Raw genomic sequence first — 71,211 nt, 5'->3', positions numbered from 1 at the left:
CGGCCGAAGTCCAACCGGTCACCTCCTTACGCCTCTTCAAAACTTTGATTAGCTCATCTTCTTGACTTTCAAATAGGCCACTGATCTTGGTAATAGTCTCATTTTCTTCCAAATATTTGAGGTTGGAAGGAGATGCATTCGGCTCCAATTTAGGAAGATGAATCTCCAATGATAGCAACTTTTTCTCTACTCTTGGACTGGGCAGTTCATTCTGACTGGGCAGTTCCTTAGGATCAGAGAGTTTACATCTCTCAGGTGGGTTTGTGTGATCCCTCTTTTTGCACCAAGTCATTATTTCAGCCTCTATCTCCTCATCACCAAGCCCTTGAGTTTTGAACAACTTGCATTCACTAAGTCCTTCGAGCTCAACTTGTTCTTCAATGAAGGGCATCAGATACGCATCTTGCAAAAACTCGGTTTCAAGAAAGTCGAGACCTTTCAGCTCTTTGATCAACTTCTCACCTTGGCCATTTTCCAACTTACTATTGATGATAACGGAGAGAGTGTCATTTCCTCCTAAGTAGACATACTTGAGGTTAGTAGGCAGCGGCTTCAATTCCAATTTTGGAGGCCGAACTTCCGACGGCACCAATTCTTCTTCTTCCCTCAGACTGGGCAGGTTGCACTGACTGGGCAGTTCGTCTGGATTGGGCAGGTTACTGGCAGATTTTGCACTCTCCAATTTGTTGCACCACTTCATGATGGCCGCCTCTTCTGGTCTCAAAGGTATGGGTGTAGGACCATTGGGTTGAATGATGACATTCTCTTCAATCTCCTCATCGCTATCCTCTCCATCTTCAAACCAAGCAGTCTCCTGACTTGGGCAGTGTGTTGCACTGGGCAATCTGGGCCCATGTTCCAATGTTTCACCCGGTCCGCTGTTTGAGTTATTGTTGAATGAAGCTTTCAACTCTTTCCCGGACCTAAGGGTAATGTGATCAATATTCTCCTCTCTTGGTGGTTGCACTTGAGCCAGAATTTCTCCACCATTCCCACGCATATCATTCATGCAAGTCGCCAATTGTGTCATTTGGCGTGCAAGATGATCAAGACTAATCATTTGCGCATATTGTTCCTCTTGCATCTCATGCACCACATTGTAGTTGACTTGTAAATTGTTTTGCATGAGTTGTTGGGATGTGATTAGATCCTCCATCATATCTTCTAAGCACATGGGCGGCATTGGCGGATGATTTGATTGATATTGGCCGAATTCTTGTGGCTGGAAACACTGAGGGTATTTCTCTTGATCAGGAGGCCAATAAACATGATTTTCGTCTGACACTTGGAAAGCTTGGTGATGTACTTGTGGTGGTGGACCTTGATATTGTTGGTTCGGATTGATCCATTCAAAATAGGAGTAATCACCCCATCCATGATCGTAAGGATTTGTGAAATGATCCATGATTCCCTTTAATGGCACACCACTCTCATCATTGCCTCTTGAATTGGTTTCCTCGTCGGTTAACTCCGAACCTTCTGATTCTTCAAACTGGATAGTCTGGTCAAATGGGCAAGTCGATGGACTGCCCAGGCCAGAAAGTCTAGCTTCAGCTTGTTTTGTCAAACGTACATCCTTGTGCAACCTCTTCGCCGTTTTCTCGATTTCAATATCGATCAGCAGCCTTGGAGAAGATGACCTACTCATAAACTAAAAATAAAATAAAATAAGAGAAAAAACAAGTAAAAAACTATATACAATAAGTGTAGAAAAACATAACAAGACAACAACACCGTTCCCCGGCAACGGCGCCATTTGAAAGGAAGAGATTTTGCACGCGTGTCGTAGGCACGTGTCCCTTCCTATTCAACAATATTTATAAGTTCCCACTTTCCAAAATACTATTAATTAGCATATGGTAAGTTAGGGTGTCGAACCCACGAGGAACGGTAGCATCCGTTATGTATTTCCACACTTAGAAAGGTTTTGGCGATGCCGCCACGCTCTAAATTGGGGGTGAGAACTAAACTACGAAATGCAAATAACACTTAAGCTAAGATTGGGAACTAAAAGGGAAAATAACATGCAAATGAAAGAAGGCATTTAAACTGGAATGTAAACTAGGCAAGCTAATAAACTGGGCAGCTTAGCAGAGAAATAGAGCAGTAGCGAGAAATTTTTGCACTTGACGAAAATAAAAACAAAGCAGCAACATGCATGAATATTCCTAAGATTAGAAAGCAAGAGGAACTAAGCTAAAAGCTAAGGAAGATAAACTAAGTGTTATCACATAAGGAAGCTAGAAACTAGGATTGTGACATGCAAAAGGTTGTCTAAAGTAAGCTAAACTAAATTAAATGTAAATGGAGGTTGAGTGCAGAAATTAACTAAGCTAAATGGCTTCCAAAAGTGGAAAGAAAGCATGTACTAGTTGTCTCCTAAATCCTATTACCCAAGGTGTAAAACCAATGGATAAAAGCCTACAACTAATGGTCTTTCAACTTGACTCCTAAAAGATGATCTTGGCTCCTAATTATACACTAAAGGCACGAAAATAAGAGTAAATTAAATACTAAATGGCTGCTACACAACTAACCAAGCAAGAGAAACACCAAATGAAAAGCTGAATACTAAAGCACTTAAACATGATGAAAGATGCTTCAAGAACACTTAAACATGGTGAAAAGAAAATGCTTGAGAAACTGATTTTAAAAGCTTGAAAGAAGTTTTAACTAAACAAGAACATAACCAACACTAGAACTAAACAACAAGCTAAAACCGAAATTCAAACAAGAGCTAAACTTAAAGCACATTAAACACAAACACTTAGAGAAATTACTACTTGAAATGGGATTTTAAAACAAGAACAACAACAATAACTAAGAGTGAGATTGATGCAAAAGAACTCCAAAAGTTAAGAACAAGCAACTAGAGAAAATAAACACCACAACTAAATTACTACTACTTCAACCCATGGTGAACAAAGATTTTGGCAGCCTTGAAGTTGAAATCTCTCTTCTTAAGGAAGAGAGGAAAGTTTCCTAGAGAGAGAATAAACTAAAACTAAACTAAAGCTAAGTGATCAAGTGGTTGGTGGTTCTTGAGAAGTTAAGTACTTTTAATACATACATCAAATAAAACATATTTTCCTTTCTTTTTTACTCCCCAAGGGCAGAATGGGCGTGTGTAGCAAGTGAGAGTTGTCATTGATAAGTGTGTAGAAGTGGCTTTAATCATTTTCCCGTCGGGTACAAACTGGCCAGTCCAACAGCTTGGGCAGTTTGAGTCTTCTTTGCTTTCTTCCTTCACTTTCCTCCATTTCTTCTCATTTTGCCCTCTTTCTTGCATGTTTTCCTTTCCATACCTTCATTAAGCAGCTTCCAAACTTAATGATCAATTCCCTACCAAAATAGCATCTTCTCATGCAAATATTCAACTAATAAGTGCGAAAAGTGATCAAATCTGAGTGACGAAAACTAGCCTATCAAACCTCCTCACACTTGGATCATACTTGTCCCAAGTATGTGGTTGGACTTTTCACTCAATTGCTAGTTTAAGTCACTCCCCTCTACTTTCTACACACACACTAAATTAAACAAACACAAGACACAAACACATATACAAGACAAAAACACACACAACGACTCAAGAAACACATGAAAGACAAACCAAGCAAGTTGTATGAAAAGCGTAATGATACCCCCAAGAACCAAGCTCAAAACAGATTTTTAATGCATAATTTTTTAAAACATAATTTTCTTCATCGAACAATGTGGTTCCAACCGTCGGTCTCATCAAGATAGTTAAGCACATATCACAAGCAAAAGATTCACTCTCTGACCCTCTCTAATTGTAAGGACAATTCTCTCAAGAATAATGATGAAAATGCAATCAAGGAGATATCACTTTATCACATGTAGCTCAAGAGGGTCTTTTACGGGATGTAATGGGGCTTGGGACCATTTAAATATTGTCGGTTAGATCCTATGGGTCCTAAGCTAGTGAGTGTAGTACAACAAAAAAAACTTGTGCTTATTCTCCAAAGGGATACTTAGAAACTCCAAACATAATCACATATAATCAAACCAAAAACTAGAGATGCACTTCACTTTCTTCTTCTTCTTTTTCCTCTTTTTTTTCCTTTTTCTTCTTCGATCTACCTTCCCACTCTTTCCTTGCCATTTTCTCTTTGTTTAGCTTCATTCATTTTTTTCTTCTTTTTCTATTTCTTCTTTTTCTTTCTTCTTCTGTTTTCATTTCTTCTTCTTTTTTCTTCCTCTTTTTCTTTTTTTTTCATGGCATCCACTGTTTTCTTCTTTTTTGGGTGGAGGAGGCAGATTTTTTTTTTATTTTTTGATGTCCACAATTGCTATCTCTTTCCCAAAAGGTGGTGATTATGTAGGAGCAACTAAGCAAATTTATTTTGCACAAGAGGGAAACCATTTTCTAACTTGAAAAGAAATATATGCTCAAAGTTTCAAAGTGGCAACTAGGGGTAGCTCTTTTTGGTTGATGTAATCACAAAGAATAAGGCTCAATTTGGCTTTTCCTAGTGCCCTCTATCTATACCATAGTGACCAAGCGATATCAACTATCATGCAATGCAATGTCATTCCATGCTCGAAAACATGTAGAAAGTGTTCTACTTTGAGGCTTTGAACCTTACCATTTATGGGCTTTTATGCAAGTGGTAGTGCTTCACATTTCCATCACACTCAACTTCATTCAATCAAAACCACAAGTTCTTGAATAGATTTTTCAAAACAAAGCAAGTCATGTTTTTTTTTGCTACCATTCAATAGGGGGATCATTACCAAATCATGCATCAAGGCTTGGAAAAAAGATAAAACACAACTCTTTACAAAAACGACACAACACCAACATGAACGAACAACAAAACTAACCCCCTCCTCACACTTAGACCTTGCTTGCCCTCAAGCAAGTTTGGTTAAAATGTTGGAAAAGGAAACACATCACATAAAACTTAGAAAACCAAGAACAACACACAAGAATCCCACCTCCTCACACTTGGGTATTGCTTGCTCGAGAGCAAGTAGACCAAGTGTTTAGAGAGAGATTACTAACAACACGAAACATTCACAAAGGCCGGTAAGGCCACAAAGCATGCATCAAGGCCGACAAGGCCACAACACGAAGCATGCAAGGCCGACAAGGCCACAATTACAAAAATTGCAAAGCAAACACATACATCACACATATATACAACAACTAAAAGAGAGGGTTGGATAGAAATCACCTCCCCCGCACAAAGCGGGGGGTACGGGCTGATGTGGCAGGTGGTGGTGGAGGTGGTGCAACTGTCTCCTTGGATTTCGATTCCAAGCTCATGTGTCGGCTTCACGGCTCCTCCTATTTTGGCCACTTTATCCACTAGGGCATTCAGACTGCCCAGTTCAACAAACTGGGCAAGATACATGTGTTTTTCCGAACAAGCATCGTCAAATCTTACTTTCCAATCCTTCCAAGTAGATGCACTCAACTTCCTTTTAGGATCCCTGTAGAGTTTGGAACCCTTCTCTGAACTCATGTAAAACACACAAACATTGGGGCTTATACACAACATGTCGTCGGCCGAAGTCCAACCGGTCACCTCCTTACGCCTCTTCAAAACTTTGATTAGCTCATCTTCTTGACTTTCATATAGGCCACTGATCTTGGTAATAGTCTCATTTTCTTCCAAATATTTGAGGTTGGAAGGAGATGCATTCGGCTCCAATTTAGGAAGATGAATCTCCAATGATAGCAACTTTTTCTCTACTCTTGGACTGGGCAGTTCATTCTGACTGGGCAGTTCCTTAGGATCAGAGAGTTTACATCTCTCAGGTGGGTTTGTGTGATCCATCTTTTTGCACCAAGTCATTATTTCAGCCTCTATCTCCTCATCACCAAGCCCTTGAGTTTTGAACAACTTGCATTCACTAAGTCCTTCGAGCTCAACTTGTTCTTCAATGAAGGGCATCAGATACGCATCTTGCAAAAACTCGGTTTCAAGAAAGTCGAGACCTTTCAGCTCTTTGATCAACTTCTCACCTTGGCCATTTTCTAACTTACTATTGATGATAACGGAGAGAGTGTCATTTCCTCCTAAGTAGACATACTTGAGGTTAGTAGGCAGCGGCTTCAATTCCAATTTTGGAGGCCGAACTTCCGACGGCACCAATTCTTCTTCTTCCCTCAGACTGGGCAGGTTGCACTGACTGGGCAGTTCGTCTGGATTGGGCAGGTTACTGGCAGATTTTGCACTCTCCAATTTGTTGCACCACTTCATGATGGTCGCCTCTTCTGGTCTCAAAGGTATGGGTGTAGGACCATTGGGTTGAATGATGACATTCTCTTCAATCTCCTCATCGCTATCCTCTCCATCTTCAAACCTAGCAGTCTCCTGACTTGGGCAGTGTGTTGCACTGGGCAATCTGGGCCCATGTTCCAATGTTTCACCCGGTCCGCTGTTTGAGTTATTGTTGAATGAAGCTTTCAACTCTTTCCCGGACCTAAGGGTAATGTGATCAATATTCTCCTCTCTTGGTGGTTGCACTTGAGCCAGAATTTCTCCACCATTCCCACGCATATCATTCATGCAAGTCGCCAATTGTGTCATTTGGCGTGCAAGATGATCAAGACTAATCATTTGCGCATATTGTTCCTCTTGCATCTCATGCACCACATTGTAGTTGACTTGTAAATTGTTTTGCATGAGTTGTTGGGATGTGATTAGATCCTCCATCATATCTTCTAAGCACATGGGCGGCATTGGCGGATGATTTGATTGATATTGGCCGAATTCTTGTGGCTGGAAACACTGAGGGTATTTCTCTTGATCAGGAGGCCAATAAACATGATTTTCGTCTGACACTTGGAAAGCTTGGTGATGTACTTGTGGTGGTGGACCTTGATATTGTTGGTTCGGATTGATCCATTCAAAATAGGAGTAATCACCCCATCCATGATCGTAAGGATTTGTGAAATGATCCATGATTCCCTTTAATGGCACACCACTCTCATCATTGCCTCTTGAATTGGTTTCCTCGTCGGTTAACTCCGAACCTTCTGATTCTTCAAACTGGATAGTCTGGTCAAATGGGCAAGTCGATGGACTGCCCAGGCCAGAAAGTCTAGCTTCAGCTTGTTTTGTCAAACGTACATCCTTGTGCAACCTCTTCGCCGTTTTCTCGATTTCAATATCGATCAGCAGCCTTGGAGAAGATGACCTGCTCATAAACTAAAAATAAAATAAAATAAAATAAAATAAGAGAAAAAACAAGTAAAAAACTATATACAATAAGTGTAGAAAAACATAACAAGACAACAACACCGTTCCCCGGCAACGGCGCCATTTGAAAGGAAGAGATTTTGCACGCGTGTCGTAGGCACGTGTCCCTTCCTATTCAACAATATTTATAAGTTCCCACTTTCCAAAATACTATTAATTAGCATATGGTAAGTTAGGGTGTCGAACCCACGAGGAACGGTAGCATCCGTTATGTATTTCCACACTTAGAAAGGTTTTGGCGATGCCGCCACGCTCTAAATTGGGGGTGAGAACTAAACTACGAAATGCAAATAACACTTAAGCTAAGATTGGGAACTAAAAGGGAAAATAACATGCAAATGAAAGAAGGCATTTAAACTGGAATGTAAACTGGGCAAGCTAATAAACTGGGCAGCTTAGCAGAGAAATAGAGCAGTAGCGAGAAATTTTTGCACTTGACGAAAATAAAAACAAAGCAGCAACATGCATGAATATTCCTAAGATTAGAAAGCAAGAGGAACTAAGCTAAAAGCTAAGGAAGATAAACTAAGTGTTATCACATAAGGAAGCTAGAAACTAGGATTGTGACATGCAAAAGGTTGTCTAAAGTAAGCTAAACTAAATTAAATGTAAATGGAGGTTGAGTGCAGAAATTAACTAAGCTAAATGGCTTCCAAAAGTGGAAAGAAAGCATGTACTAGTTGTCTCCTAAATCCTATTACCCAAGGTGTAAAACCAATGGATAAAAGCCTACAACTAATGGTCTTTCAACTTGACTCCTAAAAGATGATCTTGGCTCCTAATTATACACTAAAGGCACGAAAATAAGAGTAAATTAAATACTAAATGGCTGCTACACAACTAACCAAGCAAGAGAAACACCAAATGAAAAGCTGAATACTAAAGCACTTAAACATGATGAAAGATGCTTCAAGAACACTTAAACATGGTGAAAAGAAAATGCTTGAGAAACTGATTTTAAAAGCTTGAAAGAAGTTTTAACTAAACAAGAACATAACCAACACTAGAACTAAACAACAAGCTAAAACCGAAATTCAAACAAGAGCTAAACTTAAAGCACATTAAACACAAACACTTAGAGAAATTACTACTTGAAATGGGATTTTAAAACAAGAACAACAACAATAACTAAGAGTGAGATTGATGCAAAAGAACTCCAAAAGTTAAGAACAAGCAACTAGAGAAAATAAACACCACAACTAAATTACTACTACTTCAACCCATGGTGAACAAAGATTTTGGCAGCCTTGAAGTTGAAATCTCTCTTCTTAAGGAAGAGAGGAAAGTTTCCTAGAGAGAGAATAAACTAAAACTAAACTAAAGCTAAGTGATCAAGTGGTTGGTGGTTCTTGAGAAGTTAAGTACTTTTAATACATACATCAAATAAAACATATTTTCCTTTCTTTTTTACTCCCCAAGGGCAGAATGGGCGTGTGTAGCAAGTGAGAGTTGTCATTGATAAGTGTGTAGAAGTGGCTTTAATCATTTTCCCGTCGGGTACAAACTGGCCAGTCCAACAGCTTGGGCAGTTTGAGTCTTCTTTGCTTTCTTCCTTCACTTTCCTCCATTTCTTCTCATTTTGCCCTCTTTCTTGCATGTTTTCCTTTCCATACCTTCATTAAGCAGCTTCCAAACTTAATGATCAATTCCCTACCAAAATAGCATCTTCTCATGCAAATATTCAACTAATAAGTGCGAAAAGTGATCAAATCTGAGTGACGAAAACTAGCCTATCAACTTTCTACTACTCTTTACAAAAGAAAAATTACGAGAGGCTAACTTTTAATATTGAGATGAAAATTGCACAAGTAGTGAGGACTAAAGGCATTAGGATTTAACCAGTTGAGCCATTTTTCTTCCTTCGTTCCAAGAACCCGCCTCATTACTAAAGGCACCCCTTAGTTAGCCACTTTGAGCCCATACACTCTTACCCATTCTTTGAAACCTTAAAACCAAAAATTTTCGTATCACATGAGGGAAGAGGGTCAAGGAGATGAAATTTATCAAGGGGAACAAAAGGGGATAGCAATAGAATAAAAAATTAAAAGGTAGCCGGGTTGATCAAGTTAGACAATCAGGTTGATCATACAAAAAAATTGAGAAAAGGTTTAAGAAAAGAAAGGGGCAGGAAATAGTTGCAACCTGACCTAGGAAAAAAATAAAATAAAGCCGAAAGTTAGAAGGCTAAGGGTCAACATTGACCGAGAAGGAGCATCAAGTGGAAGAAGAAATAAACACCCCAAATTTAATCCAGCAAGTTTAGTCAAATCTTTGGCTTTTTGACTCATGTGATTTTCTCTTTTAAACTTAGAACCCCTAGGACCCTACCCTAACAAGTTACTACCCCTGAGCCCTGTTACAACCCGAAACAAAGACCTTAAGGAACTATCTTGTGCAGTCTGATTCAGAGTATTAAATTTGTAGCAACACCGAGTGAACAGTCCTAACATCTATGGTGAGAAATGAGTGACTGAGTGAATCCAACAATGGTTTTTAAATTGAGCAATCTTGACAAGCTAACTCCTTGATCAAGCAGAAGCGAAAAAGCGAAAACATAAGCTACTGGTTAATGGTATGACCTCGACCTCGGGTATGATTGTTGGAAAATTATTCGGTCCAATGCATGCATGTGAATACGTGTTTTTAGTTCTTGTTCTTCTTTCTTTTGCTTGTGAAATAAGTTAACCATGCCTGAAATTTGCCTTATCTTTTTCTCTTTCTTTTTCTTTCTCTTTATACTTGAGGACAAATATGTTTTAAGTGTGAGCAGTTTGATAAGGCTCATTTCATGCATCGGTTTTGGGGGTAAAACATATACTACTTGATCGGTTTATCGTGCAAACAAGTGTTAAAATGTGCAGAAATGCTACTTGTCTAAGGCAGCAAGGCCGAACTGATCAAGCACGTACAAAAGGCGAAAAAGGCTAAAAATCGGGGGGGTTGATCTAGGGGCGAGGTCAAGCAGTTAAAGTTGGGACCGCTGGTTTCTAGAAGGAAAACGTGAGGAAATGAGCTGGATGTGGCGCACCATTCTGTTATCCAGGACGACGTTCTAGAAGGGGACACGTGCCAGCTTGTGAAGACGCCATGACGAACCGATCAGAAATTTGTTATCCAAAAGCGTCGTTATTCTAGAAGAAAGAGCACGTAGCAATCAATGAGTCGCTCATCCTCTGCATGAGTGAATATTCCCTGTCAAGATCGTTATCCAGCTGGAGGCTGAATTGAGCTTATAAATAGAGGCTGCGCCACCACAAGAAATTATCCGAGACTTTACTTTCCGCCTAGTATAGCTTAGTTTAGCTTAGTTCAGCTCTCTAGCTTAGTTTAGCTTAGTTCTGCTCTCTTAGCTTAGTTTAGTTCAGATCTCTAGTTTAGCTTAGATAGCGTAGTTAAAAGGGCGACTGAAGGGATCGCTGCAGAATATCCATTTCTGTCGGCGTAACTTAAGTTTCCCGCTGAGATTCTTCTCAGTTTACCGCTTTCTTTATTTTCGAAGTGTTAGCTTAGTTTATTTTCACGCTGTAATCGTCTCTTAGTTTAATCGAAGTTATTCTCTCTTTTAAATCGCGCATTTACTTTTCTGTTATTACCTGCAATTTACTTGACCCAGTGTTTAAATTTCCGTTGATCAAGCTAGTTAGTTTAAATTCTGCCTAGATAAAAACCGTAGTTAAAACTCCCAAGTTAAAGCGTGGCAGCAGCCAACCCTCCTTGTTCACTACTCACACACTCGACACACCAACTTCCCTGTGGGATCGACCCCGACTTGCCGCTTTACTGTTAAAGTTGTACAAAATTGGGAGTTAAAAATTACTTTGGTAAGGAGGAAAGAGCGAAGACTAGAGTGTACTGATTAAGTGGCAACGACATTTGCTAACTGAATCAATAGGTTCGGTTATCATTCCATATAACTTGATCCGCATTCTTTTCGTGTTTTCGACCCTTTTCGGGACTTTCCAGGGTACATGTTGTAGTACCCGGTCATCGGAGGCCAACCACCTCCCACGGGAGCCGGGGGAGTCTGAGACCCTCCCCCGGGAGTCGGGGGAGTCTGAGACCTGGTCGTCACTGGAGTACCTTCGTATTTGTTCTCCATTTCTCGTTGTTGATCTTGTACAGAAATTAAGATAGAGAGAGTACTCGTTAAAACAAGTGGTGCGAATAAAAATGATGTCCAAAGTGCGTATATATAGTGTTTCGAAAAATTAAAAAAAATTTAAAAATCTGACGCCGGTCTGACGCTGATCCGGGGCCTACAATGGCACCGTGAGGATTGGCGTGAGAATCGGCGTCAGCCCAAGAATCGGCGTGGGCACGCCGATTTTGACGCCGATTTCGCCGACGCCGCTCGCAATGGTTCGGCGTCAGCACCGGGGTCCGCGAAAAATCGGCGTGCCGGTGACGACGCCGCCATTGGAGATGCTCTAAATGATAATATGGTCTCACATTCCACAACTCATTCCACTTACATTTCATTTAAAACTAATATATACAAGTGAGACCCTTATTCCTCTAATTTTTTTTTACCCATAACATTTCTTAAAACTCGTGTCTCCCATAAATGGGACTCCTATCGGCATGGACGGAGGGATTATTATTTAAAAAGTTTCTGTTTTCCAGGACAGACAGACGGAGTATTAAACTAAAACTAAAACTAAAACTAAAACATTCTCGAACTTAAATTATTAGGCCATCCTCGAACTTTGAGATATCTAAGGTTAATTATAGATGGACATGGAAAGTTATGGTTGGCGTGACAGTGGCGTCTGGGTTCTTAGTCTTTGTCGGCCACTGGCGTGATGTCTGGGTTCAATTCTTTTTGACAAAATTAAATTTTTCGATTTAAATTTTATACCTAAATAACTATACAAAAATAAGATAACTGGCTAAAGATATCATAAAATTTAATTAAATTTTCATCTATCTCACAATTTTTTTAAAATTACTAATATGTTGGTACCTTCAATCAAACACGAAGGATGGATAATCAATAATAGTTCTATTAAATTTAAATTTAAATTTTCAAAATCAATATTAATTATGAAGATACTCCCTCTACCCATAAAAATATGGGCAGTGAGTATGACACGGTAATTAAGATAAAATTAGTAAAGTAAAAGAGAGAAAGAGAATGATAGTTAAAATAGTGTTAGTGGATAGTGAGACATACCTTATAAAATTTATATAACTTTCCAAAAATAAAATACATATATTTTTATAGTACGGATGAAAATGGAACGTTCACATATTTTTATGGTTGGAAGGAGTATATAATATTGAAGTTTTTATCTATCAATTTTATGCTTAAAATTTGACATGATATGATAGGGGAGCATTAAGATCCTCGCGTGTTTGATACCCATGACAGGAAAATGGCTGCCAAGAAAATAATCAAGATAATTAACTAAATACGTTGACAATATTTTCTTGCTTACGTGTTTGTTACAATGGTGAAAATAAGACAGGTGGTGTGTAAATGAAAATTACATTTTTACCCTTTATTTATTTTCAATCTTATTTATCTCAACTAAAGACAAATGTTCATTTCTATGGAACGACTTACTTTTTTAGGGCATTTCTACCTTAATTCATTCTAGACAGAGCATGAACAAACCTGCATTTAAATCAGAATTAAATTTGTTTCACAATTCATCCTCAACTAAATCAATATCTTCTAGTGTTGTCAAAATATCGTTCTGGTTATCTGGGTCGAGATCATCACCGCCCCAACATGGATGGGTTTATCGAGATACAGGGTCGCCGCTGGGTCGTCTGGGTCAGCGAGTGCGCCTGGGTCGAGACGTCGCAGTCAAATGAAGAAGAAAGAAAATTGAAATAGATGAACAGTCCCATAATATTTAAATACTACTAATAAATGGAATGCGACTTTTACTCTTTTAGATTACATAAATGATTTATTAAATAGTTGCGCAGGCCTGCTAGTGGCAGTCTCTCGTTCTCTCTCATTAATAATATTTAACACATACTCCGTCTCTCTCTTTTTCTTAGGGCATCCACAGTGGTGCAGATGTCCCGGCAGAATTCCCCGCGGACTTTCCAAAAACAACTCATGTCACGTCATAAGGACTTTCCACTGCTCTGCCACGTCATACGGAATTCCCACTGCACAGTGGTGGACTTTCCCTGCAGAATTCCCGACATAATTCTCACATTAAAAAAAATCACAAATTCACAAATTAAACAATTTCTGTAAGTAAACAATTTACGGGATTAAAATTTCGACGCGAATACGGAGAAAATGCAACCACTTTATTTAAAAAAACATACTTCATTCAAAAAAATTACATAATTACTAAAACAAGTGGTGCGAATGAAATGAAGTTCAACGAGATGTATTTATAGAAAATAAAAAAACATTTAATGCACAATACGGGACGTCCGTGTGAAATTCCGCGGGAGTCGACGCAATGGCGGACGTCCCCGCGGAATTCCGCTTAACGCCGCGGACCTGCGACGTCTTCAGCCCAATTCCGTATCCGTGGCGGGCACGCCTAATGGCGGACGTCCGAGACGGAATTCCGGGACGTCCGTGGGAATTCCGCGCGGAAGTCCGTCATTGCGGATGCTCTTACTCGGCTCTCCATTTCTTATAAATACATTATCTATATTATAATAAGAGCACAAACATTTCTATAACTTATTTATATTAAAAAGAATGCAATGGTGGGTCAATAAAAATAAAAGTTCATCATGTTATGCAATTTGTGCACTATTAGCGTGTCCGATTCGTGGGGCTCTCGACTCAGTCGACTCGTCGACCCACGACTTGAAATTTCACTCAATTGCCCCGGTGCGACCCGCGACCCTAACAACACTGATATCTTCTAATAAGCCACAAAAAAAAAACTTCATCATTTACGACCCAAACTTCATCGCACTATAGCCCCTAAAAATTTTGAAAATTTTAACCCATGTAATTAAAAAAAGAGAAATTTAGCTCTTCATCTTCTTCAAATCTTAACAACCATATTTTGCTCTTTTACAGGAAGCCGATGAGTTTTTTATTTTCACCAACTGCAGCTTCATCTTCAAGAATCTCCCTTGCATAATAAATTGTTTACTTTTCAATTAAAGTAATTTTTGTCGATTTTCTCATTCGCGAATATGCGAACATCCAATCGGAAAGAAAATCACGATTCAACCAACTATGACACCGACGACATTTTGGGTATTCAGATCTGTCATGTCCAGACTTGGCACCACGTTTTTTGTCAGCCAAATTCAAAAAATTTCGTAAATCCACCATTTTCATGGGCAAAATACCAAAAATCTACATACGCAGAATCTAGATTCATGGGAAAAAGCTGCAGTGGTGACAAATATGGAATGCAAAAGAGAACAATAGAGGGGTAAATCTTGGAAAGAACTTTTTTATTGATAAGGCGGAATAATATCGGATGTTAAGGGTATCCACTATAGGGGCGGCACGCCGCCCGCCCCCAATCCGCCGTCGCCGCGCAGCGCTATAGTGTAGGAAGCGTCAGCCTCGAGGCGGATGCATTTTTTGGGGCGGACGGCCATTCGGCGAGAAGGGGCGAGGACGCGCCGGGCGTGCCTCGCCGCGCCTATAGGAGGGTCGGCAACGTCCGACCATTTTTTTTTAATTATTTTCGAAAATTTTATTATAAATACCACTCCTCCACTACCCATTTCACACCCATTTCACACTCTCCATTAATTCACTCTCTACTTTTTTACTCTCTAAAAATGCATGGTAGAGACAACGAATCACCCAGAATTGACGAATCGGGATATGGCAGATATGGCGGATATGGCGGCTATCCTTCCCAGCCGTGGGGTTCGAGTCCAACTCCTCCTCCATCTCAGCCGTGGAGGTCGAGTCCCACGCCTCCTCCAGGCCACACGTGGTCGCCGACCTTCCCGCCGTGGCAACAGACCAAATTTCGAGGTCAGGCCTCTTTTCAGAGGAATTTGGGTCAATCGGCGTTTGGAGATTACAAACCCAACCTGGACGCGCTTAGCCTTCCTCGGCCGCAGACCCCTTTCCAATCCACCAAATCTCCTTTCACCGAAGCGGATCAGGACGCACTGGAGACGATGATGGGTCTGCTCAGTCCGAGCGTACCGGATACGCTCGTTCCAACGAGAGTCGGCGGGCTCGGTGGGGCGGGTGGAAGTAGAGGCAGCGACGGTACCAACGGGGGGCGGCGGTAAAGGGCCACCCACTACACCAAAGGGGAGTCCATTGCTGTGGCGACGGCGTGGGATGCCGTCACATCGGACCCCATAGTGGGCATCGATCAGACCGAGCTGAGCTTTTGGAAGCGCGTCCTGTTGGCATACAATGAGTTCAAGCCGAGAGGCGCCAAACCCGTGACGGGGAACAGCTCTGCAAAAAGTGGTCTAGGATTCTGAGGGCCACCAAGAGATTTGCGGGCATATACGAGAACAACCTGCTCACTGCGGAGAGTGGCCGAAGCAAAGCCGACATCAAGGTGCTGTTGATGACCCAATTCAACACGGAAGGCTGGCCGAAATTCACCATGTGGGAGGAGTATCTCGTTCTCGAACACTGTCTGAAATTTAGGTCCATCTGTGCGCAAGAGCGGGGCGGAGCTCCTGGGGCGAAGCGTACTAGACACAACATAGTCGGGAACTACAGCAGCGGCAACGGCTCGCAATCAATCGACCTCAACGACGCCCAAACCGAAGAGCCCTCTGCTACACACTCTAGGCGCCCACGCCCTTCGAGCCAACAAGCCTCTATCCGAAGCGCTAGAGGGGCTGCAGGTGCCTCTCGCCTCTCGTCGGCCGCGTCTGGATCGCGCATCTCACAGCCGCTTCTATACCGCCATCCATGGCCACTGGTTCACACGAGGTCTTGAGGGCGAACCTAGATGTGCAGTTGATGAAACAACTGCAAGACAACTGCAGTTTCTACGAGACCGCAACCGCCCCGATCACCAAGGGTATATACTACAAGCTCATGTGTCTGATCCAGCTGGGGTTGTCTGAGGATGCGGTGGGGGGGCGGGGCAGGCGGCGGAGAAGAGGAGAAGGAATCCGATTCCGCCACCGAGTAGACGGTGGCGGTGTTTTTATATGTATATTTTTAAATGTTCGTTGGATAATTTTCCTGGTTCCATAATACAATGAATATTTGGTCCCAATACTTTTTTTACATTTCAGTATTACCTCGGTTTCTAATTATTTACATTCCGATAATTTTAATTACAATTGATTTAAAATAAACGAAAAATGAAATAAAATAAAAAGTAGCTAAAAAATGGTGGGGCTATTGGAAGTGTCTGGCTTATATCTGCGGACACTTTTTTTTGGGGGCGCTGATAAATAAACTGGGGTTGTGGACAAAAAAGTGGCAGGCTGTTGGAAGTTTCCGGCTTATAGTGGACACCCTAAGGCTCCGAAAAGGTAACTGCTGTAAATGGGAATAGATTCATGGGCTTTGCTCATTTCACGGGCCCGACGGGAATATTTAATTATTATCAAATGCTTGAATTTGACCAGAAACAAGCTATTTTCTGCGCTAAACGGGGGCATCAAACTAGTGTTAAAAATTAAACAGATCACATCTCTCGGATCCTTAGATTAGATTGTGACATTCAGATGTTGCATTTTGACATCAAACCTCATAATATTCTTCTTGATGATAAGTTCGTCCAAAAAATATCTGATTTCGGGTTAGCAAAATTATGCACTGCAAACAAGGAGGCAGTGACATTGACGGCTGCCAGAGGAACCATCGGGTATGTTGCTCCTGAACTTATCAATAGAAGCATTGGCGCAGTGTCTTACAAGGCTGATGCGTATAGTTTTGGGATGTTATTGATTGAAATGGTAAACTTAAACAAAGACTTGACAATGAACGATGATGAATCTAGTAAGTATTTCCCAAACTAGATATACGACCACTTGAACCAAGGAAAGGACATTGACATTGGATATGTTAAGGAAAATGATGATAGAAACATTGGTCGGAAGATGACTATTGTTGCATTATGGTTCATACAAATGAGCCCAGACAATCGCCCATCAATGAATAAGGTGTTAGAGATGTTAGAAGGTGATGTCGCAGATCTACAAATTCCCAATTATCTATCGTTTATGGCAGGAAATGAGGAAGAAAGCTGGGCTACAGATTCAAATGCTTCCATATCATTGTTGCATGATAACAATGAGAACAACATTATTGAGATTATTAGTAATGCTTGAAATATTTGTATTATCATCTATGTTCACTTAGAAACAAGTTCCACTGATTGTGTATTTGTTAGATGTTCATAATCATATCATGAGTGAAGTACCATATTATTAATGAGTTTGCAATGATTAAAATGGGCCTAAAAACAATGTAATTGCTTACTACTATTTATTGTGTATGTATAGGCTCCATCTAAGCAAGTTTTTATGCCAAATAATCATCTTTTATTTTTTATAAGTGATTCACTGTTATTGTTTTAGACAGTGGGAAGGCGTTTGCCATTTTGGTTAAGTATATCTATAGTTTGGGGTCATGGGATCAACCAATTAACAGAAGCAATGCAAGGTTGAGGAAGCTGCTAGCAAATTTGGTCAGGACCCAAGGTCTTATCAAGTGCTGACAAAACGTTTTATTGGAGACTAGAATGGAACACTGAAAGTTTGTGCGCGTCAGTTGGAGAAGGACGCTGTGGGAGGTTCCAATTCAAGGAATTTTTAGAATGTTATGAGTTTGAAAAAGTATTATTGTTGGTGTTGGAAAATGCTGGCAAACTATGCTAAGCTGTCTTGAAATAAACAATAATGTACAGTGTTGTTAGGAATTTCTCCATCACTTTGACACTATTATTTTTTTTTTGGGGGGAAGAAACTATTGGATTATCAAACATTCAAGTGCTTCGCTTGCTCTTGGACTTATAAGTCATTATCATAATTCACATCTTTATATTTGTCTCATTTATTTTTTGCACTCTGTTTGGCCTGCATCATTTCCAACCTGAGTATAATAATTAGAGGTTGTTGTGTTTGGAGCGTTTGTTCTTATTGCTGAAGACAATTTGTTCTTATTGCTGAAGACAATAAGCCTTCTACTTCCCTTCATATTCATATTCATGTTGATTTGGAGAAGACTCAATCAAATGTGCAAACTTCACATCCAGCCATGATCACATCTCATCACTTCATCTTCAACTTTCTCTTCACTTTCATCTCTCTTGATTCTATCACTCCATTGTGCTGAGGCAAAGATATGCAGTCCTTCAGCCTGCGGTGCTATTCGCAACATCAGCTACCCTTTCCGCCTCACGAGCGATCCCAACGACTGCGGCCATCCCAGATTCGAGCTAACCTGCGAAAACAATGTCACCTTCCTCTATCACAACTCTATCAAATACTATGTCAAATCCATCTGTTAACATTGCAATCTAACAGCTTGATTCACAAGCTGATGGTGTGAATGGAATATGATAAGCATATAAGATAGGAAGCTATTCCACAATTTCGTGTGAAACCGATGTGGGATCGTATCAATCCATCTCTCTTTTAAATCGGACGTCCACGGACGGCACACTCCGGGTGGCAAACCCAAAGCCACGGGCCCACCATCCCCTTTACTGCCCTTTTCCTTCGGGCCCACATTTTTCGGTGGCACCCCCTTGGTTACACCTACGGGTAGCCCCTTTCCGTAGGACATCCGGATCCACGTTCACCGTACCAAATTGATAAGCATATAAGATAGGAAGCCCTAATTTAACCCAAAACCATGGTCAAAGGTAAAGGGTTGACTTCCTATTATATGCTATTTCACAATTTCGTGTGAAACTGATGTGGGATCGTATCAGAATACATGATACTGCAATGAATAAAGTAAAGATCCTAGAATGCAAGAATGGTGTGCCTCCAATGCACAACACAAATCATAGCTGGAAAGACATCTTTGTTGGTACTAGAGTGAAATGAGGGACCACAAACACAGTTGTTGAACAACACCTAAGAAGACAGAGAATCGTTGCCTAGTTACTGTTACAACAATTTGTCCGTAGTGATCTTTGTTGTGTAGCTAACTAGGTCAAAACTCATTTAGTCTAGATGATTTCATTGCCTAGTATATAAGCCATGTAGCAGCAGCTGTAAACAAAATTTCGAAAAACATTATCAATTCGTTGTGTCTTCTTCGTGATAGTTTTCACTGCTACATTATTTTCATCTTCACAAATGAGTTTTCAGCTTTTCTTTTATGGTATCAGAGCAGGTCCTTGACCTGTCTCTCCTACCCCTCTACTCCATTTCTTTGTAATCTCTAAATCATGGCCGAGGAAGCAGATTCCAGTGGCATAAACCAAGTCACAAACGACTTTTCTTCTTCTCTGGTTCCCACTCTCCCAAACAATCATCCTATTTCTATCAAGTTGAGTGACACCAACTATCTCATGTGGAAACAACAGATCCTAGCCACCATAGAGGGCTACGGATTGGAATCGTTTCTCATTGGTGACCATCCACCGAAAATGGTCGAATCTGGACAAGTTGTTCAAATGCGTCCAAATCCAGAATTTCTCCTTTGGCATCGCCAAGATCAACGTCTTTCAGCCTGGATACAAGCATCCTTGAGTGAAAGTGCCATGGTTCTTGTTGTTGGTTTAAGATCCACGAAGGACATATGGAATGCTCTTGAAACTAACTTTGCTAGTCAATCAAAAGCAAAGATAATGCAGTATAAACTGCAGATCCAGACCATGAAGAAAGAATCACTAACCATGACAGAATACTTGATCAAGATGAAGAGCTGTTGTGATCTGGTCAGAGTTGCAGGATGCAAGATCGAAGAAGAAGACCAGATTCTGCATATTTTGAGTGGTCTTGGCAGGGAATATGACCCCGTAATGGTCACCATTACCTCTAAAGTCGAAGCTTCCACAGTTCAAGAAGTGACTGCTCTATTGTTGAGCTTTGAAGCTAGACTAGAAACTACAAAGCACTCTCCTTTGAATCTTGAAGGATCACAGCCTACTGCCAGCATTGCTAACACCTTTGAGTCAAGAAAGGAAGGAGGATATCCACCAACAGGAAACTTTTCTGGAAGAATGCAAGGAAATAGATGAGGAACTAATTTCAGAGGAAGAGGCGGTAGAGGAGGCAGAAGCTCGAACAATCGGCTGATCTGCCAACTTTGTAAAAAGCCTGGGCATTCAGCTGAAAGATGTTGGTATAGATATGAACCAGCTAACAATTCTCAGTCCAGACAGCCTCAACAACCACACTCTTATCAGCAAAGTTCCTTTCATCCATCCAATCCTAGTGCTCACTTTCCACAAGCTCGTGGACAACAGAACTTCCAGCCACACCACTCAGCTTCAGAATGCGCTTTTGATGTGAACTCAAGTGCTTCTTGGTATCCAGATTCAGGTGCAACTCACCACATCTCAAATGATCTCTCCAATCTGAACTCTAGCACCGAATATCACAGAGGTACGCAACTTCAACTTGGAAATGGTATTGGAGTAAAAATTGGTAATATTGGTCAATTGAATGTTACTTCTTTAGTTATTGCTTCTAAAAATCTGATTCTTGACAATCTCCTTCTTGTCCCTGATATTACTAGGAACCTCCTTAGTCTATCATAGTTTGCCAAAGATAACAATGCATTTTTTTAATTTCATCCTGATTTTTGTCTGGTGAAGGACCTGCAAGCCAAAACAATCATTCTCAAGGGCACACTTGATCAAGGGCTCTATAATTTCCTCTTTCCTAAACCACACATCAAGTCTTCCAGTTCCAGTCTTCCAAATTCAATCAAGAGTACTCAGCTTCCACCTACTGTCCCTAAGAAACTTTCCTTCCGTTTCTAGTGTAGTTCCTTTGTCTTGTAATTCTGTTTCGGTAGGAAATATAGAACTATGGCATATGAGACTTGGCCATTGTTCATTTGATGTTGTTGAGAAAGCACTTCGAAGTTGTAATATTCCTTTTAACTCAATGAAATCAAGCTTGTTGTGTCATCCTTGTTGCATTGCAAAATCACATTGGCTTCCTTATACTCTTTCTGTTTCTCAGGATACTGCTCCTTTGTCTCTAATTCACAGTGATCTTTGGGGACCATCTCCCATGAACTCTAGAAATGGCTTTTCCTATTATGTAACATTCATTGACCACTTTAGCAGATTTACATGGTTATACCTTTTGAAATCCAAGGGGGAAGTTCTTTCTGTTTTTAAATCATTCAAAGCTATGGTGGAAAATCTTCTCTCTTGCAAGATCAAAACATTACAATCTGACTGGGGAGGAGAATATCAAGGTCTAACTTCTTTTTTGCAAGAATCTGGTATTGCTTATAGGGTGTCTTGTCCCTACACACCTCAACAAAATGGACTTGCGGAAAGGAAACATAGACATATGGTCGAGATGGGATTGGCCCTGATGTCTCAAGCAGGATTGCCTTCGAAATTTTGGGATGATGCATTCACTACAACTTTCTTTATTATCAATAGAATCCCTGCTAAAACCATCTCCTATAGCTCTCCTTTTGAGTTGTTGTTTAAATCCAAGCCTGACTACACCCAATTGAAGGTCTTTGGTTGCTTGTGTTACCCATTCTTGCGGCCTATAACAAGCACAAACTGCAAAACAGATCCGAAGTTGCCACTTTTATTGGTTATAGTCCATCTCATAAAGGGTTCAAAGCCCTCTTTCCCACCAGAAAAGTTATTGTTACTTGAGATATTCTATTTGATGAATCATCTTTTCCATATTCTTCCATTGCTACTAATCCTCAATTCCCCTCTCTCACTCATTTTATACCCGTTCCACAACTCCCTATATCACAAAACTCCCCTGTCATCTCCAATTTACAAAATTCTATACACCTTTCACCAACTCATTCCCCACCACAATCTCGTTTCTTTAGCACCCCACCAAACTCACATAGCAGCCCCTCTGATCCTCCTTCATCACTTCCTAACAACACAACCTTCATCGTTTCTGATCCTGCTCCAGTAGATGTTAGTAATGATCAAAATCATTCTCCTATTCCTACATCACCCATCGAAGCTTCACCACCTTCTACTCAATCAATTCCTCTTGTCACAAATCAACATCATATGATCACTAGTGCCAAACGAGGGATTTTTAAACCAAAAGCATACACTATATCTCTAAACACCCTTCCCAGATCCATTCTGGCAGCTCTTCTCATTCCATTTTGGAAAGAAGTAATGCTAGCTGAGTTTTTGGTCCTTCTCCGCAACAAGACATGGACTCTTACTGTCCTTTCTCCCGGCAAGAATCTGATAGGTTGCACTTGGATTTTCAAGATAAAAAAGCATGCGGATGGGTCCATTGCAAGACACAAAGCAAGGCTTGTAGCTCAAGGTTTTTCACAACAACTGGGATTTGACTTTACAGAAACATTTAGCCCGGTTTTTAAACCTACAACCATCAGAATTATACTTAGTCTTGCAGCTTCTTTCCAATGGAAAGTCACCCACCTTGACGTTAACAATGCCTTCTTGCCTGGTGATTTACATGAAGATATATGTATGAGGCAGCCTCCTGGTTTTGAACAAGACAATCCTCAATTGGTGTGCAAACTAAACAAAGCCATTTATGGGTTGAAACACGCATCAAGGGCTTAGTTCTTCACCGTGCACACTGTTCTTCTTTCCATGGGTTTCTCTCAGTCTAAGGTTGATGCATCAGTGTTCTATAAGATCCACAAGTCCGAGGTAACATATCTTCTCATCTATGTGGATGATATTTTGATAACTGGTTCTAATTCATTGGATATTCGGCATGTCATTGATCAATTAAGTGATCATTTCTCACTAAAAGATCTAGGGGAAGTGAAGCACTTTCTAGGTGTTGAGGTTTCTAAAACACAAGAAGGTCTTCACCTAAACAGGCCACCTACATCAAGGAGCTGCTGAATAAGTTAAATATGCAAGAAGCCAAAGGAGCTGCCACACCAATGATCTCTAATTCTCAACTCAGTAAATCAGATTGAGATCCCATGACCGATGGAAAGTTGTACAGAAGTACAGTTGGAGCGTTGCAATACGCGACAATCACAAGGCCTGAAATCAATTTCAGTGTGAATAAAGTCAGTCAGTTTATGTCTTGTCCTCTTGGGACTCATTGGAAGGCTGTAAAGCGAATTCTTAGATATCTTGTTGGGACCTTGGACTATGGTTTGCATATTCAAGCTTCAAATACAACTATTACTGCCTTTTCAGATTCTGATTGGGCAACACAGAAAATCAGTGAGTGGTTATTGCTGTTACCTGGGGAAGAACTTGGTATCTTGGAAATCAAAGAAACAGTCCGTGGTTTCGAGATCAAGCACGAAAGCAGAATATCGTAGCTTGGCTGAAGCTGCGTGTGAAGTCACATGGATAAATTCACTCATGGAGGAGCTGAAGATAAAAAGAAAGGATGCTCCCACAATCTGGGTAGATAATCTGAGCGCTATAGCCCTTGCATCTAACCCCATTCTTCATGCTAGGACGAAACATGTGGAAATCGACTTGCACTTCATCCGTGATAAGGTGGTCAAGAAAGAAGTGGACTTGCGGCATGTTCCCACCTTGGATCAAGTTGCGGACATCATGACTAAACCGCTTAGTCACCAATTTTTCACGAGACTCAGGAACAAACTGATGTTAATATTGATGGACGTTTTTCACGACTTGCACTTCACATGACTAAACCGCTTAGTCCCATCTCCTCGCTTGAATTGAGGGGAAGTGTTAATATTGCAATCAAACAACTTGATTCACAAGCTGATGGTGTGAATGGAATACATGATACTGCAATGAATAAAGTAAAGATCCTAGAATGCAAGAATGGTATGCCTCTAGTGCACAACACAAATCCTAGCTGGAAAGACATCCTTGTTGGTACTAGAGTGAAATGAAAGACCACAAACACAGCTGTTGAACAGCACCTAAGAAGACAGAGAATCGTTGCCTAGTTACTGTTACAAGTGCAACAGTTTGTCTGTAGTGATCTTTGTTGTGTAGCTAACTAGGTCAAAACTCATTTAGTCTAGATGAATCAATTGCCTAGTATATAAGCCATGTAGCAGCAGCTGTAAACACAATTTCGAAAAACATTATCAATTCGTTGCGTCTTCTTTGTGATAATTTTCACTGCAACATTATTTTCATCTTCACAAATGAGTTTTCAGCTTTTCTTTTACCATCAACTTCCAAAAATCCACCATAAGGCTGCTTGATGCTTCCATAAACAATGACACTCTGCATCCCTTCCTCATCTCCTCCTCTTTCAACTCCATGGATCCTTACTACAGTTACTATTCCTCTCTACAACGGTCGGTTAACTTAATTATCTGCCCCGATCCATTACATAATTCTTCCCTCTTCACAGACATCACTCCATACTGCGCCTTGTATTCATCTCATCCCGGATTTAGATACGTAAAGGTCGGGCACCTCAAGGCCTCAGAGGTGCCACAGACATGTGGATTGGATCTAATAGTGATGACATCGTGGCCGGGATTCGAGTACTTGAAGAAGAATGTTCATTTGAGGAAACAAGTGAACTGCGATATTATTAATGAGTTTACCATGATTAAAATGGGCTTAAAAACAATGTAACGCTTACTATTTATGTTTATGTATAGGCTCTCCATTTAAGCAAGTTTTGCTCCATTTAAGCAAGTTTTTATGCCAATTAATCATCTTTTATTTTTTGTAAGTGATTCACTGCTATTGCTTTAGACAGTGGGAAAGGGGTTTGCCATTATAGTTAAGTATATATACAGTTTGGGGTCATGGGTCATGAAATAAACAATGATGTACAGGTTTATCGGTTATCTATCAACAATGTTGTAGGGAATTTCTCCATCACTTTGACACTAATGTTTTTTCTAGGGAAGAAACTATTGGATTATCAAACATTCAAGTGCTTTGCTTGCTCTTGGACTTATAAGTCATTATCATAATTCACATCTTTATATTTGTCTCATTTATTTTTTGCACTCTGTTTGGCCTGCATCATTCAAAATATTAGTATATTTTTAATTAGAGGTTGTAGTGTTTGGAGCGTTTGTTATTATTGCTGAATACAATAAGCCTGCTACTACCCTTCATATTCATATTGATTTGGAGAAGACTCAATCAAATGTGCAAACTTCACATCCAGCCATGATCACATCTCATCACTCCATCTTCATCTTCATCTTTCTCTTCACTTCATCTCTCTTGATTCTCTCCCTCGATGCAAACTGCGTTCCTTCTTCCTGCGGTGCTATTCGCAACATCAGCTACCCTTTTCGCCTCACCAGCGATCCCAACGACTGCGGCCGTTCCGAATTCGAACTCACCTGCGAAAACAACATCACCTCCCTCCACCTAAACTCTCACAAATACTATGTCAAATTCATCAACTACCAAAACTCCACCATCATGCTGATTGATGCTTCCATAAACAATGACACACTCTGCATCCCTTCCTCATCTTCTCCTCCTCCTTTCAACTCCATCGATCCTTACTACAATTACTATTCAATTCTACAACAGTCAGTTAACTTAATTAGCTGCCCCCATCCATTACATAATTCTTCTTCCCTCTTCACAAACATCACTCCACACTGCGCCTCGTATTCGTCCGCTCCTGGATTTAGATACGTAAAGGTCGGGCGCCTCAAGGCCTCAGAGGTGCCACAAACATGTGAATTGGATCTTATAGTGATGACATCGTGGCCAGGATTCGAGTACTCGAAGAAGAATGTTTCATTTGAGGAAATCCAGCAATCTGTCTTGTATGGATTTGAACTCTTCTTCTGTTCTTGGTGCGGCGAACAAGTCACAATATGGAGTAAGAAACCAAGCAAGAATGTTAGTTGAGTTTCATCACTAATTTGCTAATGCTAATGATTTTGATTATGGAAAATATATGCAGGGAAACTCTTATATACGTTATTAGGACCACCTGCACGTAAGGATTCACATTTGAATACTAACAGCTTATAATTATGTTCTTAAATAATAACTACCTAATTTAATGATTATTATCTATTTATGCAGGAGTTTTCCTAATTCCTCTAGCCATTCTAGGTTATTTTTCTTTGTCATTTATCAATTTTCTCTAGATTTATTATTAATGGCTATAAGATTACAAGAGAACTAATTTTGTGAAAGAAATTTCAGTTTTCATAATTGCAGGGGTAAGCCTTCCTGTGACGATCATAATAGGAATTATTGGTCTGTTAGTATTATTCTTTTTAACTTCCTTTCGGGGAGGGATGCAAACCTGTAAGAATCTTTACTTTCATTTTTCTCTGAGTTAATTGTTATTATTTAAATTATGAAATTTGATCAAGTTCTGGCCAGTCTCGTAATGTTTGAAATCGTAAATATAAGTTACGAAGTTCCAGTCTTTCTCATTTTGTACAAAATGTGTCTTTTGATAATGGATGTCGTTATTTAATTTTTATGATTTCAAATCTTATGTACTAGACCTTATTGGATTTTGACCAAACTTCGTGATTTAATGACTATTACACTTTTTTTTTCATTTTTAATTGGCAGACTTCTACCATCAAGGGCTGCTATCAGCCAATTACATAATTGTATTCATTGGTAAGTTTTATAAATTTATGCTGTAGTATTCTTAATATGCATAAGTCATCTCTTGAAAGAAGAATTTAAAATAAGTAAAGATATTAGTGTTACCTGAATAAAATGCTACCGAGTTTAGTGAATTTTAACATATTGGGTGTCTTATAATCCTAGTTCCTTATATATTGTGTAATGTATATCTGCAGTGCTTGTCGTGACATGTCTGGCAATAATAGGTGCGCAATTTGCTTAATGTCTCACTACAAACACAACGGATAAAGTTGCTAACTTTATGTCCTTAAAAATAACTCCAGTTTGTTTTACTGGAGCTCTAAATCCCCTTGTGATTATCATCATCGGATCTGGACTTCTTTTGCTAATCTTCTATAATATCATCCACAACTGTAAGAATCTTTAATTTCTTTTCTCTTAATTACTTATTATAATGATGACGATGACGATGACGATGATGTTGTGTATCTGATGTAGTTGATGGGAACAAATATATGGCAACTCAATTGGTATACCTCAACAAAAATATGGCACCCTTGGCAACTCAATTGGTGTTCTCAAGTATGGTAATAGGAAATAAGAGTTTCGTTTTGTCATTTTGGTCATTCTTTTAATACTTTCATTTTCACTTAAAATATAATATTACCTTATATTTCACTAATTCCATTTCATTCACGTTCCACTAACTTTTTCATCTTTGCGTTTCTTAAAATTTGTATCCAAAAGAAAAAGAGACCAATCATGGACCTACGGATATCATTTGCATTAGTTTTCAACCCATTTCTAAATATCAATACTTATAATGAATCAAGGAATTTGTTTCTACTTTTTACTGTTCAGCACAAGTTTTTTGGTCATGTTACTAAATGCATTCTTCTTCTCTTTTTCCAGCCATCATCTCTAGTATCATCATATGGACACCGAGAATAATTATTTGTCCTTTGATAATCGGGTTTTTGATATACAAATTCCGAAGAAGGCATTTGTCCTTATTTGAGGGAGTAGAGTCATTCCTACAAAGTGACAATAAACTCGCTCCAATTAGGTATTCTTATTCGGACATAAAGAAGATGACTAAGAATTTTGAAGAAAAACTAGGCCAAGGGGGCTTCGGTTCTGTTTACAAAGGAAAGCTTCGAAGTGGCCATCTTGTAGCAGTCAAATTGCTCAGAAAATCCGGAGCAAATGGGCAAGACTTCATCAATGAAATAGCAACTATAGGGAGGATCCATCATGTAAACATTGTCGAACTTGTTGGATACTGCGCTGAAAGATCCAAGCGTGCTCTCATTTTTGATTTCATGCCAAATGGTTCCCTTGACAAGCACATCTTCAACCGAGAAAAAACTTCTCCAATGGATTGGGAAATGAAATTTAAGATTGCAGTTGGAGTGGCTCGAGGCATTAAGTATTTGCACCATGGTTGTGACATCCAGATCTTGCATTTTGACATCAAACCTCACAATATACTTCTTGATGATAATTTCGTTCCAAAAATATCAGATTTTGGGCTGGCAAAATTATGCGCCACAAATAAGGAGGCAGTGACATTGACGGCTGCTAGAGGAACCATAGGGTATGTTGCTCCTGAACTTATCAATAGAAGTATTGGTAAAGTGTCTTACAAGGCTGATGTGTATAGCTTTGGAATGTTGTTGATGGAAATGGTAAGTTTAAACAAACACTTGAGACGAAACAATGATGAATCTAGTAAGTATTTCCCAAATTGGATATACGACCACTTGAGCCAAGGTAGGGACATTGACGTTGGAAATGTTGATGAAAATGACAATAGAAACATTGTTCGGAAGATGACTATTGTTGCGTTATGGTGCATACAAATGAGTCCAGATAATCGTCCATCAATGAATAAGGTACTGGATATGTTAGAAGGTGATGTTGAACATCTGCAAATTCCTAATTATCCGTCACAGACAGTGTATATGGATAAAAATGAGGAAGAATGCTGGAATACAGATTCATATGATTCCACATCATTGTTGCATGATAACAATGGTAGGTGCATTATTGAGATAGTTAGCAATGCTTGAATCGGCCTCTCTTGTACAAGTATATTGCTTTTCGTAATCAGAGTGAATTGCCATGCCATTAATTAGTTATGTACTTTTATGGTCTTGTGAATTATATTGATGAATTTATTTAATTCATCTCATATAGTTTTGGCATGTTTTGAGCTAGAGAAAGGGTTTTGAGTTATTTGAAAAGAATTATCACAAGTAGTGAAGATAACTTGTGTATGTACTGCAGCGCTTGTAGTGAATTGTGTGCATAATACAAGTGCGAACTAAATTATACTCCATTCGTCCATGAAAAATAGTTTTATTTCAAAAATAAATTTTTTTTTTCATACTTTACTCACTTTTTCTCCTTCTTCCGTTACCTTTTCTACTCCCTCTCATATTTTTTTTTCTCTTTCTATCTTCTACTTTATTTACCTTTTCTCCCCTTTGAAGTTAATGAAATTTGCATCAGTTTTCCATTCATTTCTACTTCGTAATACAAGAACTGTTTTAGCACAAGTCCTTATCACAAATGTATTTTGTCTTGTTTTTCCATATTATCTATGCCCTCATCATTGCCAAACAATTCACTTGACAAGTACATCTTCAATAGAGAAAAATCCTCTTCATTGGATTGGGATACGAAGTTTAAGATTAAAGTTGAAGTGGCTCGAGGGATCTGGTATTTGCACCATGGTTGTGAAAGCCATGTTGATTTTGATGCAATTAGGCAAATTGAACCGAAGGAGAAGATGGAGCTGCAAAAACCATAACTCTTGAGGAAATTGAAGGAGCTGCCAAAATCAGCCGTGAATCAGGCCTTGAATGTGCATAAATTCAAAGACAAACAATGACATGTAGTTTTTGTGAAATGAGATGTATGTTGTTCACTGCTGGGATGCCAAAAATTACTAATAAATATCTGCAATCTTGAATGACACTCCCAACTATAGATGGCATGGCAGGCTTGACAATTATAGCAGGTTCAGAATATTTGGATATAGAGCTTATGGTCATGTGAAGTTGGGAAAATTTGAAACTGTGAAGTAATGTGTATGATGCTTGGGAGTGGTGCACTGAGAAGGTAAAGCAAAAGGTCATGATCAACAGAAATATGGTCTATGATCACAAAATATGGCATTTCTGAAAGCAAAACATCCAACAATGAAACTGAAGGTCTTGATGATCAAGATGGTGAGGATTTAGTTGGAGGTCACTCAGGTGAATGTGGAGCTCTTGAAAAGACACAGCTGTCAGCCAGATTTTAGTGACTATGATATGTCATTTTTTTCCTATTTTTCATCAACTTTATGCGTTATTTAATATAATTATTCTACGTTTTCTTTGATATGTTTTGACCTTTACTATAAGTCCTTAACTGAAGTCGTTTCTGCCGGCCTGCATGTTTAAATATCGTTGTTCTATAATTTGGATCTTGTTATTGTCGACACAAAATAGTTACTCCATTAAAATATTTCTACAATTTTTACTTATACCATTCTTATTCATTTGAAGAAGATGATTCACTAGTTTACATTCAAGCATGATCACAACTCAGAACAAGCTCATCATCTTCCTCTTCACTTTGATTCTCTCACTCCATTTCTTCTTCCACTCTTCTGATGCAAAGGAATGCAGTCCTTCAGCCTGCGGTGCTATTCGCAATATCAGCTTCCCTTTCCGCATCAAGAGCGACCCCATCCACTGCGGCCATTCCATATATGAACTCACCTGCGAAAACAATGTCACCTTCCTCTATCACAACTCTATCAAATACTTTGTCAAATCCATCAACTACCAAAATTCCACCATCAGGCTGCTTGATGCTTCCATAAACAACGACGACATCTGCTCTTTCCCCATCCATTCCTCATATCTCGAATTCACTACTGGTCTATACTACTATCCAGATCCCGTTCTAAACTTGTCACTTAACTTGATTAGCTGCCCCAGTCCGTTGAACGATACTTCCCTCTTTAAAGACATTACTCAAGATTGCGCCTATAATTTATCACATCCCGGATTTCGTTATGTATACATTGGACATATCATGGCCTCAGAGGTACCACATATGTGTGGAGTAGATCTAATAGTCCTAACATCGTGGCCGGGCATTATGGATGTGACGAATGTTTCACTTTCGGAAATCCATCAGTCTCTCTTGTATGGACTTGATCTTTACTTCTGTTCCACTTGCAGAATTACAATCGTACGGTCATTGTGGGGTACGACACGCTTGCTTATCACAACGACAAATCTTTTCTTTGCATATATTCTAACGCTTTTGGTTCTGTTAAATGCAGAGAAAGTCGGATCTAACTTATTAGGATCTACTCGTAAGGATAAACACTTTGAATTCTAACAATATACTCTCTACATAAATTTATATAACTACCTAATTAATGATTAATTATGCAGGGTTTCTCCTAATTCCTCTGGCCATTCTAGGTGCCTACTTAACATTTTTTTTCTTCTTCATCAATTTTGTCATATCAATCAAGAAGAGATCTAATTTTCTGAAAGATATGTCCAGTTTTCATAATTGCAGGAATAAGCCTTCCTGTGACGATCATCATCGTTATTACTGGGCTATTACTACTCTCTTTTACTCCAGGGATACAAAAATGTAAGAATTTTCAATTTCATTTTTCTGTTAATTAGTCTCTATTAATTTATTTAAATGTAACTTTGTAATTCACAGACTACTACATTCACACTGTGGAAGCAACGAATTACATTACATTCATTGGTATGCTCTCTAAATTTATGTTGTAGTATATAACTATCTCAAATTCAGCAGAGTTTACGTAGTGAGATGACTTTAAATTAATTTCAACACTATTAATCCTTGTATATTGTATATGTGTATTTATGTGTGCAGCCTTTGCCGTGAGTTGTGTGGCAATTATAGGTGCGCACTTAATTTATTAAACGTCTCACATTGGAGAAGATTGATTGATACTAACTCCTAATTTTGTGTCACAAAAAATCTTCAGTTTTATTAACAGCAGCATTAAACCCCCTTCTCATAATCATGGGATCTGGATGTGGAACACTTCTCTTGCTTATTTACATCCACAGCTGTAAGAATCTTTACATTCATTTCTCTTTCTAAGATGCGTAATTTGATCATCATTTCTTGTACTATTGAATTCACTTTTTTTATTATGTATGTATAGCTGGTATATGGCGATATTTTTATTACGTCGTCCCAAATGAAGTTAGTGAACTCGAGTTTCCTGGTGCGCTCTATATTTATGATGAAATATTATAATTTGCATTTGTTTTCCTTTCATTTCTACTTCATGCAAGTTCTTGTTTTAGCACTAGTTTTTTGGCCATATTACTAAATGTACTCGTTCTTGTTTTTCCATGTTATCTCAGTCATCATCTCTGGAATCATCATCTTGGCGCCAAGGATAATCATTGGTCCTTTGATATTTTTGTTTTTGATGAACAAATTCCGAAGAAGGCTTTTGTCCTCTTTCGAGGGAGTAGAGTCATTCCTACAAAGTAACAACAAACTTGCTCCAATTAGATATTCCTATTCGGACATAAAGAAGATGACTAAGAATTTTGAAGATAAACTAGGCCAAGGAGGCTTTGGTTCTGTTTATAAAGGAAAGCTTCGTAGTGGTCATCTTGTAGCAGTCAAATTGCTTGGAAAATCCACAAGAAATGGGCAAGACTTCATCAATGAAATAGCAACTATCGGAAGGATCCATCATGTAAATGTTGTCCAACTTGTTGGATATTGTGCTGAAAGATCCAAGCGTGCTCTTATTTATGATTTCATGCCAAATGGTTCCCTTGACAAGTACATTTTCAATCAAGAAAAAGCATCTTCATTAAGATTGAAGTGGGACATGAAATTTAAGATTGCAGTTCAAGTGGCTCGAGGGATTGAGTACTTGCACCATGGTTGTGACATCCAGATATTACATTTTGACATCAAACCTCATAATATACTTCTTGATGATAAGTTCGTCCCAAAAATATCAGATTTTGGGCTTGCAAAACTATGTGCCGCAAACAAGCAGGCAGTGACATTGACGGCTGCTAGAGGAACTATTGGGTATGTTGCTCCTGAACTTATCAATAGAAGTATTGGTGCAGTGTCTTACAAGGCTGATGTGTATAGCTTCGGGATGTTGTTGATGGAAATAGTAAACTTAAATAAAGACTTGACAAGGAACAATGATGAATCTAGTAAGTATTTTCCAAACTGGATATACGACCACTTGAACGAAGGTAGGAACATTGACACTGGAAATATTGATGAAAATGATGATAGAAACATTGGTCGGAAGATGACTATTGTCGCGTTATGGTGCATACAAATGTGTTCAGACAATCGTCCATCAATGAATAAGGTGTTGGAGATGTTAGAAGGTGATGCCGAACATTTGAAGATCCCTAATTACCCAGCGTATATGGCAGGATATGAGAAAAAAAACTGGGTTACGCCTACAGATTCAAATGTTTCCTTATCATTGTTGCATGATAACAATGATAGCAATATTATTGAGATTATTAGTAATGCTTGAAATATTTGTTGTTTCATCTATTTTTACATTAGAATAAGGTTCCACTAGTTGTGTATTTGTGATATGTTCATAATCGTATGTAACATGAAGTGAACTACCATATTACTATCAGTTAGTTATTTGCTTCCATATTAAGGAATTCTTTATTCGTCCCATATATAAATAGGGTATTAATTGGTGTGAGAGGTTTAACAACCCCCTTTTATGCCAATCATGTATAGCAATGCTTGGTACCTTATCCAGTTTAAAATTATAAAATAATATAAATATAATTATAAGTTGTAGTAACAAATTACAATGATATTATCTTAATTTGGCAATGAATTTCAAAATGTACAGAGTTAAGAGTATGTGCTAATTACCTTTTTGGTGGTGAATTATAGTTAAAAAGTTATTAATTCACAACTGTAAATATTTTTGGTGGTGAATTACTGAAATTTTTTTTTTCATTAATTTTGATAGAAGAATATGAAAGATGTATTTTATGGGATCAATAATTATATTTCATAGTGCCAAAAAGAAAATTAATGCGACGAAAATTTCAACACGGAGTTATAAATGTTGATGATACAGACGCGTAGCCCCAGCCCGATGGGGGGCAGCCGGAGGCGATCGGATAGGTCGATGAGGACAGCGGCGACAATGAGGAAGTCGGAAGGGAGGAACCGCGACGGTCGACGAGGCGCGCTGGGTTTCCTGGTTCAAAGATTATGTTTCGCATTAGTTAGATTTATTTTAGGTTTTTGGTATTTTTTATTTTTATTATTTTCGTATCTTTTATTTTGGAACTTCTAAGTCGAGTCCGATTCGGGTTTTCTTGTTGGTTCTTTCCCAAATCGAATTGAGTCGAACCAAACCTAGCGTCCTTAGTATTATAAATAGGGGGTTATGTACGTTGAAACATCAAGAAAGCAATACAACAGAATTTTCCTACTTTTCGTACTTTAATTTTTCGCAAGTTCATCTCGTCAAACCCTAATTGACCGAGAACCCTAGGCTGCTCGACGGGAGGATCCCCCGAACGAACCTAACCCTTCTCCGACAACTTCGCGCTGCCGAAACCGATACGAGTACCCTCGTATCATCTGGTGATTTCACTAGCTCTCTTCCTTCCGCAATTATCCTCTCCGACCATGTCCACCAGCAATTCACGCATAGGTCACACCGAGGCGATCAGCGTAACCCTAGCACCGCAGACGTCAAGCTTGGATCCGAAACAACCAGCGGTTGATCTGGCCTCGCAGATGGTACAGCTGATGGCGGCAATCACCGAGCTGACATCGCGTATGGATGTGTCCTCCTTTCATCCGCCGGAGTCAACGTTCGTCGATCGGCCCAAACCAGCGCTGCCATTCTCCGTGGCCTACACAGCGCCACCCATTCCTTATATCCCGACACTATCAGTAGGAGTCTCGACGATGGATCATTCCAGGCCGCCGCCTGCCTCCGCCGGGTGTTCGCAAACCCTAGGCATGGCCGCCGCTGGCTCGGCGAACCCTTATGCGTTCCCGGAATTTGGAAGTACGACGGTCGGCCCTTCTCGGCAGCCGCAATCTGTTCCTCAGTCGTGACATCATAACATGGCGGATCATCACTCGTTGGACCACATACCAATTTCCCGTCCACAAATGGTGAGTGCATCCTCTTGTTAGGGCCCACCACTCCTGACTGGGCAATTTGGGACGTTTCCCCCGGATCAGAGACCGCACACGATCAAGATGGAATCCCCGCAGTTCGATGGCACGGAGGTTAATAACTGGATTCGTGGAATCCAGTTTTATTTCGATCACGTGGGCACACCGGAGGCACATCGTTTGCACTATGTCATTATGCTATTTGAACCGGTCATCGCTAACTGGATTTGGAATTACTGCGACAGCCACGAGTTTGTGCCATGGCATGAATTCTTGGATGACGTGTGCCATCGGTTTAACCCTCAGTGCTACGTCAGCCATGTTGGCCTCCTCAAGAAGCTGCAGCAGACAGACACTGTATCTGAATACCAGCTAGCTTTTAAGAAATTACAAAACAAGGTTGTAGGTGTTCCTGATCATATTTTACTCGACTTGTATGTTGCCGAACTGAAACAACCAATCCAGGACGAGGTCCTCCTTCACCGCCCGACATCGCTGGCCGCGGCAATCGCGCTGGCAGTACAGCTTGCTGCCTGCACACTTGAGTTGGCCCAGCTGCCGGCCCCTTTTTCCCGTCGCCAGTGGTAGCCGCGGGACAACTGCCAGTCTACAGCAGCACCGTCCGCGGGCTCCATCAGCAAGGCATCGCCAGCTCCAGTTGGCAAACCTGTTCCGCGCACCCAGGACTCGGGTACCCCTATCATTCGTCTCTCTGCAGTAGATAAGGCTGAGCGCAGGAGGCAGGGCATATGTTTCTACTGTCCGGAAAAATGGGCAGTTGGCCATGTTTGCAAGCACCGATTTCTGGCATATATGGGTATCAACGAGGATGAGGATGATCCGGTTGACCTCCCTGAGGACTACATTCCGGAGGAAGTAATATCAGTAGACTTGTCCCACTTATTGGCAATGGATGTGCGTCGTTGATCTAAGTCTCCTAATCTCTCGGGGCGTAATCGGGTCCGAACCTGTGTCTGCTTTGGTTGATACCGGGAGCTCTCACGATTTCCTACACCCTCCGATCACAGAAAAGCTCCGCCTCCCCTTGACTGCCATCAAACCGTTCCGGGTTTACGTTGGAAACGGTGAATCCCTTTTGTGCTCTCATATGTGCATGTGCACCCGTCTAACGATGCAAGGGACACATTTTTCTATTGACTTGCACGTCCTCCCAGTTCACGGTCCAGACGTTATTTTGGGAATGGATTGGTTGGAATTCCTCGGCCGGGTCCCCACTGACTTTGTTACGAAGTCTATGGAGTTTGTCTGCAACAATGAACTGATCGTCCTCTCCGGCACGACGGCGGGGCCATCTCAACTGTCGCTGACCTCGTTCGCATCCTTGATGGCGCATTCGTCCGTGTTCGAGTTGTATGAGTTGATTGAAACGATGCCCCAATCCGATTCTGACCCGCAGCTGTCGGGGGTCGAGTTTCCCTTGGATTTGCAGCCGGCAGTCGCGGAGGTCCTCGCCAAGCATGTGACAGTTTTTCAGCTTCCTAACGGGCTACCACCGAGCCCAGTTTGACCACCGGATCCACCTTTTGCCCAACTCCAAACCAGTGAACGTCCGCCCTTACAGGTATCCTTACTTCCAGAAGAATGAAATTGAAAAACAAGTTAAGGACATGTTGGATCAGGGAGTAATTCAATGCAGCCAGAGCCCTTTCTCTTCTCTGGTCCTGCTGGTTCGCAAGAAGGATAGTACTTTTCGGTTATGCATCGATTACAGAGCCCTAAATAAAGCAACTGTGTCGGATCACTTCCTAATTCCTACGGCAGACGAGCTGTTTGATGAATTAGGAGACGCTCGTTTCTTCACTAAATTGGATCTCCGTTCGGGCTACCACCAAATCCGGATGCATGAGTCGGACACTTACAAGATGGCTTTCCGCACTCACGACAGACATTTTGAGTTCCTCGTTATGCCTTTAGGCTTCACGAACGCCCCGTCAACATTTCAATCTGCCGTGAATTGCATATTTCAACCCGACTTTGGACTCCGGTTTGGGTCGAGATGGATGCAGCAGCAGTGGTCGCGGTGTTCACTTCAGGACGCGGGGGAGCAGCGGATGTGAGACATCACATGGCTCGCATTCGTACTTTGCTCTCATAGCTGCAGGTTAGGTTCTCTCATATCTATAGAGTGGGCAACCGGGCAACCGATTTTCTGGCAGGTAGGGGGGTCCAGACCCCTGCCATCACCTTCTATGACGCGGATTCAGTGCCTCAGTATTTGAAGTCGCTCGTGAGGATGTACCAGTTGGGCTATCCGAACTTTAGATTCAGATATCGAGATGGATGACTTCTACACTTGGTTCGTGGCTTTGATTTATAGTTTTTATTTTCCCTTTGGATATGGCCAATCCTTGGTCACCATCCTTGTGCTTATCACGTTTCTTATGTTACTTTTCTCTTTAGTTCTATCGATTGTTAGATGGGTAGTACCCGGTCTGTGGGGATACCATAGTAGCTTTGTTAGCTCTTGTGATTTGTATCTCTTGTGCGGACCAAGTCACTTTTTGGACTTGGTTAATGTATGTCTCTTTGATGTTTTGATATATACAAGTTGGGGGTCTGCCTAACCCCCCCCCCCCACCGTGATGGTGTTTGAGGGAAAAAAAACCCGACTTTGGACTCCCACCTCTCCCACATCGATCAGGTTTTGTCAATTTTGGAGACTCACCGCTTCTTTGTTAAGTTATCCAAATGCTCCTTCTGCAGCACGACGATGGATTACTTGGGGCACCTCATCTCCGACGGGAATCTTAAGGCTGACCCCGTCAAGATTGAGGCCATGCTCCCCTGGCCTACGCCGACGTCGGTAAAACAGCTAAGGGGTTTTCTGGGTCTCACGGGATACTATCGTCGATTCGTCTCACTATGCGATGATTGCGGCTCCTCTCACTGACCTGCTCAAGAAAGAATCCTTCGCTTGGTACCCGCGACAGCAGACAGCTTCGAGGCATTTAAGAAGACCATGATGAGGCATCGGTTCTCCACCTTCCGGATTTCTCACAGACCTTTTATTTGGAGACCGACGCCTGCGACACTGGCATCGGGGCACTCCTTATGCAAAATGGTCACCCATTGGCCTTCTTCAGTAAGAAACTAGGTCCTCGTCGCAGAAGTGCCTCCACCTATCACAATGAATTGTATGCTATCGTGGAGGCAGTACATAAAATGGCGCCAATATCTGTTGGGTCGGGAGTTTGTGATTCGAAGTGATCAGAAGAGCTTGTCGGAACTCCCGCAGCAGGTCATCCAGACGCCGGAACAACACCTATATGTTCGCAAGTTGATGGGTTATAAATTCACAATTGAGTATAAATCGGGCGCCGCGAATTGGGTCGTCGACGCACTGTCATGCAGAGACGAAGAGCCAGATGTCGATGCAGCCCTCTTCACGGCTCTTGCTCATCCCATGCCTGACTTAGTGCGTCTTTTGAAAGAGGAGACGACGGTTGCACCAGATTTGTGCGAGTTGCGTCGCCAGATTGAGGACGACACAACAGATCCTAAATTTTCCTTGAGCGATGGCTTGATTTATTGGGGCAGGCGCGTGATGGTGAGCAAGGATTCGGCCTTGCGCGATGCTTTGTTATACGAACACCATAGCACGCCTCAGGCAGGCCATCCCGGGTTCTAGCGGGCTCTACGTAGGTTGAACACCTTCTTCTTCCACTGGCCAAGTATGCGAAGGGACGTGAAGGCTTTTGTGGCCGCATGTGTGACTTGCCAGACGACGAAGTATTCCACGCAAAAGCCGGATGGTCTACTCCAACCACTTCCCATCCCAACACAGGTCTGGGAGGATGTTTCGATGGACTTTATTGTGGGGTTACCGCTCTCAAAATGGTATACGACGATTATGGGGGTGGTGGATCGTCTATCAAAATATGCGCACTTTGCCGCCCTGCCGGCCCGGTTTGATGCGATGCGGGTCGCTCGTCTATTCATTGATACGATGGTGAAGCATCACGGTTTTCCTAAAACTCTTGTTTCTAACGTTGATCCATTTTTTTGGGAGATATTCGGCGGGACTTGCTCCGTCTTAGCGGCAATAAACTTCATTTCTCAACTGCTTATCATCCACAATCCGATGGTCAAACGGAGGTCCGCAACCGGGGGTTAGAATAATATTTGCGTGCTTTCATGGCAGATCGTCTGACCAAATGGGCGAATTTTCTTCCTTGGGCAGAACTCTCTCTTAACTGCTTCCACAATGAGAGCATCGGCACCACTCCATTTCGTGCCCTCTATGGCCGCGAGCCTCCAGCCCTCGTCGATGTACAGCCGACAGCAGGCAGATTCCGGGATGAGCCAGCAGTAGGTGAATTGATTGAGCAGCGGTCAAGGCTGCTGGTGGAGTTGAGAAAGAACTTAGAACGCGCCCAGCAGAGGAAGCACGCGACCACCAATAAGCATAGTCGTGACGTCCAGTTTCAAGTTGGTGATAAGGTCCTCCTTAAGCTGCAACAATATAGGCAACACTCCGCCGCAAGGCCACTTTCTGCAAAGCTGGCTCAACGGTATTATGGCCCTTTCATAGTCCTGGAGAAAATCAGGCCAGTGGCTTATCGTCTTCAATTACACGAGGGGGCGCGAATTCATGACGTGTTCCATGTGAGTTTGCTTCAGCCGTTAGTGGAAGGTGGTTCTGCCGTCACACTCGGGAATCTTCCAAAGGAGTTTGTAGGGTGCCGTTCGGTTGTGTTCCCGTTAAAGATTTTGGACCGAAGGACTGCACTTCAGGGGGGAAATGCACTTGAGCAGTTATTGGTGCAGTGGTCCGGCGAAGATGAGTCGTCGGCAACATGGGAGCCGCTTGCTACGATCGCCCTCCGTTTTCCGACGCTCCTTGAGGACAAGGACGTTCTTATCAGGGAGGGGGTTGATACGGACGCATTGCCCCAGCACGGTGGGGGGCTGCCGGAGGCGATCGGAGAGCTCGATGAGGACAGCGGCGACGATGAGGAAGTCGCAAGGGAGGAACCGCAACGGTCGACGAGGCGCGCTGGGAAACCCGCGTGGTTCAAAGATTATGTTTCGCATTAGTTAGATTTATTTTAGATTTTTGGTATTATTTTTATTATTTTTATTATTTTCGTGTCTTTTATTTTGGAACTTCTAAGTCGAGTTCGTTTCGGGTTTTCTTGTTGGTTCTTTCCCGAATCGAATTGAGTCGAACCAAACCTAGGGTCCTTAGTATTATAAATAGGGGGTTATGTACGTTGAAACATCAAGAAATCAATACAACATAATTTTCCTACTTTTCGTACTTTAATTTTTCGCAAGTTCATCTCGTCAAACCCTAATTGACCGAGAACCCTAGGCTGCTCGACGGGAGGATCCCGCGAACGAACCTAACCCTTCTCCGGCGACTTCGCGCTGCCGGAACCGATACGAGTACCCTCGTATCAGTTGATGTATGGGTTTGTAGACTTCTCTGCACTTAACTATCTATCATCATTAACTTACTTTGAAAAATCAATCGTCATTGAATTACATACTGTATAGAGGTTTTGACTATTTTAATGAAGTCGATGGGTCGGTTATTGATGCTTTTGAGCATTTATTTTGTAATTCATTTTTGGATAGAAGATGGGATATATATTTCAGTAAATTGTGCCACAATAGCTGACCATAAATTAGTTTTTAGTTTATTTGTAAACTAATGTAATCAAATAAATATGATACACATCCTACAAAATTCAAAATTACTACATGTGGAATCGACGGCGCCGCGACAGCCACTCTCCGGCAAGGCGACAAATCAGCAAGAGTGACGTCAGGAGATGTAGTCGCGATTAATGCATTGTTGGCTTGTTAGAGTATCCTAAGACCGCAGCGGCTGACTATTGCAGGGACGGACGGCGCCAAGGCGGTGGAGGAAGAGCCGTGTATGCGGCGGTGTGGTGGCGGAGGCAGTGGGTCATGAGGCGGCGCTGTGGCAGCCTATAGCGCGCTGAGCTACCGCCGCTGCGGAGGTCTGCTGTTCCAATTTTTAATTTTTAATTTTTAATTTTTAATTTTTAATTTTATTAATTAATTTCTATAAATACAAGTTTTTTTTTTATTTTGTGGCTATAATGACTGGGCGGACAAGTTTTTTAGCTAGGATGACTAGGTGGACAAATTTTTTACGACTGTTACGTGGCTGTTCCGCTTTATAGTATGTTCAGCAAAAAGGATTCAGTTTAGTGCTAAGCTTATTCTGCCTATTGTAAACACTCTTAGCTTTGTATTGGAAGATTCCTTTTTCTTGTTCATTTCGGTGCTAAGTTTATTCTATTTATGTTATCCTTTTATTTTGGTGCTATTTTCATTTTGGGATATTTTTCTTAATTAGCTTTTTTCATATTTTATTAAATATCCAAAAATAAATCATTATCTTAATATTTTTTAGTTAATTTTAAAGATGAGTATTTCTATAGTATTATGTAAAAGTAAATCACTATCTATTCTTTAAATATCGTGCAGGGTGATTAAGTCAACTGAAAAATCAATTTTAAAGGATAATTCCCATTATTTTCGGAAATTATGAAAATAGAAAAATTATATCATTATGTATATATACTTTTGCAAATTTATCACTACCTTTTTATAATATGGATAATACGGGTGTGATCAATTGTTAACTCACCCTTAATTACTAACTACAACTAATTTAAGACCATATGAATTAAGAGATCTAATGGCCTATAATTTGTCATGTGTAATTTCGTTTTTCATATTTTAATATTAAAAATAAAAGATTAACACCACATTCAGAGTTTTAAATCGCAATGTCAATATAGTGTATTAATGATATCAACACAATTTAACATTGACATTGTACACATATAAGAGCATCCACGTCTGTGCTCTTTGGCAAGAGCACGAATGTGGGCCCAGACCACTTTTATTACTTTTTTACTCCATGCTCTTCCCCAAGAGCACAACACCCACATCCATGCTCTTTCGCAAGGACATGTTCGAGGGTCCCACCATTCCATTATTTAATTTAAATACTTCAATTACTAAGAATACATTAAAATATAAAAATTACATAATTAAATCCTAAAAATAAAAACTATAAACTTAAAATCCTAAAAATTAAAAATTACATAATTAAAATCCTAAAAAATAAAAATACATAATTAAAATCCTAAAAAATAAAAAATACATAATTAAAGGCTAAAAATACCCCGTGGAAGACTATTCCTCTGGCCCTATCCCCAATGTTCTTCGGAGACCCCGTATCATTGCCAAATGTGAATCAAGTTATTCGGGGGTCATATTTGACCTATCGGCCAAATTGAGTTGGGCCAAAAGGGTCCACAATGAGTTGGCGGGGGTTTTTGGTGGCACAAAGGGAGCGTGAGCGTATGGAGTCGCGACGCGACAGCGGTTGGCCGTCGCCTTCTTCCTTCCTTGCGGCCGGCGTTGGGAACTGCTCGGGCTGGCGTCGGGGCTACCTAAGTTAGGTCCAGCGAGCTGGCTAGCCACCTCATCCTCGCCGGCATCGGATAGGGATACCGACCTCAAGTTTGGCCGACAACTAAAAGAGAAATGTTTTCGGCTTGAGACCATTGAGTATACCAAGTACTCAGCCCTGCATTTGTTTTCCTTAATGTGTAGGTTGATCGTTGTCGAAGCGGAGGAGGTGTTGGGAAAGAAAATAAATTAAGGAGTAAGGTAGCTGATGTAGTATGTCTTCATACATATTACATCGTCTTGGTACTCTTCCACTACAAGATCTAGAATTTGCTTTAGAAAAGACTATGCACCCAGAAATTACTCTGATTCGATATGGTTGTACCCTTTATCACAGTCAGACAATGTTTCCGTGGAATTAAGTATTATCCATGATAAGTTTGAGACTATTTAGTAAGTTTAGTCCCGAAATATCTACGCTTTCTTTGACTAGGGAGTTGTGGTCGTGACAAAGTGGTATCAGAGCACCGTTCTTTTGCTCTGACCCAAGAACCTTCCTTCAAGCCTCAGTCCAGAATGATAGGGCCAGACTAGGAAGTGAGTAAAATGATAAGTACAAGGATCCCAACGCCTCGGCTCGACACGGTCAACTGCAGAAGAAAAAAGGGGTTGACGACTGCTTTTCCAGAATAAAGTTTTTAAAGAAAGAATTATTTTCCCATTTTGAGAAGGAAAATAGATTTTATGAGATTTTAAGAAAAAGAGAAAAATGTATTTTCACGGCCCTATATAGGAATGAAAATGTTTGTTGAAATATTTGCGTGATGCAACGTGATAGTTGATACTTTGCATAAGATATGCTTAATGTATTGTGTTTTTTTTCAAAGAGCTTGATAGAAATGTATAGATGTCATGTGGGACTATGTATGCGAACCTAGAGTGCTTTAGAAAAGTACCTTAGGTGGGACATAGGTGACCAAGTACAAGTAGAACGAGAATTTGGTACTGCCTTCAAGGGCGACGAGACTAACTGAACCCATCAGTTAGGGTGAACCCCTAATTCCAAGAAATTATAAGAAAGCAACAACGAACTATAAAGTACCAGTGTACGACCTATAGACAGCAACGAAATGAAGTCCATTCCTTTGAGCACACAGATAGTATATATATATATATATATATATATATATATATATATATATATATATATATATATATATATATATAGGGTTTTGATCTATGCAAAACTAAATTTAAATACAGAAACGCAGAACAATATCATAATTAGGTCACTTTTAGGTCATAATTAGGTAATTTTTAGGTCATGCTTTGTTAGCATGACCTAAAACGATCTTAGCATGACATTAAACCCAAACATTATAATATGACCTAAAATTGCTTAATTATGACCTTCCGTGTTTTTGGTTGATTATTGACCATTAGATCATCTAATCCTAGGGCCAAGATTTGGTCTGCATTTCTGGATTTAAACACATACTTATTTTGATCATCTCCCTATATATGTATATATATATATACTAAACGATGATAAGATATAGCCACAGAAAGATTTAGTACGACCTTTTCGGGAGACAACGGATCAGTTCATACCACCTTTTACTCAGCCTTTCGTATACTTATATATATTTTCAGTCACGAGCTATATTGAGAACCTTATCTTTGTCATGTAGAGATGGCACGTCAGCGCTATACTCAACGACGACCACTCCGGGCAGAAGCCGACTCCGAGGCAGTCGTGCGCTACTACAGGACATACCGGCGCTGTCACGGGGATACTCTAGCTGAATTCGTCACCCATTATGGAAAGCTGTGGGACGAGGCAAACCGGTACGGGGTGAAGCCCTACGAGGGCATAGTCAGACTCGTGGAGTTATTCTCACCGGAGTGGCGAGGGTGGATGGCGGCCACAACCCAGTTATATACCTCATCTCAGCCTCCTACCTATGGGCCGATAGGAGATATGTCGGTCTTCTTGAGTGCGGTCTCGGCAGGATGTTTCCATTTTGGGAACAGGCCTCCGCCAGATACACAGGCACCAGGGAGCGAGAGGTTCCGCAGTCTGCCACCACTGGCCCTCATGCGGGGGCAGACGGGATCTTCGAGGAGGGACAGTCGTCCCGAGTTCCCAGCCGCCGGAGAGGCAGGGCAAAGATGGAGGACACGTCGGATTCTAGCGACGAACTCGCGCCGATGGAGAGCGGCACAGGGGATGGAGACGACGAGGAGGATCCCGAGGAGGGTCCAGAGGAGGAGATGATAGAGGACAACAACACCAAGGAGCCACAGATTGGCAGCCTCGCAGACTTGATGATGGGGATCATTCCCCCACAGCCTATCGAGCCTCTACCTGTGATTCCTCCACCTCCCATGGAGCCCTATCACGAGGAGCTACATCAGCCCCTCCATCCGATGGATCTAGCCTTCTACAAGGGCCTGTATCTCTACGTAGAGCATGTGGATAGAGATTTACGTAGAGCATGTGGATAGAGATTTCACCGCCGACCCCCTAGAGGTCCCACAGCCTACCGTCGCACCCGAGTATGAGGTGGAGTTGTGGTCACCGATTGATATGCCCTTCCAGGGGACGAGCTACGGTGACCCAGTGTGGATCAGTAGCGACTCAGAGTAGGGTCTGTTGGACGGGTCGTGGCCACGTCGGCGTAGTAGACTAGCTTTCATTTCTTTTCTGTGTAGAACGATTGTGCCGTCATTTGTAACAAGTACTAAGCCCTCGCAAGAGGAATTTTCCCTATTATGATGAATGTTTATGAGGTTGCACAAATTATGACTCTCTGCTCGTTTATCTTTAAGTATGTGCATGAAAGAACATGCATGAAACATGAAATGAATCATTAGGGAACCACATACATGACTAAATGAAGTTTGTGGATGATTGATACTAATATTATCTTGTAACCAGAATGCCACCCAGGAGACGCGCGGGCAGACCAAGGAGGTATGCAGAAGTAACGGAATATGTGCCCCAAGGAAACAGAGGCGGGTGGAAGAAGTGTTTCTCAAACAGAACCCACCTGTTTTCAATGGTCTGGGAGACCCAGCCACAACAGAGACCTAGGTGCGTGCTATAGAGCGCATCTTCGATTTCCTACAGTGCACTGACAGGGAGCAAGATTATGACTCGGGAGCAATTGGCACTCCTAACTTGGGAAGAGTTTAAGAATGAGCTGTACGACAAGTACATTCCCAAGAGCTATCGCAAGGCAAAAGATGTAGAATTTTATAATCTGAAGCAGGGAAGGATGTCAGTGACTGAATATGATAGGATGTTTTGCGATATGTCTCGCTATGCGCCTGGTTTAGTGGACACAGACGAGAAAATGGCAGAAAAGTTCTGTACCGGCCTGATGTCAGAGATAAGAATGGCACTGGCTAGCCATGGAGGTCTGTCTTACGTTGAATCACTGGGCCGAGCCCTTGACATCGAGGCAACCATGCCTAAGGAGAGGCCGACTGCACCTTTCACTACTGCTCCACCGCTGCAACAACAGCAGGTCCCTCGAGAAAAGATGAAGTGGGAAGGAGACCACGTCTCGACTGAAGCTAAGAAGTCACAGTTCGCTCTAAGGCCACCGCAGAACAGTGGGCGTCAGACTGCCCCAACTCAAGCTGTGGAGCGCCGAGCCCAGGCCCCTCGCTGTGCAAGATGCTCAAGGAACCATCACGGAGAATGCAAGGCCGGAACCGATGGGTGCTTCAACTGTGGCCAGAAGGGACATTTCTCCAGGAACTGCCCAAGCAAAGTAGCTGGGACGGGAGGACAGCGTTCGCAACTGTAAGAATCTTTACATATCTTTTTTAGATCATCCCTTCTTTATAATCTCAGTATCAGTCTTTCTACTATTGTTTATAAAATAACTTTCTTTTTGTTTCTCTTGCATTTGTGTATGGCCATACTATTTCACTTGCTATTTATTTCCTAATGGAGTTCGAATCGGATCTGATTTCATAATCATTGGTAATTAAGCTCTAAATTTAGTTTTTATCAAGGGGCTCTATATTTATGTTGCAGTTACGATTTTGAAATTTGTTACGTGCAGCGCTTCTCGTGCTTTTTCTCGCCATTGTAGGTGCGCTCTCGATTAATGGTTGATAGTATTGTCTTGTTTATCAGTTTGTGACATCAATGAAGACAGAGTGGGTATGATTGCTATAGTTCTAATTTTGTCAAAAATACTTCAGTTTGTTTAACTGCAGCAGTAAACATCCTTGTGGCGATCACAGTGGGATTTGCCAGTGCTTTGGTTCTGTCATTTGTTTTGATGGAAAACTGTAAGAAACTTTACATTCGTTTGTCTTTTTAGTAGTATCATTCATTTATCTGTTTTGATGGTCAAATATTCGTTCATTATCATCATGTATCCGATGTTCTTGCAGTTACCTATTCATTTGGAGATGATGTGGCACCTAAATTCATATTCACTGGTGCGCTTTACATCTATGTCTGATTATGAATTGCATCGGTGCTGTCTTTCATATGAAGATTTGGAGAAATTTATGTTTTTGTTTGGTGTCATCTCGAGTATGATCATATGTGCACCAAGGATCATCATTGGTCCTTTCGCTGTGTGGTTTCTGATTTACAAATTCCGAAGAAGGCGTTATTCCACATATGATGCTATAGAAAGCTACCTACAAGGCGATAACAAACTCGTGCCAATAAGGTACTCGTATTTGGATCTGAAAAGGATGACTAAAGGTTTCCAAGAAAAACTGGGTGAAGGAGGCTACGGTTCTGTTTACAAAGGGAAGCTCCGAAGTGGCCTTCATGTAGCAGTTAAACTGTTGGAGAAATCCGGAGGAAATGGGCCAGATTTTATGAATGAAATAGCAACTATTGGAAGGATACACCATGTCAATGTAGTGACATTGGTGGGCTATTGTGCACAAGGCTCCAAGCGTGCCCTTGTCTATGATTTCATGCCAAATGGTTCCCTCGAAAAGTACCTTTTTAATCGACAAGAAAAGAGTTCCTTAAATTGGGACACTAAGTTTGAGATTGCGGTGGGAGCTGCTCGAGGGATTGAGTATTTACATCGAGGGTGTGATGTTCAGATCTTACATTTGGACATCAAACCTCATAATATACTTCTTGATGGCAAGTTTGTACCCAAAATATCTGATTTTGGGCTGGCAAAGTTTTTCTCCATAGATAAGAAAGCAGTGACCATGACCGCTGCTAGAGGAACCATAGGGTATGTTGCTCCAGAACTAATTAGCAGGAGTATTGGGGAAGTGTCGTACAAGGCTGATGTGTATAGTTTCGGGATGTTGTTGGTGGAAATGGTAAACTTAAAGAAAGACTTGGTAGGAGTGAATGATGGTCTAGATCAGTATTTTCCAAATTGGATTTATGAGTGTTTTAACCAAAGCAAAGAAATTGAAATGCTCAAAGCTATTGAAGGTGTTGGCTACGATGATGATAGCATTAGGGATATTGCTCTGAAGTTGACGATAGTTGCATTGTGGTGCATACAAATGAATCCAAATGATCGTCCATCAATGAGTATGGTATTGAAAATGTTGGAAGGTAATGTTCAACGTCTACAGATTCCTAGGTACCCATCTCAGTCCAACAATATTGTTATTAATGTCGATCAATCTGAGATTTCATATTCCACTAGCTCTATGTTGGCTACCTTATGATATTTCTTCCTCTTCATAGATTACTGCTGAAGAGTATATGTAAATATAGACTTGGCTCTTATAACAACTTATGTATTGATTCCTTGCGAAATTGGTATTTGAATATATAGTAATCCTACATGTGTCGATCCAAGGAATTTATCTACTACTCTAGCTGAGTCGTATTCCTTTTTTCGATTGTCACCCTGTAGCTGAGTCATTTTCTTTTTTTGGCAAAAAGTACTTTACTCTCTCTTATTTACTCTTTCTTCATCTCTTTACATTTTTCCTTTCTACTTTATTCTCCTTTTCCTTAACTAATTTAAAATAATTTTTCTTAAATCCAAAATAAATGCCTCCACCATAGAGGGAGTACCATGTTTTATTACGTACTAAGATGTTCAAGATTCGGTAATTGGCACTTTGGCGTTATTCTAAACCATTATGCTCATAATATTGTTTGAAATTATTCAATTTAAGTATGATACATTAGTAGAAAAAATTAAGAAAAAGTGAACTCATGTAAGTCATGTACCAGGAACCGTGGACATGAACAGGAGATATTTTGTAGTGTAAAATTAATTGGAATGAATTTTTCATTTATAGTAGTGAAATTAATATTTTAATTAAAGGCGAAGTAGTACCTTTCCTTTTTTATAATATTAGTAATAGATAGATTTTAATTAATTTTGCATTATCATTTTGAATATTTATATCTTTTTAATCATTTGTTTTCCTTAAATGTTATTAATGCTTTTGAGCATTTATTTTTTAGCTTATGATCTAACCAATGAGTTTAATAAATAGTTTGGTTTAGTCGTCGGTTAAATTTATGCAAAATATCGGTTAATATATTCATTTTTGGGTAGAAGAATTTGTAAAAGATGTACAGATTTATAGTATTAGTAGCACTTTCATAGCGACAATAGAAATTAATGCTACAGAAATTTCAACGTGGAGTTATAAATTGTGATGGATGAGTTAGTAGAATTCTCTCCAATCAAACAACGTCATTGATTTCATTAAAATTGAAAAAGACTATAATCTGTCCTAAATGAATAAGTCCTGCCAAATCAAATCTCCATTCACATATAGTTTAGTACAACTGCTGCTGCAAAATCAATTGTTGTCGAGTTATTTGGCTGGATAGATATTTATAGGATTTCATTTTTAAAATTAATTGGTGATAAATTAAATACTTTATAAAATTTATATAGTAAATTTAATTATCTTTTTAAGTCAATATTATTATTTCCTCCATCACACTTAAGTTATCAGATGAGTATTTTGGACTAAAAAAAGACTAAAATGTCTTTTAAGAACTTGAGGGTATTTTGGACGAAAAAATAGTCAATGCAAAAGTCATTCCAGCAATATTACTTTAAAACCGAGAAATGTGTGAGAATATATTTAAAGAATAAAGTCGAATTTGATATTATGACAAAGTGTAGTACCAAAAATGTAGTTCACTCTAGCCACATTGGAAACTGGTGTATGACAAATTCGAAAAAAAGTAGCAAGTAATTGATTTGGTATATAATTAGAGGTTGTGTTTGTGTGAGATTGAGCATTGTGAATCACATTATCTAGCCATGATCACAACACATAACTTCCTCTTCCTCACAACTTTGATTCTCTCATTCCATTTCTTCCATTCTGCTGATGCAAACAAGTGCATTCCTCCTTCGGCGTGTGGTGCTATTCGCGATATCAGCTACCCTTTCCGCCTCAAGAGCGACCCCAACCACTGCGGCCATCCCAAATTCGAACTAACCTGCGAAAACAATGTCACATTCCTCTATCTAAACTCTATCAAATACCATGTCAAAGCAATCAACTACCAAAACTCCAAAATCAGACTGGTTGATGCTTCCATAATCAACAATGACATCTGCTCTTTCCCCACCCATTCCTCATATCCCCATACCTCCAAAGATTTTTCTTCTTCTCCATACTATTATCCTGAACCCTTTCAAGAATTGTTTGTTAACTTGATTAGTTGCCCCAGTCCAATGAACAAATCTTCCCTCTTTATAGATATAACTCAACATTGTGCCTCTAATTTATCACATCCTCGATTTAGTTATGTACACGTTGGGCGTATCATGGCCTCGAAGGTACCACACCTGTGTGGAGTAGATATAAATGTCGTAATTTCGAGGCGGGGATTCATGATTCTCAAGAATGCTTCACTCTCACAAATCCACCAATCTATCTTGTATGGCTTTGAACTCAACTTTTGCTATAATTGCAATGAAAAATACACAATATGGGGTAAGAAAGCTAGCTAATCTTGTTAATTAAGATATTATGTAATTTCAGCACTCATAATTAAATGCTTTTAATTGTTGAAAATGCAGATCAACTCTTGATTCGATACGAATATACTCGTAAGGATACACATTTTGAATGCTAACTACGTAATATAAATTTGTTCAAAACAACCTATTAATGATTATAATCGTTATCTATATCTGCAGTGTATCTCACAATTCCTCTGGCCATTCTAGGTTCACACTTAACAATTTTTTCCTCGTTAATTCTTCATCAATTTTATCACATCAATCAAGAAGATATCTAATTTTGTGAAAGAAAATGTCAGTTTTGGTAATTGCAGGGGTAAGCCTTCCTGTGACAATCATCATCGGAATTACTGCTCTATTACTACTCCCGTATACTCCCCGTTGGGAATGGATACAAGGATGTAAGAATCTCCAATTTCGTTTTTCCTTTTAGAGTCTCTTATTTTCTCAAATGTTCCTTTTTAAATCGCAGACTATTACTATGAGGCTATGGGATCACCTACTTCCATTTCATACATGGGTACGCTCTTTAAATTCATTTATCTTTTACTACGACTAAGTCTCTTATCTATTTTATTAATTCTATTTGGTAGTGTGGTTTTTGATCTACAAATTTCGGAGAAGGCATTTGTCCGTATTCGAGGGAGTAGAGTCATTCCTACAAAGTGACAACAAACTCGTGCCAATAAGGTATTCCTACTCGGACATAAAGAAGATGACAAAGAATTTTAAAGATAAATTAGGCGAAGGGGGCTTCGGTTCTGTTTATAAGGGAAAGCTTCGAAGTGATATATATTGATCAATTCATTATTCGTTTTTATTTATAGATATAAGTAGTAATAATATTTGATTATTCAACACAATGTCAAGTAAATATATAATAATAATTCATTGTTAATTTGCATCCTTCAGTTTTGAAATATGTCATGAAAAATCGATATGGGATTCAATCCTTTAATTGCAAGTACATGGTTTTCAATCGAGGCAGTCTAGTTAAAAATTAATGTATTTATTAACCAACTATTATAGCTAGTAATTAACGTTAATTGCATAAATATTGAGATAGAGGTGTGATCAATTGAACTCTTTCCTTATTTGCTAATTACAACTAATTTCAGATCATAAACATTTAGAGATCTAGTGGTCTATAATTTTCCATAAGTAATTTCATTTTTACTAAAAAGTGGAGTAGACCCTTATTGCATTAACTCATTTCCTCAACATTTCATTTAAAATAATTCATCTGTCTCTGTCCCTGAAAAGTATGAACTATCTTCTTTTTAGTCTATCTTTGCAAAATACTCTTTCTGGTTCGCATTAGAAGTCTCATTTTTTATCGGCGCGGGTTTTAGGTAATTGTTTTACTTTATAAATGAAAGTGGTAGAAAAAGTTAGCGGAATGTGGTTCCAGTTTTATACATTGATTTTATAATAAAATGTGATTGAGTGAGTTATTAGAATGTGGGGTCCAATTACCAAAAATAGTAAAAGTAAAATGAGACTTGTAATGTGGACCGGACTAAAATGACAAAATGAGACTTCTAATGGGATCGGAGAGAGTATGAACTTTCTAAGTTTAGAAATCCAACTACACTACTAATAAAATGGACCTCACTCTCCACTAACACTACTTTCACTATCCTCTCTCTTTATCTCTCATACTTTATCAACAACGCATTAAAATTCGTATCCAACTAAAAGTTTATACTTTACAGGAATGGAAAGAGTAAATGAACATGGATGAATGATATCTTACATACCTTATGTGAGCACCACTCTCGTTTGACGTACGTTTAATATTGTTCGTTTCAATTTATATATCTAATTTGATTCTAATACATTAAAAAAATGTTATTAAAATTTTTAATTTTATAAAATTCATAAAAATCAAATTTCAATTTACTTGTTTTCTATGTAATTTTAAATAAATTAATACAATAATAAAATAGAGGAGAAGTCTCATGTACGCAAATAGTTTCTAACTAAATAGAGGGAGTAGTTGTTAGTTTTGGGAACTCAAATTGTAAAAATACCTCAAAGTCTCTAACTACTTTCAAAACGTGTACTCCCTCCGTTCTCTCGTAGTTGAGGCGAAACTTTTTGGCACGGAGTTTAAGAGAGGAATGTTGAGTGTGTTAGATAAATAGATAAAAAAGTAAGAACCACATTCCACTAACTTACTCTCACTCACATTTTATTATAAAACTAATAATTTAAAAGTAGGACTCACATCCTACCAACTTTTTCAACTCACTTTCCATTACATTTCTTAAAATTCATACACAGTCAAACTGTGACAATATTTGGGGACGGAGGAAGTACATTTAAATTAAGGATTGGAATGGTGAAGTTTTTGGAGTACTCCCTCCATCCCTAATAATTTGGTGCCATTTGTAGATTTAAGCATGTAATACTCCCTCTGTTCCATAGTATTAGTGTCATTTTGCCATTTTAGTACGTTCCATAGTAGTGGAGTCATTTCCCTTTTTAGAGCATCCACAATAGATGTCCTAGTGGGCACCCTAGTAAAAGTCAACTCATTCTTCTCACTTAATTTACTCTCTCTTACTTTATTATCTCTTTATCTTTTTCATTTCATACTTTATTCTTCATTTACTTAATTCACTTAACATAATTTTTCTTAATCTTCGTATCGGAAGAAATGACTCCTCTACTATGTAACGGAGGGAGTAGATAGTAAGTTGTAAAAGTTAGTGGCACGTGGATTCTACTTTTATATATTAATTTTAAAATAAAATGTGAGTGAGAATGAGTTAGTGGAATGTGGAGTCCACTGCCAAATATCATAAAAGTGAAAGATGATAAATTTTTAAGAAATGACAAAAAAGAAAATATGTGACAAATTTTTAGGGCCGGACAGAGTAGGAGTATTTCCTACGGGTGGGGATCCTCTGCTGTGCTGAAAAGCACAGCAGCCCCTGCTGCCCCTCACAACAAATAAAATAAATAAATAAAAATAAATCTAATTAAATAAATATATATTATTTTGATGAATAGTGAGGAGCAGCAGGGGCGGCTGAATCCCCACCTATTTCCTACTGCCAAAAGAAATTAATGCGATAGAAACTTAAACGCGGAATTATGATTTGTGATCTGTGATGGATGGGATTGGGGTCCATCATCATTGTCTTTGTTCAAAAATTAGAATATCATCATTGACTGAAATTTTATGTGCGTATAAATATAAATAAAATGTAAATAGGCTAAACATACTTCTCATTTAAGAAGAATTAAAAAGGCTTAAATATTATGGACAAAACACGTCTAGATATTTGATGGAGTACGGACTAAACAAGCCCAACAGCAGTGACGGCCCATCAGCCCAAAGCCCAAGGAAGAGTATCAGATCGGCATTACCAAAGAGTTCGGCCCCAGCCTACAGCTCGGTAAAAGCCAACCAATCAGTTCGGCATTGCCAAAGAGTTCGGCCCCAGCCTACAGCTCGGTAAAAGCCAACCAATCAAGCTCTACTCTCAGACCGGCAAAAGCTGCTCGGCAATAGTTCAGCAGTTCGGTCTCAGTATTTGACCGAACTGGGAGATAGTCAACTCATGTCAGAACCTCCACGATCTCCACTACACCCACGATCTATTTAGTGGTGTCAAGCAGTCATTAACTCATGCAGGATAGTGGGCCCATGCAGGATCGCATGACCTCCACGACATCCACAGCCATCATTAGTGGTGATGCAAGCCACGATCTTAGTTCAATATATAAATAGAACTTAGATCAGATAGATTGGGGGGACTCTCTCTCTCTCGCTCTCTAGAGATAAAATATCAAATAGCAAGTTTGTATTTGTAAGCTGTAGAAAACAGATCAAGCAATACAACTCTGCCCTCTTTTCTTCCCGTGGACGTAGATTTACTTCAGTAAATCGAACCACGTAAATCATTTGTGTCGTGATCTGTATTTTCCTGCATTCACAAACATCAGAAATTCGCGGATTCATCACTGGCGCCGTCTGTGGGAAACAGAGAACCAAATTTGTGATAAAGCGAGTTTTTGATCCTCTTCTACCAAAAAAATGCATACCAGATCACATAACACCCGTGCCTCCGTCCGTGATAACCATGAGGAAGCTAATCCAGCAGCCCATAGGCCTGGAAAGCAGCCTCGTGAAAAATCTACTTCCAGTTCTCACGGAGAAGGAACAAGCCGCTCAAAGGGTCCACACACCGAGTCTTCCCAGCAGCCTGATTTGAATGAGGCTGTCAAGCTGTTCTTGGCTGAGAAACAGGATGAGTTCTTAGCCTTCCTGCAAAAGAGCCAAGAGCCGAAGACGAAAAGGGTGGATTCTCCTTCCTCCTCCAGACATGAAAAGTCACTACCGCAGTAGTGCCGTGTCTTCCGGAAAGAAGAATCCTCAACCCCGACGTGTTCCTGTTCCTCCTCGGTACCGGAACCACAGGAGAACTCCATCTCCTCCGTACCGAAGAGATGTCAGTTCGTCTGAAACGAGCTGCAATAAGCCAACGATTGTGAAGTCCAAGCTTCTAAGGAGGATACAAGACCACAATTCAGCTTAACAAGCAGTCCGTCTGAAACGAACTGCAACAAGCTAACGACTGTGAGTCCAAGCTTCCAAGGAGGATACAAGACCACAATTCAGCTTAAACAAGCAGTTCGTCTGAAACGAGCTGCAGCAAGCTAACGATTGTGAGTCAAAGCTTCTAAAGAAGATACAAGGCCACAATTCAGCTTAAACAAGCAGTTCGTCTGAAACGAGCTGCAATAAGCCAACGATTGTGAGTCAAAGCTTCTAAAGAGGATACAAGACCGCAATTCGGCTTAAGAATCAAGCACTTCGTCTGAAACGAACTGCAATAAGGGAAAGTCCGATCCACGCGATAAACCTCGCCGAATTAGGACGACCAAGTTCGGTCAAAGAAGTTTACCTCATAAGACCGATGACGACCATGTCTAGTCAAAGAGGTTTACTGCATAAGACCACTTCGGTTAACTGGGAAAGTCCGATCCACGCGATAAAACTCGCCGAATTAGGACAAGGGAAAGTTCGATCCCGGCGACAAAAATCGCCAAATTAGAACACAAAGACGAGTCCGGTCAAAGATGTTTATTTCATCAGACCAAAGACCAAGTCCGGTCAAAGATGTTTATTTCATCCGACCAAAGACGAGTCCGGTCAAAGATGTTTATTTCATCAGACCAAAGACGAGTCCGGTCAAAGATGTTTATTTCATCAGACCAAAGACGAGTCCGGTCAAAGATGTTTATTTCATCAGACCAAAGACGAGTCCGGTCAAAGATGTTTATTTCATCAGACCAAAGACGAGTCCGGTCAAAGATGTTTATTTCATCAGACCAAAGACGAGTCCGGTCAAAGATGTTTATTTCATCCGACCAAAGACGAGTCCGGTCAAAGATGTTTATTTCATCCGACCAAAGACGAGTCCGGTCAAAGATGTTTATTTCATCCGACCAAAGACGAGTCCGGTCAAAGATGTTTATTTCATCAGACCAAAGACGAGTCCGGTCAAAGATGTTTATTTCATCAGACCAAAGACCAAGTCCGGTCAAAGATGTTTATTTCATCCGACCAAAGACGAGTCCGGTCAAAGATGTTTATTTCATCAGACCAAAGACGAGTCCGGTCAAAGATGTTTATTTCATCAGACCAAAGACGAGTCCGGTCAAAGATGTTTATTTCATCAGACCAAAGACGAGTCCGGTCAAAGATGTTTATTTCATCAGACCAAAGACGAGTCCGGTCAAAGATGTTTATTTCATCAGACCAAAGACGAGTCCGGTCAAAGATGTTTATTTCATCCGACCAAAGACGAGTCCGGTCAAAGATGTTTATTTCATCCGACCAAAGACGAGTCCGGTCAAAGATGTTTATTTCATCCGACCAAAGACGAGTCCGGTCAAAGATGTTTATTTCATCAGACCAAAGACGAGTCCGGTCAAAGATGTTTATTTCATCAGACCAAAGACGAGTCCGGTCAAAGATGTTTATTTCATCAGACCAAAGACGAGTCCGGTCAAAGATGTTTATTTCATCCGACCAAAGACGAGTCCGGTCAAAGATGTTTATTTCATCCGACCAAAGACGAGTCCGGTCAAAGATGTTTATTTCATCCGACCAAAGACGAGTCCGGTCAAAGATGTTTATTTCATCAGACCAAGGACGAGTCCGGTCAAAGATGTTTATTTCATCGGACCAAAGACAAACATCAACTTACCCCGTACCTTTATCCAGAATGCCGAAGTGACTCGCTTCGCCGAAGTAATTCACTTCGCTTTTCGGGGGGGGTAGTGATGGAGTACGGACTAAACAAGCCCAACAGCAGTGACGGCCCATCAGCCCAAAGCCCAAGGAAGAGTATCAGATCGGCATTACCAAAGAGTTCGGCCCCAGCCTACAGCTCGGTAAAAGCCAACCAATCAAGCTCTACTCTCAGACCGGCAAAAGCTGCTCGGCAATAGTTCAGCAGTTCGGTCTCAGTATTTGACCGAACTGGGAGATAGTCAACTCATGTCAGAACCTCCACGATCTCCACTACACCCACGATCTATTTAGTGGTGTCAAGCAGTCATTAACTCATGCAGGATAGTGGGCCCATGCAGGATCGCATGACCTCCACGACATCCACAGCCATCATTAGTGGTGATGCAAGCCACGATCTTAGTTCAATATATAAATAGAACTTAGATCAGATAGATTGGGGGGACTCTCTCTCTCTCGCTCTCTAGAGATAAAATATCAAATAGCAAGTTTGTATTTGTAAGCTGTAGAAAACAGATCAAACAATACAACTCTGCCCTCTTTTCTTCCCGTGGACGTAGATTTACTTCAGTAAATCGAACCACGTAAATCATTTGTGTCGTGATCTGTATTTTCCTGCATTCACAAACATCAGAAATTCGCGGATTCATCAATATTGTTGTACTAATACATTTTATATTGTTATATTTTTATACAATTTTTGTTTTATTAGATCCTTCATTTAATGTATTTTGTTCTATTGTCTTTTAACAATTTTTTATTTCATTAGGTTCTTTAATAAATTTTTTTTTATTTCATTAGGTTTTAATAATTTTTTTATTTTAGTAGATCATTATACTAATTTATTTTTGTTTAAGATGTTCTTTGATTTGATCTTTATTTAACTAGGTTCAGATGTTTATTTAATGATTCTTGAGTCGATATTGCAACTGAATTAATTTCAAAATTAAAAAATAAATAAGTTTAAGTAACACAAGAAAGTTAATTGATTTATGAAATCCGTTAAATAAACATCCAACCAAATTACAAAATAAAGTATAAAAATCCAATGAAAAATAATTGTAAAAGAACCAACGGAAACAAAATGCATTGGTACAAAAAAAAACAAAATGCATTGGTACAAGGACCTAAAGAGTGTTTTTTGTAAAAGTACCTAATGAAACCAAATGTATTAGTTAAATGACTTCTAGATCTGTTTTATCAATATTATGTGTACAGGAAATATATATAGAGAGCACGAAGTAAATATATTATTCATAAAAAACTTCATCCATTAGTATAAAATTAAAAACAAGTCGAATTAAGAATTAAACAAAATAAGAACCATCATATTTATTCAATGTATTTCTAACATAAAAACTTGTCATATGTAGCTAGATTTTTTAATGTTGTATGAGACTATTTTCACAATTATGTGATAATTATATTTTGTTAGAAATAACTATGAATTTAGATGCAGGCGGGTCCTAAAAAATATCAGAAGTGATTTTTTAACTTAAGTTATAATCATATATTCATGAGTTTATTTTACTAGGACCAAAATGCACCCAAACCCTTGAATAGTACTTCCTCCGTCTCATTATAAGTGAGGTGTATTTATAGGTCGCCCCACTATAAGTGAGATATTTCCTTTTATGGTAAAAAGTAACATTACATCTCTGATCTCTCTCACTTCATCCTCTACGTTTTCTCTCTGCTTTTTTTCACTCCTAAAAACCAGTGACCAAAAAAAATGTGTCACGTGTAATAAGACGGAGGGAATAATAGTATTTGTTGGGATCTTTTTGTGTTCATGAACTTTGCCCAATAATAAATGTGATAGAGATATTTTTTTCCTTCTGGGGTACTATTTTGTTGTCTAACTGCAAAAAATATTAAAAAACTCCTTGGAGTCGACTCAAGTCAATATGGTGTTTCCTTCTGTAGCTTTAATAATTCTTTTTGGTCCCTTTCAAAATAACACAACCATGTGCAATCTGTAGATGGTAGGCCTTCAAAATGTGAATAGTTTTTCTTCATTTCTTTCTAAACTCTTGTTAATCAGTTATTGGAAAAAGTAACATTACATCTCTCTCACTTCATCCTCGTACGCTTTCTCTTTACTTTTTTTCACTCTTAAAAACCAGTGACCAAAAAAAATGTGTCACTTGTAATAAGGCAGAGGGAATAATAGTATTTGTTGGGATCTTTTTTTTGTCCATGAACTTTGTCCAATAATGAATGTGATGAGATATTTTTTTCTTCCAGGGTACTATTTTGTTGTCTAACTGCAAAAAATAATTCTTTTTGGTCCTTTCAAAATATGGTGTTTCCTTCTGCAGCTTTAATAATTCTTTTTGGTCCCTTTCAAAATAACACAACCATGTGCAATCTGTAGATGGTAGGCCTTCAAAATGTGAATAGTTTTTCTTCATTTCTTACTAAACTCTTGTTAATCAGTTGTTGGAATGATTTATAAATCTTGTTATGGCTAGTAATTCATATACTAATAGGACATTTGGTAGATATGTTAGAGCAAGCAAAGAGTTCTTATATGGTCTTAATCATGTGTTTGTTACGCAAGTTAGTATCAATGAATGACCCGTGTTATTTTCCTAGTGCGAGGAATGTGTTAATTGGGCCTAATCTAGGGTACCCACAATTTCTCTCTTTCGGCTTTTCTAAATTGGGCTAGAGACGAGCCCCCAGATACAGACACTGAAAAAAAGGTGGTTTATCGACGGAATTACTGACGGTATACAATGTTACCAACGGATTATCTACTGAATGAAATAGTCCGTTTCAAAAAAAAATTGTTGCTTTTTGTAGTGTGTTCATGGGCTTAGATGTTTATAAATCTTTCATACCTCATTGTCTAATCTCTATTTCTCACCATGTCTGTCACTATTGACTTATCTTATCTAGTTTGTCCCATTGTAGAGAAGACTCAACGCTTAGCAATTACTACATACCTTATCTAGTTTGTCCCATTGTAGAAAAGACTCAACACTTAGCAATTACTACGTACTTCATTGGTTCAGAATAAGTTTTAATGTGTAATTGGCAAAGTAAGAGAGATGGAGAGAAAGAGTAGTGTAAGTACTGTTATTAGAGAGTGAGATCCACATCATTAGTATTGTAGTGTAATAGTATAAGTTGTAAATAAAATGACAGTGTAGGGGTAATGTGTTGCTTACCTATTTCAAAATTAGATAGTTCATACTTTTCATGGACGGATTAATAAGGAAATAGTTCATACTTTTCAAGGACACAACGATTCAAACATTTGGTTCGGCACATGTTTTAATGCATAATTGGTAAAGTAAGAGAGAAATAGAAAGAATATTGTTAGTGGAGAAGGAGTCTCACCGAGTTTCCAAAACTAAAAAGTTCATACTTTTCAGTGACAGACTAAAAAGAAAATAGTTCGTATTTTTCAGGGACGGAGAGAGTATTATCTAGCTATATAATTAGGGATAGATTCATAAGCTTCCATGACACATCTCCAATGTCCACATTCCTCCTCCTCCTCCTTCCATTATTCCACCATTTATCTCAAGCTAATTTTACTCCCCTCTGCACTCCTTCCTGCGGTGTCATTCACAATATCAGCTACCCTTTCCGCCTCAAGGGCGACCCCGGCCACTGTGGTGACCCCAGATTCGAACTACATTGCGAAAACAACGTAGCCTCCCTCTCTCTCAAATCCCAAAACTACAATGTCAAAGCAATCGACTACCAAAACTACACCATCAGGCTGGCTGATGCTTCCCTCAAAAATCATGACATCTGTTCTTTCCCCATTCATTCCATATATCCCTACCCCTTTGCACATTATAATCCTTACGAATCCCCAATATCTCCCACCTATCCATATGATTACAAAGACACCTTTATCAATCTGATGAACTGTCCTAATCCCTTGAACAACTCTTCCACCTTTACCAATATCACATCTCATTGTTCTTCATTTAACGGCGGATATTCATACGTAAAGGTCGGACGCATGAATGCCTCAGACATACCGCATCTGTGCGGACTGGATCTCATGGCAATGACATCGTGGGAGTTTCGGGAGCTCAACAATGTATCGCTTTCGGAAATCCACACATCTCTCTTGTATGGATTTGAACTCGCCTTCTGCACAGTTTGCCCAGTAACGCCATCTTCCACTCCCACAGCTGGTGGTGTAATAATTTGGACAATATCATCGTATTTTAACTCTTACTTGTTATGGAAAATTATCTCACTTGCTACTCCTATCTTCATCTACAGCGCTGCTTGCGATTCCTCTTGTTGTTCTAGGTGAGCTCTTCGATTATATATGCTTCACAAAATATTGCATTGATATTAAAACTTGCAACGAATCAAATGGGGACTATAACGGTAAGAATTTATTTATACTGCGGTATACAGCAAATTCAGTATATATATGCCTTATTTTTAGGTATATGTCGTACTTTTAGTGTATATAACGGATTTTTGGTATAATACAGTAGAAATATATACCTATAATACGGTATATACTGTATTTTTCATATTATATAAAAAATATCACTCTAAAACAAGATTTTGGTGTAGTAGTATTTCGATGTGTCGTAGCGAAATCTGGCATACAATATCGGTATTGAAAATTGAAAATATCAAAATTTTGATATAGTAAAACATTTGGTAAGATAACAGTATAGTACTACTCCCTCATTCGTCTCTAAAAAAGTATGAACATTTGGTTCGACACGTGTTTAATTTATAGTTGGTAAAGTGAGAGACATAGAGATAAATGGTAGTGTAAGTAGTGCTAGTGGAGGGTGGGCTACACATCATTATTAGTGTAGTTAATGGTATAAGTTTTAAATAAAATAATGTGTCGGGTAATGTGTTGTTTAACTAATCCATAATTAGAAAGTTCATACTTTTCAGGGACAAACTAATAGGGGAAGAGTTCTTACTTTTCAGAGACATTTTTGATAAGTTGTATTATAACGATCCCGTCCTAGTTGCATATTGGCAAATAAAACAAACAATATTCCAAATAAAACCACTATATGAATCTAGCACTCCATAAAATTTGTCACATTTCACATTTTTCCATTTCTCACACAAAATTTGTCACATTTCACTTTTTACCATTTTTTGTAGTGGACCTTATGGTCAACAACTCATTCCAATTCATATTTTATTATAAAACTAATATATAAAAGTAGGACTCACTCTCCACTAACTTTTTCAACTCATTTTCTATTATATTTTTAAAACCCGCGCCGGGTCAAAGTGTGACAAAATTAAAGTAACGGAGGGAGTATATGCTTAGTGCTTTATTTGTTAGCAACTGGTTTTAATATGGAATAAATTTTTACATGGCCTTATATACTTTCTCCGTCCCATAGAAATATGTCATTTGATATGGACACGGGTTTTAATGCATAATCAGTAAAGTAAGAGAGGAGAAAAAGTAGTTAAAATGGTGTAGTAGATAGTGAGACACATAAATAATAAAGTATAAGAGAAGGAGAAAAAAGTTGCATAAATAGATATGAACTATTTGCATGAGACAGAGGAAGAAGGAAATATGGCGTATTTCTTATGAAACGGGGGAGTAAATAAAATGGTCTAAAGTTGAACATTGCAGGTGTGATGTGTGCATTAATAAGCCCTCCTATATTCACCGTCGTTGGACTCGTGGCTCTATTACAACTCTCGACGCTAACTGTCGGTTTACTATACAACGCCATCGGACTACCCCGTGGGGAACGTAAGGATCTTTATATTTAATGCGTGCATAAATACAGTTGATGGGAACATTACCGATATCAAATCCAGTCACTATTTCGTTAGTAATCAGTGAAGGATAACTTTCTGTCACTAATTCCCTCAGTAAATAGCTTTTACTGAACATGATCTATGGGCCAAAAATATTCTAATATTAATATTGAAAGTGATTTTTAGTCTAATCCTTCCCATTTATATGCTTTATTGCTTATATGAGTGATGTATTTCGTATGTATGTAGGAGACAGTCTCGCATCTCCTTGGGCTGGCATTGAATTAGGAACAGGTGCGCTTCTTATTTATGAATGTACTAGTATTTAATTTCAAGTCGTGTTTTTTAGCCTAATTTTGCAAATTCAGTATTAAAACACATTTTGTAGATTTTCAAATCATAAATTTCATTTTTCTGTTTTTATCTTTCATCTGGACTGAGTGAAAAGTAAAGGAAATACGAGGCTGTAAAATTAATTTAAAGTACTTTTCAAGCCTAGTCTGATGTTACTAGTGGTGTTTCCTTTGGCAGTTAAAACATCAAGTACTCTTGTTTAATCAATGTAATAAATCATCAAAACTTATTTTATATTTTTCCCTGGTTATGGCAGAATTAATTATTTTGGTACCAAGGTTCATCCTTTTTCCTGTCGCTGTGTGTATTTTGATCAAGAAATTTCGGAGGAGGCATAAGTCCATGTATAAAAGAATTGAAAGCTTCTTACGAAGTGACAACAATATCACACCAATTAAATATTCATATTCAGACATCAAAAAGATGACCAAAGGCTTTCAAGATAAATTAGGTGAAGGAGGCTATGGTTCTGTCTACAAGGGGAAGCTACGAAGTGGATTTCATGTAGCAGTCAAATTACTTGGAAAATCGGGAGCAAGTGGACAAGACTTTATGAATGAGATAGCAACTATTGGAAGGATACACCATGTCAATATTGTCAAATTAGTTGGATATTGTGCGCAAGGCTCCAAACATGCTCTCGTTTATGATTTCATGCCCAACGGTTCCCTAGAGAAATATCTTTTCAATAGAGACAAAACGATCTCATTGAGTTGGGATATGAAGTTTGAGATTGCAGTTGGTGTTGCTCGTGGGATTGAGTATCTGCACCGAGGGTGTGATGTTCAGATCCTGCATTTTGACATCAAGCCTCATAACATACTTCTTGATGATAACTTCATCCCGAAATTATCAGATTTTGGGCTAGCAAAGGTTTTCCCAACTAATAAAACCACCGTGACCATGACTGCTACTAGAGGAACCATAGGATACGTTGCTCCTGAACTAATTAGCAGAAGTATCGGAGCAATCTCTTACAAGGCTGATGTTTATAGTTTCGGGATGTTGCTGATGGAGATGGTGAGTTTAAAGAGAGATTTGATAGGGAACAATGACAATTCTAGCCAGTATTTTCCATATTGGATATATGACTACTTCAACCTAGGGAAGGATATTGAAGTCGTGAATGGTGGTGATGATGAGATTGATGATGATAGTTGGAGGAAATTTGGTCGGAAGATGACAATAGTTGCATTATGGTGCATACAGATGAGCCCAAATGATCGTCCATCAATGAATAAAGTCTTAGAAATGTTGGAAGGTGATATTGAACGTCTAAAGATTCCTGAATATCCTTCTCAATTTATTCAAACTTCCGTAGACCAAACATGTTCCACTGATTCAGTATCATTGCTGGAACATGACGAGGCTTCACCCAGTGTTGATATTATTGTTGAAGAGTAACATAGCTGCGATAGTTCTGAATTTCCTTAACATTGTAACATGTACTACTGTGGGCCCATGCTCTTATAAAGTGAGTTTCTTTTGGGCTGTGATTTGTAATGTTAGAATTCTCACTAAATCCTTTTTTCGCAGTGGATTAATTTAATAGTATGGGAAGAAGTTATTTGTAAATGGATTAAAACTCATTATCCAAGCTTCCTCGGCTATTAAGTCAACTTTTTAACATGTTAGGGAAGTAATGTTTATATTTAAACTTCTTATTATCATCTCTCAATATTAGAATTTAGTTGATCAACCATGTTCTATTGGTGAAATGAAAGAGATTAAAATGTTGAATTAGCTAGTAATGGATCATCTAAGCTAAACATTCTGCGCAAGATACGGTGACCCAGAATATTCCTACTTGGTACGGACGGAGCCATAAATTTTATATTAAGTGGGGCAAAATTATATATAAAGACATTTTAAGAATTTATGCAGGCTTATTTATAAGAATATTTAAAAAAAATAAAAAATAATGCTAAAAATTAGGGCTGTCAAATCGTGCGAGTTCGGTCGTTATTGTGCTTTCTGCCTGACTGATAACTCCTTGGTCCTCAGATTCTTGTCATGCCATAATTTAGTTCTCTCTTTATACCACATGGCCGATTCATAGCAATCCAATCTGATTTCCTCGAGTTCCTGGAGTTGCAGTTTCCTTCCCTCTTCACAATCCTCAGCTTTCATTTTCATTTCTTTCACGTCCCAGTAAGCCTTGTGCTCAATGCCGACTGGGAGATGACACATCTTCCCAAATACCAGCCTATAGGGAGACATCCCGATAGGCGTCTTTTAAGCAGTCCGGTACGCCCAGAGGGTGTCCCCCAACCTCTTGCTCCAATCTTTTCTCGATGGATTCACTGTCTTTTTAAGGATACTCTTAAACTCCTGGTTGGATATCCCAGCTTGCCCGTTGCTCTGCGGATGGTTTGGGGTGGAAAGGCGATGGTGAACCCCGTACTTCCTCATGAGAGCCTCCATTGTGCGATTGCAGAAGTCGGTTCCCTGGTCCGAGATAATCGCCCTAGGAAATTGAAGTTGATGCTGGGAAAGCTCAAGTCCAAGTGGGTCGGTCAATATATCATTGTTGCCATCCGAGCTAATAGAGCTGTGGAACTTCGGGGAAGTGATCCAAATTCTAGCTCTTTTCTAGTGAATGGTCATCTAGTCAAGTTGTTTAGGGACAACTCATAGTTATGCACAGTGGGAGAAATTCCGCATACCTAGTTTTCTCGCCTAACGGATCAATTTGTTAAACATTCTGGGAGGTCGACTTGATCAGTTGGAGGTGCAACATGTTGGTTAACGAATGGATCAAGTGAATCCCCAAGGTATTTACAAATTTTTGTAAATAAGAATAAATACTGTTTTTCGTAATTCCTTTTTAGAAAATATTTTCTAATCTCAAAAATATTTTCGGAATTCGCAAACTGACTGGGTGGACTATTATGCGAGAAAATTTTAGAATAACACAATCCGCTTGATCCAGTTGAGTTTCAAATTCAGATAGGCAGATTTTGGTAAAATTTTAGTTTGGAGAAGTGGGAAACCGGCACGTGTCGAATAAAAAGGCGGGAAAACCTTTTAGTGGGAAAGCTGAGATGTTTTTAATGCAAAACCATATCAATCGGTTTTGAGGGAGTTGAGGTGAATCCCTACTAAGCATGAAGTTGAGGTGAATCCTGCTGCAGAGGTTGAAGTAAACCCTATTGAGGGGGTGATAAGGCTCATTTCATGCATCGGTTATGGGTTCAATTATGTGATTTTCATGAACTAAAACACGTTTATAAGTTTAGGTGCGCAGAGAATCTACCAGACCCAGGAGGTGGATGGAAAATGGAGTGAAGAAGCCAGCTTGCAACCTGACCCAGAGGATTATAGGAGCAAAGAAGGGAGCAACTGTGAGCAGAAAAACATCTTTTGAAGGATCTTCTAGGAAGGGCAAAAATGACAAATCATCAAGGGAGAGTGCCCTAGAAGTCCGAGCCTCGGCTATAAATAAAGACAATCATGAAGAGAGGCATCGAGCTCACACATTACTTTTCGCTCTTAGCTCATTTCTCTTTGCTTCACACACATATTTCTCAGCGCACTTAGCATCAATTGGGTAATTCTGGGAGTTTGGGGTGGTCTAGTTTAGTTTCCATGGTGTAACACCATCCTCACGAAGGGCGAAGATACAATTGCTTTATTTTCCATTGTTTTGTTCGTCGTGAACTTCTCTGTTGGAAGCTCGGCGTTTGATATTTCCGTGTTGACTCTTAATTTAGTAGCTATGGAAGTTTCTATTTTCTGTTTAGTTGTTTTTGATGTTTGATTGTTTGTTTTTACTGATTTGGATGCTTTTCACAATTTATGTTTGATTTGGAATTGAGATCGGGTTGATCAGAGTTAATTTATGGTTGAATATGTTGAATCTGAGTTGAGGAGATATGGATTTGAATGTAGTGGAGTTGGTTTTTGTTGATCTGAGTTGAATCAAAGTTTGGAGTTGTGGGTCTGAGACGTGATTTTATGATTATGCATGGTTATGGATATTTACTGTTGCTTTCTTATTTTGTTCGGCCTAGTAGTTTAGATCTAGTAGTTTTATGCTTAATCGTAATGTTTAAAGTTGGATCTGAGATTGCTCTGTTTCCACATGTTTGATGCTATGTTTTCGTTTCTGTTTACTTAGCTCGCTGAAGAAGATGAAGTTAGATGTCTAATTTGTCACTGGCCGTTGTTTACCTTTCTGCAGCTTTTCTGTCATCATAGTTAAATTGAGAAAATGGTCCCCACTGCATGTTTACGTATTGTTTAGCTATTTTCGGAAACCCGTTTGCCTGGCCCAGTAGTTGAGTTGTCTGAATTCTCTAGTTAAATTTCATTTCCATTAGCCTTGCATTCGTACGTACTTTTCCTGTTTCCTAGGTCTGGTAGATAGATTAGTTACCTTTAAATTCCTTTTAGTCTAGTAGTTAAACCAATCTTAACTTATGAGTTGCGTGGCAGTAGCCAACTCTTTCCAAATCCTCTGAACATTTGCTAGCACCTCCATCTGGGATCGATCCTTACTACCCTATATACTAGCCAATAGTAGAATGGGTTAAGGTTTTGAAGCGATTAAGAGTGTCCCAACAACATATTTAGATAGTTTAGAGATTTGCTAGACCTAGCGGTTGAGTGAATCCTCTGGACCTGTTTGATTTATACAACACCTGCACGCACACAACTCATCTCTCAGTCACTCCAGGGGGTCGAGAGGAATCCTACTGAAGCAAGGATGTGGGATGTAGTCGATATGACGGATGATGAAGATGAGATTGAGAAGGAGCCACCAAGGGAGATGGCTGGACAGGGATTTAGTGGCCCTGAAGGTGGTTTGCCTAGGAGTGTAGTTGGAGCGTCGGTCCGAAGAAGGAGACTCCTCATGGACGAACCTTCGAAGGAAGAAGAAGATAATGTTGTTTTCCAGCCAATAGATGGGCCACGGAGTCAGAGACGCCCCGGGAGTGAGGAGAATCTGGCAAATCGAGTGAGGGAGTCTAACTTGCCCATTGGGGAAACAACAGAGAACCAAAGTGACAGACAGAGAAGAGAGAAGAAACGAAAAGGGAAAGAAATTGCCTATCCGACAAAGAAGAAGATGAAACAGCCCTCAATGGTTGTTGTGATCCAAGAGCCCGCTCTTGATGTGGGCAGAACAGGTAGGGAGGAAGAGTCTGATGATGAAGAAGCACTCCAGTGGGAGCGCAGAACCAAGAAAATGCATGATGAAGCCCAGAGCGGGCTGATGAAGAAACATGTGGCAGTGAGGCCGCAGTTTAAAAAGGTGCTCGTCCGATTGGATCGTCGTCTGCTATCTCAGATGGTCCAGTTCGACAATCCTAAGGGGAGGAAGACTGTGAGAAGAAAGTGGCTCCATACAAGACAACAAAATCTGGGAAGAAGATGCACCAACCGTCCCTACAGAGGCTAGGTGGCAAGGAGAAATTCCTGGAGTATATCACGGGAATAAGCTTCGATTGGCTGCTTGATATTGATATGTCGGCCGTTCCAGTAGCCCTAGCTCAAGACTTCTTCACCATTTTCCGCTTCAAGGCCACAACTAATTTAGAAGAAGAGTCGATCACCTTCCGGGTATGCAACAAGGAGATGGGGATGAGCCTGACGGAATGGTCAGTGAGGCTAGGGCTACTGTAGATCAGGCTGTAAGTGGGGAGTAGTTTGGGAGGGATATAGGTGCCCCCAAAAACAACCCAGAGTTCGAGCAGCAGCCAACTTGGAGATCAATTGTTCACAAGCGCGCCCCAGCATACAAGCCTACCATATCCCGAGCGAACCACATAGAGGACCCTATAGTTCGCTTGGCCCAAGTCTTCCTAGGCTATAATCTGCTTGGTCAAATGAATGAAGGGGTTAGCAGCGGAAGCGTGCATAATAACCGATCACATGAATTTGATCTATTTAGCTGATTTTTTTAGATAAATTCTATTCGCATAATTATTTCACGTATCTTGCTCATAACTTGAATTATAATCATGCTTTAGATCAAACAATCCCTAAAACATGCATACTACGGAGTTAGCCGATTTACCTTGTTGATTCACCAAAGAATCGAAGATGGCTTGCGTCTTCTCTACGTGAAGATCTTCAGAGCTCGACCTCAGATCTTCTGACTGGTATCCCAGACTGTAGACTGATATTTTTGTGGGCAAATGTCACCAGTGTACTAGGACTTGAATAAGAAGATAGAAACCTATTCACGGAAAGGGAAGAATTTCGATCCTCTCTCAAATATGACTTGGACAAAATTTTGTGATGCAAAAAGTCTATTTTTTGTCTCCTTTATTCTCCTATTTATATTAAGTCACATATTGGGCCCAGTCAGGGATCTAAGGAAGAACTTGGACATGGCCTCACCCAATTAGCTTTTTACTAATTCAATTGAACTCACAATTTAATACAAGCTTATATTGGAATATTACAAGCAGCCACTACAGAAGTAATATTGCTCTGCCTTTCCAAATCTGAAATTACAAGTCTTCCGGGTTTCCTTTAATTTGTTTAATTCATTTCCCGCGCTTAAGATAGAAACATCCATTAATTAATCAATGTCTGCTATGGACTTAATTAATTAACATATTTTAATCTCCTAGAGTAGACTTAGCAAGAAACTCTTATTTATTATTCATAGAGTAATTAAACTCCAACTAGGTAGGTTACGAATAATAAAACCATGTTTCGAGCTCCTCATGTGGATGTTTTTTTTTTTTTTTTAAATTAACTTCATATATTTATATCATATATATGAAGGAGGAAATTACAAATCAACTCCTATAACAAGGAGGAAAGACAAATTACGCCACCCAGGGTTCGAACTCGAGACCTCCAGGATGGACGCGGTATCCAGCACCCTTTACCGCTAGGCCAATGGGCTTGGATCTCCTCATGTGGATGTTATCAAATGAGACTTTCCTCGCGCACGAGTCAACATAATAGCAATCCTAGCACCGCCAGATAATGATCACCACTACCCAATATACCTGGATCATTGGGTGACGAAAATTCCACACATTTGGTAAGTCAAAGTAGTAGATACTCAATATCGAATGCTCAATGCTAACATACATTTATTAAGAAATTAATTATCAAGACCTCGTCTTTCAGTAGATAGCATAAAGACTCGTCTTGCTGTTAGATCCTTTCAGTGCTATACCACACCAATGTCATCATATTTCAATAAGGCTTAGAAATAATCGGACACAGATTGCAACCTTTCACGATAGGTAGTCTAGGTCTATTTTGGTTGTGAAATTCTTATTTGTTCAGTACCGACCGCGTACCTTAAATTGAGTGCAGCCCACAACCGGTCTACTAAAACAAAGACTTGACTTTGTTATGTTCACTTATAGATTTAAATATGCAATAAACATCCATTAAATGTAAAACATAACAACATTACGACAAAATAATCTGTTGCATTCATTTGAAAATAATAATTAGAGTTTTACAGTATTCAATCACTCGAAAGGTGATTTCTAGTATACAAACCCTAATAATGAACACATCAAGCACCATCACGTAAGTCAAGCTCTACTTCATGTGGTGCATGAAGGAGCAACGTAAGGTGCACCTCGGCTACTGGATTGCCCAAGCCTGTCACACCATCGCTACTCATTTTGTCCGCCATCTAAATGTCTGCCACTTGCTTGGGGCGTTTGTCAAGAATAATTTGATTCTTAAGATGGAAGATGGGGCTCCCACTCCACCCTTGTGCTCGGAGCCTGAGTTATTCGACATGAAGTTTTCATCAATGTGAAGGTAGTGGAGAGGCGAAACAGGAAGCTGTATTTTTATGACGTGGGCCAGCCCGATCTACAAGTGGCGAGAACTGTTGAGGTACGGGACGAGGAAGCAAGGGGTGATGAGAAAAGACCTGTTGAGCCGGCAGATGACTAGAGGAAGAGGATGGAGTCTTTGGCGCAAACCTTGGCTCAAAACTCCATCACACAAAGGGACCTGATGACTGCCCAGATTGCAGAAATAAAGAGAGCAGTAGACACAATGGAGCAGATGGTGGCCCTGGTGACTGGACACCTCATTCCCCAGGGCATCAGGAGGCCGTTGGCCATTTAAGGTGCAGGCCCCAAGGATGTTGACCCCAAGAAGAGTCAGAAGAAGAAGTGATCACCACCACCACCTTGACCAAGTATTTTAAGTTTGTATTTTATTTTATTTTCAGTTTCTTCTGGAGCATGTTAGGCAGTACTGTATATACGTGTTGAAGTTTGGTTTAGTGTTGGAATGTTGTGTAACTTCATCCCAGTTAGCCCTTTGCTCGGTCTAAGTGTAAGAAGTTTGTTTGAGTATATATTTCGTTGATGATGTTTCTATATGCCTTCTCCCACTTAGCCCAATGCCTGGTCTAAGTGTGAGAAGTTTGTTATGACATTGGTAAACTTTGTGTTAAAACACTAACTGCCCTGTTTCCCCTTCATCGAGCTAGCTTGAGGGCGAGCTTAAATGAA

At 39.7% G+C, this 71,211-nt stretch overlaps 6 protein-coding genes and 1 non-coding gene across 13 annotated transcripts; all 7 read left to right on the top strand.

The window, feature by feature from the left end:
• The first annotated feature begins 16,074 nt into the window (after positions 1-16,074).
• On the top strand, positions 16,075-17,450 carry LOC121779145 (rust resistance kinase Lr10-like). Its single transcript, XM_042176479.1, has 3 exons — positions 16,075-16,239; positions 16,845-17,075; positions 17,139-17,450. The coding sequence occupies exons 1-3, from the start codon at positions 16,075-16,077 to the stop codon at positions 17,448-17,450; spliced, it is 708 nt and encodes a 235-aa protein (XP_042032413.1).
• A 2,582-nt stretch (positions 17,451-20,032) lies between these two features.
• Positions 20,033-20,171, top strand: LOC121780500. Its single transcript, XR_006046041.1, has one exon. It is a non-coding gene; the product is annotated as a small nucleolar RNA Z247 (small nucleolar RNA).
• Positions 20,172-27,858: 7,687 nt separating this feature from the next.
• On the top strand, positions 27,859-28,854 carry LOC121779144 (rust resistance kinase Lr10-like). The gene has a single exon (XM_042176478.1). The coding sequence runs from the start codon at positions 27,874-27,876 to the stop codon at positions 28,852-28,854; it is 981 nt and encodes a 326-aa protein (XP_042032412.1). The 5' UTR covers positions 27,859-27,873.
• Positions 28,855-32,252: 3,398 nt separating this feature from the next.
• On the top strand, positions 32,253-33,371 carry LOC121779143 (rust resistance kinase Lr10-like). Its single transcript, XM_042176477.1, has one exon. The coding sequence runs from the start codon at positions 32,277-32,279 to the stop codon at positions 33,369-33,371; it is 1,095 nt and encodes a 364-aa protein (XP_042032411.1). The 5' UTR covers positions 32,253-32,276.
• Positions 33,372-45,689: 12,318 nt separating this feature from the next.
• On the top strand, positions 45,690-48,157 carry LOC121779340 (rust resistance kinase Lr10-like). Of its 4 annotated transcripts, none has more exons than XM_042176667.1 (4): positions 45,690-46,238; positions 46,476-46,533; positions 46,646-46,735; positions 46,841-48,157. In XM_042176667.1, exon 4 carries the CDS (start codon positions 46,859-46,861, stop codon positions 48,107-48,109), a length of 1,251 nt encoding a protein of 416 aa, XP_042032601.1. In that variant the 5' UTR covers positions 45,690-46,238; positions 46,476-46,533; positions 46,646-46,735; positions 46,841-46,858; the 3' UTR covers positions 48,110-48,157. The 4 variants fall into 4 exon arrangements, with proteins under 4 accessions (XP_042032601.1, XP_042032600.1, XP_042032598.1 ...); XM_042176666.1 differs by having other exon boundaries at positions 45,690-46,421; positions 46,504-46,533; XM_042176664.1 differs by having other exon boundaries at positions 46,476-48,157.
• Positions 48,158-49,557: 1,400 nt separating this feature from the next.
• On the top strand, positions 49,558-51,295 carry LOC121779339 (LEAF RUST 10 DISEASE-RESISTANCE LOCUS RECEPTOR-LIKE PROTEIN KINASE-like 2.1). Of its 4 annotated transcripts, none has more exons than XM_042176661.1 (6): positions 49,558-50,362; positions 50,449-50,478; positions 50,569-50,598; positions 50,706-50,792; positions 50,864-50,911; positions 50,985-51,295. In XM_042176661.1, the coding sequence occupies exons 1-6, from the start codon at positions 49,681-49,683 to the stop codon at positions 51,188-51,190; spliced, it is 1,083 nt and encodes a 360-aa protein (XP_042032595.1). In that variant the 5' UTR covers positions 49,558-49,680; the 3' UTR covers positions 51,191-51,295. The 4 variants fall into 4 exon arrangements, with proteins under 4 accessions (XP_042032595.1, XP_042032593.1, XP_042032597.1 ...); XM_042176659.1 differs by having other exon boundaries at positions 50,691-50,792; XM_042176663.1 differs by lacking the exons at positions 50,449-50,478; positions 50,569-50,598.
• Positions 51,296-60,129: 8,834 nt separating this feature from the next.
• LOC121779338 (LEAF RUST 10 DISEASE-RESISTANCE LOCUS RECEPTOR-LIKE PROTEIN KINASE-like 2.3) lies at positions 60,130-64,330 on the top strand. The gene is made up of 5 exons (XM_042176658.1): positions 60,130-60,825; positions 60,917-60,946; positions 62,271-62,393; positions 62,651-62,695; positions 63,012-64,330. The coding sequence occupies exons 1-5, from the start codon at positions 60,150-60,152 to the stop codon at positions 64,157-64,159; spliced, it is 2,022 nt and encodes a 673-aa protein (XP_042032592.1). The 5' UTR covers positions 60,130-60,149; the 3' UTR covers positions 64,160-64,330.
• Positions 64,331-71,211: the final 6,881 nt, after the last annotated feature.

The sequence above is a fragment of the Salvia splendens genome, chromosome 19, assembly GCF_004379255.2.
Source record: "Salvia splendens isolate huo1 chromosome 19, SspV2, whole genome shotgun sequence".
In the NCBI taxonomy this organism is placed as follows: Eukaryota; Viridiplantae; Streptophyta; class Magnoliopsida; order Lamiales; family Lamiaceae; genus Salvia; species Salvia splendens.
This window is presented reverse-complemented; position numbering and strand designations above follow the sequence as displayed.

Coding starts and splice junctions, on each gene's coding strand:
- LOC121779145 (XM_042176479.1), top strand. CDS start 16,075: ATGGCCACTGGTTCACACGAGGTCTTGAGGGCGAACCTAGATGTGCAG. Junction 16,240..16,844: donor TGGGGTTGTCTGAGGATGCG/GTGGGGGGGCGG, acceptor TGTGACATTCAG/ATGTTGCATTTTGACATCAA. Junction 17,076..17,138: donor GGATGTTATTGATTGAAATG/GTAAACTTAAAC, acceptor TTCCCAAACTAG/ATATACGACCACTTGAACCA.
- LOC121779144 (XM_042176478.1), top strand. CDS start 27,874: ATGACTAAGAATTTTGAAGAAAAACTAGGCCAAGGGGGCTTCGGTTCT.
- LOC121779143 (XM_042176477.1), top strand. CDS start 32,277: ATGAACAAATTCCGAAGAAGGCTTTTGTCCTCTTTCGAGGGAGTAGAG.
- LOC121779340 (XM_042176664.1), top strand. CDS start 46,793: ATGGTCAAATATTCGTTCATTATCATCATGTATCCGATGTTCTTGCAG.
- LOC121779339 (XM_042176659.1), top strand. CDS start 49,681: ATGATCACAACACATAACTTCCTCTTCCTCACAACTTTGATTCTCTCA. Junction 50,599..50,690: donor AATTCCTCTGGCCATTCTAG/GTTCACACTTAA, acceptor AGAAAATGTCAG/TTTTGGTAATTGCAGGGGTA. Junction 50,912..50,984: donor TACTTCCATTTCATACATGG/GTACGCTCTTTA, acceptor TCTATTTGGTAG/TGTGGTTTTTGATCTACAAA.
- LOC121779338 (XM_042176658.1), top strand. CDS start 60,150: ATGTCCACATTCCTCCTCCTCCTCCTTCCATTATTCCACCATTTATCT. Junction 60,947..62,270: donor GATTCCTCTTGTTGTTCTAG/GTGAGCTCTTCG, acceptor TGAACATTGCAG/GTGTGATGTGTGCATTAATA. Junction 62,394..62,650: donor CGGACTACCCCGTGGGGAAC/GTAAGGATCTTT, acceptor GTATGTATGTAG/GAGACAGTCTCGCATCTCCT.